Source organism: Grampus griseus, assembly GCF_964374135.1.
Source record: "Grampus griseus genome assembly, chromosome: 5".
Taxonomy (NCBI): Eukaryota; Metazoa; Chordata; class Mammalia; order Artiodactyla; family Delphinidae; genus Grampus; species Grampus griseus.
The window spans coordinates 122014079-122086167 of NC_138998.1; the positions used below are offsets into that span (position 1 = coordinate 122014079).

General features: G+C 33.6%; 1 pseudogene across 1 annotated transcript; it reads left to right on the forward strand.

Moving 5' to 3' along the window:
• The first annotated feature begins 44198 nt into the window (after positions 1-44198).
• LOC309823195 (multifunctional methyltransferase subunit TRM112-like protein) lies at positions 44199-44591 on the forward strand (annotated as a pseudogene). Its single transcript has one exon. The product of its transcript is annotated as a multifunctional methyltransferase subunit TRM112-like protein (transcript).
• The last annotated feature ends 27498 nt before the right edge of the window (positions 44592-72089 follow it).

Consider the following 72089-nt stretch of genomic DNA (forward strand, 5'->3'; position numbering starts at 1 on the left):
TGATAATGTAACACAGATCACTGATTTCTCTATGTATTGTCTTTCTGCCCTTAATTTTGGGTGGCTTTTATCACTGTATCTTCAAGTTCATTGGCCTTTTTATCTGAAGTGTCTAATCTCCTATTACTTGCATCAAATGACATTTTGATTTTAGATACTGTGCTTTTAATCAGTGCTTTCTCTGAGTTTTAATTTTTCTATTACTCTTTATGCTTACATTTCCACTTCTTGAACATAAGAAGTATCATGTTTAGAATAGTTGTTTTAAGTCCTTTTCTGCTATTTCTATTATCTTGCTCATTTCTTAATCCAGCCTAGTGATTTTTTTTACATGTATGTGGGTAATATTTTCTACTGTTTGAATGTCTGGTAATTTTTAATTGTTTATCAAATTTCATGTTGTTGGATGTTGGATTTTGTTGTGCTAGCTTAATGTTTTATATTTAATTATATGCAATTAAGTTACTGGGAATCAAGTGGGTCATTTTAAGTTGTGGATTGGTTTAATCAACAAACTTTATATCTCAGAACAATTTTAGGTTCATATAATTTGATTAGACATACTACCTTAATAATTTGTAAATTTTTTCTCATTATTTTCTGCACACATTTTTAGAGAGCAATAATCCCATTTAAAGGGACAATCAAAAGAAAAATTTCTTCCTACAAAAAAATCTAGACAACCCTAAGAAATTGAGCCCTAGCTCTTCCAGTCTCAAATACTACAAATTAAAATTCATTCAAAGGTAAATAAAAGCATATTAAGACAAATACTTTGGAACATGCAAAAGTTGTTGACATAGATTATAAACTTATCAACAATATGTAAACCATATTAGATAGAAATCAAATTCTTGAATCTGGAGAAAGCAATGTATATTCTAAATTTTCCTTTAGAATTACCAGAAAGTTTTATAAATTGTTCCTGTTGCTACTCTCCCAATATTTATTTAGTCCTTTTGAAAATGATCATTGTAATAAATAATAATAGACTACTAAGTAAAGATATGTTAAAAGTGTCTTCAATTTTCTTCCATTTCTCTTGACATTGATGCTTTATTATCAACTAATTAGAAAAAAAAATGTTCTCAAAATAAAATTAAATGACCACTTTAAGGAGAATAAAGTTTCAGGATAAATATCAACGATTCCTAAGGTTAGATCTTCAGATGATTTAACTTAGACCTTTGAATTTTATCTATATTTGACAATAAGAAAAAATATTTTACACTGAAACCATATATATCATACATGCCTATGATACAGATATAGATAAAATCTTAAAGAAAATATTTAAGATCAAACATCTATGGGAGGGGACGAGGGGAAGATGGCGGAAGAGTAAGACATGGAGATCACCTTCCTCCCCACAGATACACCAGAAATACATCTACACGTGGAACAACTCCTACAGAACACCTACTAAATGCTGGCAGAAGACCTCAGACCTCCCAAAAGGCAAGAAACTCCCCACGTACCTGGGTAGGGCAAAAGAAAAAAGAATTAACAGAGACAAAAGGATAGGGGCAGGACCTGCACCAGTGGGAGGGAGCTGTGAAGGAAGAAAGGTTTCCACACACTAGGAAGCCCCTTCACGGGCAGAGACTGCGGGTGGCGGAAGGGGAAAGCTTCAGAGCCACGGAGGAGAGCACAGCAACAGGGGTGCGGAGGGCAAAGCGGAGAGATTCTCGCACAGAGGATCGGTGCCAACTGACACTCACCAGCCCGAAAGGCTTGTCTGCTCACCTGCTGGGGCAGGCGGGGTTGGGAGCTAAGGCTCGGGCTTCCTTTGGAGCGAACGGAGAGGACTGGGGTTGGCGGCGTGAACACAGCCTGCAGGGGGTTAGTGCGCCAAGGCTAGCTGGGAGGGAGCATGGGGAAAAGTCTGGACCTGCCGAAGAGGCAAGACATTTTCTTCTCTCTTTGTTTCCTGGTGCACGAGTAGTGGGGGATGAAGAGCGCTGCTTAAAGGAGCTCCAGAGACGGGCGCGAGCCATGGCTATCAGCGCAGACCCCAGAGACGGGCATGAGATGCTAAGGCTGCTGCTGCCGCCACCAAGAAGCCTGTGTGCGACCACAGGTCACTATCCACACACCCCTTCTGTGGAGCCTGTGCAGCCCGCCACTGCCAGGGTCCCGGGATCCAGGGACAACTTCCCCGGGAGAATGCACGGTGCACCTCGGGCTGGCGCAACATCATGCCGGCCTCTGCTGCCGCAGGCTCGCCCTGCATCCGTACTCTTCCCTCCCCCCAGCCTGAGCCAGAGTCCCCAAAGCAGTTGCTCCTTTAACCTGTCCTGTCTGAGCGAAGAACAGACGCCCTCCAGCGACCTACATGCAGAGGCGGGGCCAAATCCAAAGCTGAGCTCCTGGGAGCTGTGAGAACAAAGAAGAGAAAGGGAAATCTCTCCCAGCAGCCTCAGAAGCAGCAGATTAAAGCTCCACAATCAACTTGATGTACCCTGCATCTGTGGAATACATGAATAGACAACGAATCATCCCATATTGAGGAGGTGGACTTTGAGAGCAAGATTTATGATTTTTTCCCCTTTTCTTCTTTTTGTGAGTGTGTATGTGTATGCTTCTGTGTGAGATTCTGTCTGTATAGCTTTGCTTCCACCATTTGTCCTAGGGTTCTATCCGTCCTTTTTTTTTTTTTTTTTTTTTAAAGAATTTGTTTTCTTAATAATTATTTTTTTAAATTTAATAACTATTTTGTTATCTTATCTTCTTTCTTTTTTTCTTTCTTTCCTTCCTTCCTTCCCTCCTTTCTTCCTTACTCCCTCCCTCCCTCTCTTCTTCTTTCTTTCTTTCTCTCTCTGTCTTTCTTTCTTTCTACTTTTTCTCCCTTTCCTTCCTTCCTTCCCTCCTTTCTTCCTTACTCCCTCCCTCCCTCTCTTCTTCTTTCTCTCTCTTTCTTTCTTTCTTTCTACTTTTTCTCCCTTTTATTCTGAGCCGTGTGGATGAAAGGCTCTTGGTGCTCCCACCAGGCGTCAGGGCTGTGCCTCTGAGGTGGGAGGGCCAAATTCTGGACACTGGTCCACAAGAGACCTCCCAGCTCCACATAATATCAAACAGCAAAAATCTCCCAGAGATATCCATCTCAACACCAGCACCCAGCTTCACTCACTGACCAGCAAACTACAATGTTGGACACCCTATGCCAAACAACTAGCAAGACAGGAACACAACGCCACCCATTAGCAGAGAGGCACCTAAAATTATAATAAGGCCACAGACACCCCAAAACACACCACCAGACGTTGACCTGCCCATCAGAAAGACAAGATCTAGCCTCATACACCAGAACACAGGCACCAGTCCCCTCTACCAGGAAGCCTACACAATCCACTGAACCAACCTCACCTACTGAGGGCAGACACCAAAAACAACGTGAACTACGAACCTGCAGCCTGCAAAAAGGAGACCCCAAACACAATAAGATAAGCAAAATGAGAAGACAGAAAAACACACAGAAGATGAAGGAGTAAGATAAAAACCCACCAGACCTAACAAATGAAGAAGAAATAGTGAGTCTACCTGAAAAATAATTCAGAATAATGGTAGTAAAGATGATCCAAAATCTTGGAAATAGAATAGACAAAATGCAAGAAACATTTAACAAGGACCTAGAAGAACTAAAGATGAAACAAACAATGATGAACAACACAATAAATGAAATTAAAAATACTCTAGAAGGGATAAATAGCAGAATAACTGAGGCAGAAGAACGGATAAGTGACCTGGAAGATAAAATAGTGGAAATAACTACTGCAGAGCAGAATAAAGAAAAAATAATAAAAAGAACTGAGGACAGTCTCAGAGACCTCTGGAACAACATGAAACACACCAACATTTGAATGATAGGGCTTCCAGAAGAAGAAGATAAAAAGAAAGGGACTGAAAAAATATTTGAAGAGATTATAGTTGAAAACTTCCCTAATTGGAGAAAGGAAATAGTTAATCAATTCCAGGAAGCACAGAGAGTCCCATACAGGATAAATCCAAGGAGAAATACACCAAGACACATATTAATCAAACTGTCAAAAATTAAAAACAAAGAAGACAAATTAAAAGCAGCAAGGGACAAACAACAAATAACACACAAGGGAATATCCATAAGGTTAAGAGCTGATCTTTCAGCAGAAACTCTGCAAGCCAGAAGGGACTGACTGGACATATTTAAAGTGATGAAGGAGAAAAACCTGCACCCAAGATTACTCTACCCAGCAAGGATCTCATTCAGATTTGATGCAGAAATTAAAACTTTTACAGACAAGCAAAAGCAGAGAGTTCAGCACCACCAAACCAGCTTTACAATAAATGCTAAAGGAAGTTCTCTAGGCAAGAAACACATGAGAAGGAAAAGACATACAATAACGAACCCAAAACAATTAAGAAAATGGGAATAGGAACATACATATTGATAATTACCTTAAATGTAAATGGACTAAATGATCCCACCAAAAGACATAGATTAGCTGAATGGATACAAAAATAAGACCCTTATATATGTGGTCTACCAGAGACCCACTTGAGACCTAGATACACATACAGACTGAAAGTAAAGGGATGGAAAAAGTTATTCCATGCAAATGGAAACCAAAAGAAAGCTGGAGTAGCAATTCTCTTATCAGACAAAATAGACTTTAAAATAAAGACTATTAGAAGAGACAAAGAAGGACACTACATAATGATAAAAGGATCAATCCAAGAAGAAGATATAACAATTGTAAATATTTATGCACCCAACATAGGAGCACTTCAATACATAAGGCAAATACTAAGAGCCATAAAAGGGGAAATCAACAGTAACACACTCATAGTAGGGGACTTTAACACCCCACTTTCACCAATGGACAGATCATCCACAATGAAAGTAAATAAGGAAACACAAGCTTTAAATGATACATTAAACAAGATGGACTTAATCGATATTTATAGGACATTCCATCCAAAAACAACAGAATACACATTTTTCCCAAGTGCTCATGAAACATTCTCCAGGATAGATCATATCTTGGGTCACAAATCAAGCCTTGGTAAATTTAAGAAAATTGAAATTGTATTAAGTATCTTTTCCGACCACAATGCTATGAGACTAGATATCAATTACAGGGAAAGATCTGTAAAAAATACAAACACATGGAGGCTAAACAAACACTACTTAATAACGAAGTTATCACTGAAGAAATCAAAGAGGAAAAAAAAATCCTAGAAACAAATGACAATGGAGACACGACAACCCAAAACCTATGGGATACAGCAAAAGCAGTTCTAAGAGGGAAGTTTATAGCAATACAATCCTTCCTTAAGAAACAGGAAACATCTGAAATAAACAACCTAACCTTACACCTAAAGCAATTAGAGAAAGAAGAACAAAAAAGCCCCAAAGTTAGCAGAAGGAAAGAAATCATAAAAATCAGATCAGAAATAAATGAAAAAGAAATGAAGGAAACAATAGCAAAGACCAATAAAACTAAAAGCTGGTTATTTGAGAAGATAAACAAAATTGATAAATCATTAGCCAGACTCATCAAGAAAAAAAGGGAGAAGACTCTAATCAATAGAATTAGAAATGAAAAAGGAGAGGTAACACCTGACACTGCAGAAATACAAAAGATCATGAGAGATTACTACAAACAACTCTATGCCAATAAAATGGACAAACTGGAAGAAATGGACACATTCTGAGAAATGCACGACCTGCCAAGACTGAACCAGGAAGAAATAGAAAATGTGAATAGACTAATCACAAGCACTGAAATTGAAAAAGTGATTAAAAATCTTCCAACAAACAAAAGCACAGGACCAGATGGCTTCACAGGCAAATTCTATCAAACTTTTAGAGAAGAGCTAACACCTATCATTCTCAAACTCTTCCAAAATATAGCAGAGGGAGTAACGCTCCCAAACTCATTTTGCGAGGCCACCATCACCCTGACACCAAAACCAGAAAAGATGCCACAAAGAAAGAAAAGTACAGGCCAATATCACTGATGAACATAGATGCAAAAATCCTCAACAAAATACTAGCGAACAGAATCCAACAGCACATTAAAATGATCATACACCACGTTCAAATGGTTTTTTTCCAGGATGGCAAGGATTTTTCAATATACACAAATAAATCAACGTGATACACCATATTAACAAATTGAAGGAGAAATACCATATGATCATCTCAATAGATGCAGAGAAAGCTTTTGACAAAATTCAACACCCATTTATGATAAAAAACCTGCAGAAAGTAGGCATAAAGGGAACTTTCCTCAACATAATAAAGGCCATATATGACAAACCCACAGCCAACATCGTCCTCAATGGTGAAAAACTGAAAGCATTTCCACTAAGATCAAGGGCAAGACAAGGTTGCCCACTCTCACCACTCTTATTCAACATAGTTTTGGAAGTTTTAGCCACAGCAATCAGAGAAGAAAAGGAAATAAAAGGAATCCAAATCAGAAAAGAAGAAGTAAATCTGTCACTGTTTGCAGATGACATGATAATATACATAGAGAATCCTAAAGATGCTACCAGATAACTACTAGAGCTAATGAATTTGGTAAAGTAGCAGGATACAAAATGAATGCACAGAAATCTCTCGCATTCTTATACACTAATGATGAAAAATCAGAAAGTGAAATCAAGAAAACACTCCCATTTACCTTTGCAACAAAAAGAATAAAATATCTAGGAATAAACCTACCTAAGGAGACAAAAGACCTGTATACAGAAAATTATAAGACACTGATGAAAGAAATTAAAGATGATAAAAAATAGATGGAGAGATATACCATCCTCTTGGATTGGAAGAATCAACATTGTGGAAATGACTCTACTACCCAAAGCAATCTACAGATTCAATGCAATCCCTATCAAACTACCACTGGCATTTTTCACAGAACTAGAACAGAAAATTTCACAATTTGTATGGAAACACAAAAGACCCCGAATAGACAAAGCAATCTTGAGAATGAAAAACGGAGCTGGAGGAATCAGGCTCCCTTTCTTCAGACTATTCTACAAAGATACAGTAATCAAGACAGTATGGTACTGCAACAAAAACAGAAAGATAGATCATTGGAACAGTATAGAAAGCCCAGAGATAAGCCCACACATATATGGTCACCTTATCTTTGATAAAGGAGGCAGGAATGTACAGGAGGGAAAGGACAACCTCTTCCATAAGTGGTGCCGGGAAAACTGGACAGGTACATGTAAAAGTATGAGATTAGATCACTCCCTAGCACCATACACAAAAATAAGCTCAAAATGGATTAAAGACCTAAATGTATGGCCAGAAACTATCAAACCCTTAGAGGAAAACATAGGTAGAACACTCTATGACATAAATCACAGCAAGATCCTTTTTGACCCACCTCCTAGGGAAATGGAAATAAAAACAAAAATAAACAAATGGGACCTAATGAAACTTCAAAGCTTTTGCACAGCAATGGAAACCATAAACAAGACCAGAAGACAACCTGGTGTGTTTAGTGTTGTCCCAGAGGCCTCTGAGATTGTTTTCAATTCTTTTCATTCCTTTTTCTTTATTCTGCTCCTCAGCAGATATTTCTACCATTTTGTCTTCCAGCTTACTTATTCATTCTCCTGTCTCAGTTATTCTGTTTTATTCTGTTATTGATTCCTTCTAGTGTATTCTTCTTTTCAGCTATCATGTTGTTCATCTGTTTGTTCTTTAGTTCTTCTAGATCTTTGTTAAACATTTCTTGTATTTTCTCAATCCATGTGTCCATTCTATTTCTGAGATTTGCATCATCTTTACTACCATTACTCTGAATTCTTTTTCAGGTAGATTGCCTATTTCATATTTATTTATTTTGTCTTATAGTTTTTTACCTTGCTCCTTCATCTGTGACATATTTTTTTGCTGTCTCATTTTGTTTTTTATTTTAATGAGTGGGTTTGTGTTCCTGTCTTACTGGTTGTTTGGCCTGAGGCTTTCAACACTGGAGTCTGTAGGCTGTTGGGTAGAGCTGGGTCTTGGTGCTGAAATAAGGACCTTTGTGAGACCTCACTCCGATGAATACTCCCAGGGTGGTCTGAGGTTGTCTGTTAGTCCAGTGGTTCAGACTCAGAGCTCCCACCGCAGGAGCTTCGGCCTGACCCCTAGCTCATGAACCAAGATCCCGCAAGCCTTTTGGGGTAGCAGAAAAAAAAAAAAGAAAAAAGGAAAGATAATAAGAAAGTAAAAAATAAAATTAGACTAGGAAACTAACAGATATGTTAAAAAGAATATAAAAATAAAAATATAGGGCTTCCTTGGTGGTGCAGTGGTTGAGAGTCCACCTGCCGATGCAGGGGACACAGGTTCATGCCCCAGTCTAGGAAGATCCCACATGCCACGGAGCGGCTAGGCCTATATATATATATATATATATATATATATATACACATATACACGTATATATATATATGTATATATATATATGTATACATATATATATACGTGTATATGTATGTGTATATATATATATATATATATATATATATATATATATATATATATATATATATATATATATATATATATATGAATCAGCAACTGGAAGGTACATCAGTCCCACAATAGTAAAAGAGAGGAGGAAGGAAAACAAAAAGAAAGAAATAAAAGGGGGGAAAGACCTTGGCTGTGGAGGGTGGGGCCTAAACAAAGGCGAGGTTTGGGTGGTGGGTTGGGCCTATGCTTAGGTCCCACAGGGCTGGAAAACGTCCCGAGGGCCGTGGGCGGTGGGGTTTAGGCTCAAGGAACAGAAGGGGCCCAGGTGTGCCCCCCACCCCTGGTCTCAGAGGGCGGGGCACCTCTCCTGGGAGCCCAACAGGCTCCCCAGGCTCGAGTGGGTGGGAAAAACGCCCTACTCTCCTCTCCTGCTCCTTCCGGTCCTGGAGGACCCCTCCCGCCTGTCTCTCTTGATCTCCCTGGCCTCCCTCCTATGCCTCCAAGGACCCACGCAGCCTGGATGGGTCTTTGGAGGGCAGGGGACGGGCCTTGGAGCTCAGCAGGCTCCCTGTGCCCAAGTGGGTGGGGCAGACACCCTCCACTCCTCTCCCACTCTTCCCAGAGGGTCCCTCCCACCTGCCTCCCCTGATCTCCTCCTCCTCAGGGGCACTGATCCTTTCTGGCCTCCACTTCTCCTCCCCACTCAGGCCCCCTACATCCTACCGGTTCACTAGGGGTTTCCTCCCATCTTCTTGAGAGTCAGGGTCTCCCACCAGCAGCCGGCAGGTGCCCTAGTTGTGGGGAGATGCTAAATCAGCGTCTTCCCACACCACCATTTTGACTCCACCTCCCAAACTCTGGCTTTGTTGATTTGCTCTACTGTACATTTATTTCCTGTTTCATTAATTTCAGCTCATATCTTTATATGCAATTACTTCTAATATCTCTGATGTTAAACTATTCTTTATAGTTTCTTAGGATGCATGTATGCATGATTGATTATGGCCTTTATTCTTTTTTCATACATGCTTTTAAGTGATAAATTTCTCTGAGCATGATTTTAGCTTTATCCCACATGTTTTTATACTGTAGTGAGATTTACATTTTCAGTATCAATCACTCCAAAGTATCCAATTTCCAGTCTGATGTCGCCGACTCATGGATTATTTTGAGCAAGGTTGATAAACAGATAAATACATAGGGTCTTTTGAAATAGTTATGTGCACTGTATTCTAAAAAGAAAAAAATCAATTGTGGCCCCAGAACATACATTAAATAATCTTTGTCATCAAACTGTATATAAGGGCAGTTGTATGAGTAATTCTCAGTTAATCTGTGTTAAAAATTGATAAATTCCTCATCTTTAGAGAATCAGCCCACATATCTCTTTACAAATTTCTGGATAAAGGAGTAAACATTTTCTATGCAGTTGTATACAAACTGTTTTTGAGTCCTAGTAGGAAGTAGAGATAAAACGGAATATATCATATAATTTGCTCTGATGTTTGCACTACTCTGAAAATGTCACTTTTCAGGATCTTTAAAAATGTTCCTGGTTGTATGGGAATCTTTGAAAAATTAAATGTGACTCACAATTTATGATGATTTATAAAAAAAATAAATAATTAGGTCTTTTAAGCAGATTTATTCTCCTATATTATTAGTAAACTCAGTTTTTTTTTTCCCCCCCCTCTGTGGCTCTCTTTTCCAATATGATTATATCAATACTATTGCTATATTTTATAGAATATAAATCAGAAATAAACTCCATTTTGAATCTTCAGTATTGATCTTCCTAGTAAATATAAAATCATCAAGGGTAAATATACATAATATGAAGTACTCAAAAGTTCAGTTTTCATAATGTATTTTTTAAAGCAAATTTTACAGCATGGCATCATGGATCAAATCATTGTGACTGATGGTTAGATATGAATCAGAATTATTTTCCATAATATACTTATCTGTTAATTTAATATTAAATCATTTATAAATAGAAGGACAATCATTAGTTAAATAAAAGGTCAGTAGAGCAATAGAAGCTTATTTTCCAAATCAAATAATTTCAGATGATTTAAAAGTTAATTTTACTGCCTTAATATATATCCATTTAGTTAAATCTCTTAATTAAATAGGAACAGATTTTTAAAAATCTTTTAATGTTCAGAGCTTTTTTACAATTTAAAATATCATGAAAAAAATTATAATAAAATTGTGAAGAAATAAATTTGATTCATAAAAGCAAATGTTGTTAAACAAAGTAAAACATTATTTTTAGTAAGTATTAAAAGAGGCCATTGGACATGATATGTGGTTGCAGAATATTAAAGAATTTTCATTAAAAATAGGTCAATTATCAATGACCCATACGTCCTTTACACACAAAGGATAACTGAACACTCTTTAGAAAGTCCCAGCTCTAAATCTGGTAGCTGAAAACAATGGGTTAAGAATCCCTCTGCTGAGATTCCTGAAGTAGACCAGTGGGACTTCCAAATTTAGTGATCACCTGGCACAGATTATGAGTGATGTGTTTATTTGTATTTTTTTAATGGAAAAATTATTGATCCTCATTGCTGAATCCTTCAGAAGAGTACTAAGGGTGAATCCATTTGAAAACAGGTGTTTTCTATTCCAATAAACCAACCAAATGTAATTATTTTGCTATGCTAATAGAGTATCAGTAGCTTCCTTTTAAAAAGTCAGGGGAAGGATTATTTTCCTTCATTTTATACAAACACACACACACTCCTAAAACATGTAATTCATTTACATTAGAATCCAGTAAGACTCATATGTCCCATCTTGTTTGCTTTGGATTTGTTTAAGAGAAATTTAAGTATAACATTAAATCAGCTATTTCTTCTTTTTATCATCTAATATTACTTTATTCCCTCATTATTAGTTACATCCTTTTATTCTTGCAATGAATTACATATTTAACTTATTTCTCTTTAGTTTTTAATGTATCTCTAATCTGTATGTAGTAGACAATATATTTGCACCAATCCACAGCAAAATTCCTGCCCCTTCCATTTTATATTTTCTCTGGAAAATGATTCTTTATTCATCTGTGGAAAGAATATGGAACTGGGCAGTATCCAAGTTTCAGAAATGATCTGTAACGTTCACAGTTGACGTGAATATACTGAGATTTGGGAGATTGTCTCTCTCCCTCTCTCAAAATGTATATTCCCTGCATCTGTCAATTATAAAAATGATTAAAATGCTAATGATGAGTATGAATGTAAACCATTATTTGTTATTGAACTATAGTAAGTTGAGAAAATTCTTTAGTATTTGTGTGTCCATTTTCCTGTCTCTACAGTGATAACAGGATCCACTTCATAGAATTATTAGGTAGAATTGTGAGAGAAGCCCTTTCATGGTTCTTTGAAAAGTGGAACCACCCAATTACCTTTTCACTCTTTTCCCTGCTTGTATTCTACTCCTACCCCCAAACTCTGTTGACGTCCATAATCCATACAGAAGCCAGAGTTACTGTTCAAAAAATTAAGCAGTATTTGTCTCTTTCCTGTACAGACCCTGTAATGGCTTCCCATCTTACTCAGAGTATAAGTGTAAATTCTTACAATGGCCAACAAGGCTTTAGACAACCTTGCCCCATTCATACTTGGATCCATCAGCTACTACTTCCCACTTTACATCATCCCCCAGCCACACTATCCTCTGGATGACACTCAAACATTTTCTTCCCTTGGCATCCTTTGATAACTGTTCTCTCCACCTGGAATTGGTTTCCCCACACATCTCATGTCAAGTCCCTTTCCAACTTCAGGTCTTTGTTCAAATGGCCCCCTTCAAAAGATAAGGCTGACCATGAGGCAGACACATGTTTGGCAGTTTTGTTTGATAATACACCTCATGATCCTAATGTGGCACCAGGAACAAAATAGGCACTCAATATATATTTATTGAACAAATGAATGAATGAATGTCAATGTAGAAAATTCTACAATTTTAATTTGTCTAATTAAAGTAGAAAATCAGGGTTCAGTAGTGCCACAGGAAACATCAGGTACATGCAGGTAAAGTTATTTTGGGGCCACATATTTATAACACAAAGACATGTATGACATTAACAAAAAAACTATCTCAATGGAAAGGGGGAGTCTTAGCTCAATGAGTTTTATTTCTTTCAGAACTAATGAAACTGTTTATATTTATGTTGCTCATATGACACAAATAGAAATATGACAAAATTTTAGATAATTTCTGAAAATCATTTGAGGTGAAACAATAGTGCATTCAAAAACATGTATATATGAGCCAGAATCACTCTAAGAACAAATATCCTGAGAAACTGACTTAAAATATTTTAGCTTTATAACAAGATGAAACATTAAAAACAGAATATAGTTTAGAACATAAGCTATGCCTTATCATGAATATCAGTTGGGAATTTTAAATTCCCACTCTCCAGCTAAGATGACCATTTCACAATGCATAAGGATCTCAGTGAGCTCTGCTCTAGACTATGAAGTCCTTGCATCTCTTGTTTTATAAATAAGTGACTTATTGCAGATCAAATGCGTTCATTACTGTTTGAGATTAGATGTCTGTAAAATAAATTATATATTGTTAAATGATGCATGTTTAATTAAAAATATAAGGAAAGTTAATTTCTAATCTTTCTCAATGCATGTTTAACCTCTTATTTTTGGCTTCATTGCTAATGTTTTCTGATGCCATCATACTTTGTTTATCATGGGAAGGTAAAGTTTCTGTAGCCTCAATAGGTACTGACAAAGGATTTAATTACTACTGCAATTTGGATTAATTTAATTCGATTCAAATGAGTATTGATTGGTATCAGCATTATAATTAGGACAGTTCTCAAAATGGACTCAGACTCAAATATTTCCTTTATTTAATCGCCCTATATTTATATATGTAAACTTCTCTCTTTTTTTTTTTTTACATCTTTATTGGAGTATAATTGCTTCACAATGGTGTGTTAGTTTCTGCTTTATAACAAAGTGAATCAGTTATACATATACATATGTTCCCATATCTCTTCCCTCTTGCATCTCCATCCCTCCCACCCTCCCTATCCTACCCCTCCAGGCGGTCACAAAGCACCGAGCTGATCTCCCTGTGCTATGCGGCTGCTTCCAACTATCTATCTATTTTATGTTTGGTAGTGTATATATGTCCATGCTACTCTCTCGCTTTGTCACAGCTTACCCTTCCCCCTCCCCATATCCTCAAGTCCATTCTCTAGTAGGTTTGTGTCTTTATTCCTGTCTTACCCCTAGGTTCTTCATGAATTTTTTTTTTCTTAAATTCCATATATATGTGTTAGCACACGGTATTTGTCTTTCTCTTTCTGACTTACTTCACTCTGTATGACAGACCCTAGGTCCATTCACCTCATTACAAATAGCTCAATTTCGTTTCTTTTTATGGCTGAGTAATATTCCATTGTATATACGTGCCACATCTTCTTTATCCATTCATCTGATGATGGACACTTAGGTTGTTTCCATCTCTGGGCTATTGTAAATAGAGCTGCAATGAACATTTTGGTACATGACTCTTTTTGAATTATGTTTTTCTCAGGCTATATGCCCAGTAGTGGGATTGCTGTGTCATATGGTAGTTCTATTTGTAGTTTTTTAAGGAACCTCCATAGTGGCTGTACCAATTCACATTCCCACCAGCAGTGCAAGAGGGTTCCCTTTTCTCCACACCCTCTACAGCATTTATTGTTTCTAGATTTTCTGATGGTGGCCATTCTGACTGGTGTGAGATGATATCTCATTGTAGTTTTGATTTGCATTTCTCTAATGATTAATGATGTTGAGCATTCTTTCATGTGTTTGTTGGCAGTCTGTATATCTTCTTTGGAGAAATGTCTATTTAGGTCTTCTGCCCTAAACTTCTCTTAAATTAGACAAAATATAAAATAGTAAGTACCTATTTCCATAAAGGTAAACATTTTTATAATCTTTATCCTATGGTAGATAGCTAATTGTTAAAGAAAACTCAAAAGAGTTATATAATTTTCTTAAAAGAAGTTGATCAATAACTAATATGCCTAAATGAGGTGAGGAGAAATGGATTGCCACCTTTGTGTAAACCAGGGAATCATTACATTAGCAGTTACATTAGTATTACATTTACATTAGATTACATTTTTTTTAACTTGATAATAATGATAGAAGCTATAGGTCTGGGAATTAAGTTCAAAATTTCATACAAAAATGTGAATTTCTGTCAATCACGTCCTGACTGTACAATATTATGACAGAAGGACAAGAATAAGCTAGGTTATAAAAGCTCCAAAATATATCTAAACCAGCAGGATTAAGAGGTAGATAACTCCCTGTCTACCTTCCCAGACTTTTTCTGCTCCTTAAATTAGCAGGAGATAAGGAAAAAAATCTGTTTGCTAGTAGGAAATATAAAAATATAAGAAATATGAATAAAAATACTTTATCTTGGCTCTGTCTAACCCACTTCTTTTTCCCTGACGTTTTATCTAAGGGAGATTTGTTTTTAAACTTGGCAATACCTTTCCAGATGCCACTGTATATCTGATTATGGCTATGGTGCCAGTAAATCTAACTTTCCCTCAGTTTTGTTATGAATTGTAATAGTTATTGTGCTGTGTTGCCAAATATTTTCATCTCTCTGCCTCCTTATTCGATGTTATTTTACCATTTATTACTTTATATTTGCTTGGTCCTTCTGACTAGTTTAGGCTAATTAATTGTAAAAAGCAGTGGTGTGGGTCACTGCCAGATAGAAGAATTTAATAGAAAAGCCAAGTGCCATCTCTTTCCCTCGGTCGCAGTGAAAGAAAAATTTCAATTTAGTGGCTCTTCCAATAGACTGGATGCCTGGAGTGAGGAGATGTGGAATAGAACCCCTAGTTTGTCTGAAATGGACAATGTTAACAAGAGTGAGAAGTTAATCCTTATTGTTTAAGGTCACTTTAGTTCTAGGATTGTATTTTTACCTCTGTAACCAAATATGATACTTGAAATAATTTAACTCTTTGAAAAGGACCATCTATCATTCTAAGCACAGTTAATACATTGGTGAACATGACTGATAAATGTCATGCCACAGTGGTTAAGACCATAAGCACAAACAATATACAACCTAATATAATTTCAATGACATATAAGTACTCTGAAGTAATTAGAACAGGGTAATGGTAAGGAAAAAGTAAAGGAGGTGTCTGAAATAGTGACATGTGAACTAGAAGACAAAGAAGAAACAATATAAAAATGTGGAGAAAGTGAATTTTAGATATAAGAAAACAATTTGCTCCAATTGTAATTATCACAGTAATCTGAGGAAACAGAACAAAGTTCCATATGGTTGAGGATGCCAGAGAGAGAAGTATAAAGTTAGAATGAAGAGAAAGATGGAACCAGTTGGTATAGGACCATGTACAGTATTGGAAGATGTTTGCAGTAAGAACTTACTGGAAAGTCCCAATGAGCAGGAAAGTGGTCAGATCTCATCTACATTTTGAGGAGATTATCTGCTGCATTGTAGAAAATTAACTTTGATCAGGCAAAAATGGAAGGAGGAAGATTGTTAAGTCCCTCCAGCAAGGGGCAATATCTAAGAGGCTGTTGACGGAGAATAGCTTTGTACGATGGGAAGTAGTAAAAAAAGGGAAGACTTGGAGCTATATTTGGAGGTAGCACAAAAAGTGCATGCCATTGTTTGGGTTAAGTGGTGTTAAGGGATCGAGATAGAAGAATTAATCTAGAGTTTTGGCCTGAGCAAATGTGCACATGGTGATATAATTTGGGAGAATAGGAAGTAAGGTGGAAATTTACTTTTGTCATATTTATTCTGAAAATGTTCTTTAAACTTTAATAATAGAGATATAAATTTTCAGAACAAGAAAAATGGTATAACTTTTCTTCTTCTAAGAACACACCAGAGATGTTACTTAGCACAGTTTATAAAAGGTGTGTCTCAAGAACACCCATCCTGCAGAACATGTCTTCAGTATACTAAGGACTGACACAAAGGCAGCATCTAGGTGCATTAATATGATAAATATAAATGCATTCAGATATATGCCATTAAGATTAATGTAAAAAATTTAATTGCAATATTAACATTAAATAATATTTTCAGTATTACTAATAATTATATTTAGGGCCAAATTTTTCTGAATACTTTTATATATATTTTACTAGCCTTTTCAACCCTACTATTGGGCATGAATAATTAGCTTCCTATGACAATTGAGAAAACACATCAGATATGTTTGAATGACTTGCTAATAATCAGTAAGCTGGTGGCAGACATGTTATAAAAAATCAGAAGTGATGACTGCTAAACTAGTAAGTTTAGTTGCATAGCACACTGTAGTTTAGTAAACTTTCTTCCATGGAATAACATCACACATTGGAGAACAGGAAGCAAGGTCAAAAGAAAAGAAAGATGAGTCCTATTTATTACAAAAGTGTCCCATTTAATTTCCTATTTGCAGACAAAACTGTAGGTACCATTTTTCCAGAAGATAAATAGATATCAACATCTTAGAGGAAAAAGAAAATGACCAGAAGCATCGTAACAGATGAATTTTCTTTTTAAGGATATTCAACATTACACTCCTTAACATTTCTATTCTAGTAAAATCTGACATGGTGTATCCAAAAGTAACTCTAAATTTTGTTTGATTTTCTTGAGCAGCAATACGTTATCAAGAGGAATGTGGATATAATAAGTTATCTCAACTTATTTACATTTAGGTAGAGGAAGAAGAAGGCTTTGTGTGATAGAAAACAAGAGGATGAAATTGTTTCCCATCTATTTCTAGTTCCACAAGACAAAGGATTTGGAGACTTTCTCAATTCCAAATTCTTTAAAACTCTAAGTCTTGCTTTGTTGGACCATAGTTCAATATATATGAAGGCCTTAATATAATCTTGTCCACGATAATAAGTATACTTGCAAATAATGGCAATACTGTTTATTATTTGTATATTATTTGAGAACAATGATCAGAAAAAAAAGATATCATGTCACCAAAAGTCTATCCGATATCTAACCTTTTTATTTTTGTAAGCAAGGCAATGTTTTTGTCAAGCGTATTTAAAATTCAGTTATCAGTTACTACCAGAGAGTTCTAATTAAAATGAATTAAAACAGACAAGCATTTTTACTTCCAACAAGGAAAAAAATATTTTGTCCAGGAAGTCAAGTGTGTTATCGCTGACTTCTAGAAGTTAATATTAAATATGTAATTGTAAATAAATGTACTGAAATAAAAGTTTGACCTGTGTAACCTGGGAATGAGGAGAGCCAAGAGATCACATGTTTAACTATGATGAATCTTGAAAAATCTTTGTTAATTATATGTTGGGTGGTCAAAGCTAATTTTGTTTTTTCTGTGAGGATATCAAATTGCTCCACTCATTCTTGATTGAAAATATCAATCATTGTCTAACTAAACTGCAGTGGCAGCACTACTACAAAATGTGTGTCTACTATGTTACTTAGGTCAATTTACCTTAAATTTCATTCAAGCCAATGACTCTAGTTTCACTGAAGTTTTCAGTCTGGTAATACTACCATATTTTATTCTTTAAATTGCCATTATAAGCTTTAAAGTCAGATTGTAAATTAGGAAAAACAGCCTTCAGATGACTTGAGATTTTCTTGAATCTACAGATCAATACAATGAAAATTAAGTGCTTTCTAAAAAACTAATTAACCATACAGAATCTTTTAATGCTTGAACATGGCATATTTCATTAGATTCTTTAATTTTCATAGAAAAAATTTTCTAATGTGTATTACATTTTCTTATTTGATACAGGAATTAATTAAATCCACTGTGATCAGAGAATATGCTGTATGATGGCAATTTATTTGGTCATACACTGGGTATGAAAAACAATTTTAATAAGTGAAGGAAGCGTTTTCTGCAGGTTTTGGATGTAGTGTTCAAAATATATAAATTCCTTGATAAATAAAGATGTAAGTTCATAATCATGCATTCAAACACTAGGTATCATTAATACATTTTTCTGCCTGATTTACCAGTCGCTGAAAATGTTTAGTTAAAATTTTCAATTCTGTGTACTGATTTTCAGATTTTTCCTTTTAATACTTCCAAAATCTTTGTTTTAGAGAGTCCAAACCTGTATTATTAGGATCATATAAATTTAGGAGTAGGCTTCTGTTGATTGAAAGTTAAGTCATTATCCCCCAAATGTATGTATTCTTAAGGTTTATTTTGTTATTAATAGAGTGACAGAACCTTCCATTCATTAGTATTTAGAAATTAGAACTTCACAATACATCTTTGCTCTTTTGGATGTATGTTCTTATAGTAGTCCTTGTAACCAGTGTATAGCTAGATGAGTCTATTTATGTCTCACTTGGAAACCTCTGACTTAAAACTCTATCTTTAGATAAGTTTAAACACTCAAAAAAGATGGAAATACATGAAAGAGTTGCTGTTTGCTTTTATTGTTTCCCCTCATGTTAACCCTGTACATTCAAAGAAATGGCTGAAAATCCATCTCACTGAGGAAAATCTCTTTCCTTACTTCCTCTACATACTGTTTCTTCCACAGCCCACCAAAGTTTTAACAAATATGACATATTTCAGTGTTTCCATTTATTTCTAGTTACCAAAGAAGGAACTGTCACCTCATGTTACCTACAACATCCTATTAGAAAACAAAATGTATTCACATTTAAATTGACTGAGGTTGAGAAACCCTTCCAATGAAGGGTTTGCTAGTTAATTACAAGTTAATTAGCAGTATAGGGGAAACATCTTAGATTCTTATGAAGTATTTTCCATGGTAATGTATAATAATTCAAAGGATATATTATTTCATATGATTAAGTACTATTAATATTATTCTTCACAAAGACACCAACTGAACTTTTCTTAGTTGGTATATACTGGAGCATTATGTCCAACTGTGTGAGTAGGTATACATGTACTTATTTTCCCACTCTACTTGGTTTGCCAAGTAATCAATGCTTGGATATGAAATATGGATTAAAAAGGAAAAGAAGTGCTTTTGTAACCACTAAACCAACCAACCTCACATAGTTTCTATAGAAATCACAAGTTGGCTTCTTTGTAAGCAGAGCAAACTATTGCTAATTTAACAAAATTTCTTGGGTGTTATGAATATCCTATACACACTTAATCTCTCCCACGTCTTCTTCACTTTCTTCAAGATGCTTGCAATTCCATATAAAAGGCTTGTTTATTTAGATTCAACATATTATAATTTTAATGTGAAGATACAACATAAGATAGAAAATAAGCCATTACCGAAGCAATTTTGTTTGGGGGATGAGGTGAAAAACAGTTGTGGGCTGGTAAGACTAGATAAGAGAAGAAAGAGGAAAAGTGTGAAAGCAATGAGAAAGGAGAATTATTAAGAGGCTGGAGGCTCGAAAGCAAACCTTTTTCGCTGTCCAAAGTGATAGCAACCTGGGTCTTATTGGCTAATTCATCTGTCACTAGCTAAATTTCCAACAATTCTAAAAGAACTTAAGTTGCTTGAGATGATAGATGTAAAACATTAACAAGAAATCCAAAGCATAGAGATAAGTGAAATCTTTCCTGTTAATGATTTTAGAATAAAATGGAAATACTTTTATTACAAGCACAAGAATATGGTGCAGAGCCAAATTTGTTTAGTGTTACTGCAATCTCTTGAGGTGTTGAACATATGCTGGAATGAATGAATTTGCTGAATTGAGGTAGCATTAATCATGAAAAGGGGAGGAAGAATAAAGAGAAATTGGCAGTGCAAAAGATCCCTAACCTAAGATTTTAGGTAACTCTTCTTGAGATCACCCTGTGTTGTATTTCTACATATTTTCTTAATTGGTGTACTGTTATTGTTAACTATTCTAAACCTTTTTTTTTTTTAGAATTTTAGAATTTGTAATTTGTAAGGATTTTCACATATGGAAACTTTATACTCCAAATTATTATTTTTCAAAAATGTAAATGGAACATATGTCTTTCTAAACAGATTTAGTAACTAAATCACTGTCACTTTAAAGGACGACTTTTGATATTCTTTAATGCCAATTACCAAGTCATTTGCTTTCTCAGCTGGCTTTCTTTTCCTTTTCTGTTAAATCACAATTAGTTGTGCCACACTGTGATCTTCTCATTAACACTTTAGACACATATAATTAGCACATTGTTTACTGCTTTTATCTAATTGCCTAGTCAAAAAGATTAACACTTTATATGTCCTATTGTAGTAATCAAAGATGAAGCATGTCTCTTTAAACTTTCTTTAGGATATCAGCTTATCTGGGGGCAAGCAATATACCAAACATAATTTGTAGCTGTAGGAAATTCACCATGATTTGATTCATAAAAAAATACACTTTGTAAAATTATGATATGTACATCTAGGTATATAATATACATAGATACACAGATATAGATATGTATATATATGTATATCTATGTATATGTTCTATATCTATTTCTCTATACAGATATAGATAACCTCCTTTACTGAATTTTCTTCAATAAATTAGCTTCATGTGGTTTCATATTACAAAGAAAATTGCTAAGAAAAGGCAAAATTTGTAGAAGTTTTGAGTGTAACTAGCTCTCAAATATTTATAATTAATATTAATAAATAGGCTCTATTTCTTATGCCAGTTTCACAGAAGGCCCTTTGTTTAGACATTAATATGTATGGATAATCCTCAGAAATAGCTCTTCTGTCAAATACACTTTCATAAACACTTGAAAGTTTTTGTTAGGAGTTCAGCATACTTTTATATAAAATAAAATTGTATAACTATCTCATTTTACACAAATTCAAAGTAATACATATAAATAACCTTTTAATTAGTACTATATGAAGTTTTTATATATCTAATATTGATACTGAAGACAGTATCCCTCCTGTATTATGGATACTTTCCCATTAAAAAGTTTTGTTATTTTTTTAATAGAAAAAGTCATTTAAAATTTGTTTGATATAGGTTTTGCAAAGAACAGATCTATATAAACATAAGAACATAAGGAAAGAAAAAGACAAATAATCTGCAAAATGATTAACAGGTGTTTCAATTTAGAGACAGCTTTAAAAGAATAGACTCCATATAGTTTCCAAATAGACAATTTTGGTTTCAGTGAAAAAGGGTGTTTTTATTTTCTTGGTTCTTTTGTTGCTTTCTTGGAATATCTGTTAAAATAGATTGACCTCAGGTCTCTTTCTGGCTACCCTCAATTTACAGGGTCAAGGGAACAGAAAAAGAAAGATTAAAAACAAGAAGAAAAATAAATAATTAGTAGGTCTGTATTTTTAAATAGTAAGAATTTTCAAAAAAAAATTGCTTCCATCTAACTAAAACAGTAGACTTGAGATAGTTAGATCTACTCTATTTAGAAATAGCTCTAAGAGATCATGGCTATGAAGTACTCATCTTTGTTTCCAGTAGCAAATACATCATCTGGTATATTCAAGTTCCATGAATTTTTACATGACATTACTTGGAAGGAAAAACCAAAAACTCTGTGTGTGTGTGTTTGTGTGTGTGTTAGAGGGGGAAAGATGGGGAAAGAGGGGGAGAGAGGGGGAGAGAGGGAGAGGAGGGTAGAGGGAGAGGACTATTCTCTTTCCAGAAGTAGTGATTTGAACCTCACTCACTGTGACATAATTATCTTCTATGTGCTCCTCACTTGCTGAAGATTTTAATATCCATAAACTCTCACACTGTATCTGGCATATTAAGATACTATTAATTTTATTATATTTTAAACAGTATCTTTCTTACATGACTTTGCATCTACTCTTTTTCAATTGATCCTGTCATTTTTAATGTCAACAATTATAACCTTAACAAGAAAATATATTTTACCTAGATTAATTGAATATAAATTAACAGTAAAAATAAATTGTACCTTATGTTTTGCAGTGGAAACAAGAGACTTTACCTTATCTACTGTCTCTTCTAAACCTTAAACTGGATCATAGTAACATGTGCATCTAAACAGCTTGCCAACTCACGTGTCTTCTGTGAAAAGATTGACAATATCAGTAGTGACAGGTGCTGAAGAATCCAGATAATATTCTAATAGCCATGTAAGATAGAAATCTAGTGAGCAGGTGGTAAGACACAACGGTTAAATGTGCATCTTAAACTCATTAAGAACATCAAGGATGGGGGGAAAAATCGAGAGAAAAGTTATAGATGCTAAACAAAAATAAAAGACTATCAGGTATAACTCTTCTCAAAGGCCAAAACTATTTATTATATTATAGAAATATTTTGCTATACTCAACGAGATCATGTTTTCAAATCATTTTTAAGATGTATCATACATAAAATAAATTATTATCTAATTAATTCTCCCATTAAAATATATAAAGTATAATTTAATATGCTCATTATGTTTAGAAGTGGTATCTGTAGCTTTTACAATTCACTTAATCAAAAAACACTGAGGTTAGCCAATTTTCCATCTTATTTTAAGATTTTTATTTTATTTTTATTTTATTTTATTTTTATTTTAAGATTTTTATTTTATTTTTCCATCTTATTTTATTCAAAGCAGCCAGTATTCAAATAATTTTGGTATCAATTACCTATACTATACGGATAAGTCATGTAATAGCAGTCATTACAGGTTAATTCAAGTTACTGAAATTTTTCATACAGTGGTTTTCCACACATTAATGGTAATTACCACTAAGTACAATGGTTAAAGTTGTTTAGGATAAATCTCAGTAAGTTTGTATGGAGCAAGTTAAGTCAAATTTCTGAAACATAATTCTCTTAAATGAGGATACTAATATTTTATATGATTATTGTGAGCATTACATGGAAATACATGCAATAAAGCTTAGTAGAATGAGTGGCAAAAAGTAACAGTAAAAATATTGGTAAAACAAATTAATGTTTTACCAAAATGTTACATAAATTACATATTTAAAGTTGTCTTCAGATCCTCTACTTGTAAATTTCCCTAACTCAGTACTTAATGCGCAAAAAATCTATTCTTCAATAATTGCATTTTACTTTAAATGTTCATTTGTCTTTATTTTTATATATGTAAATTTTAATTTTATTGAACACTTACAAATGAATTCTTGCCTAACAAATATTGTTATGACTACTTCAGATACTCTGAGTTAAAGTCTGTTATTTGATACTACACATGTCCTTCACATATTATTTTCCCAAATAAAAAGGTTTTTTTTGACCTGTGATTGAGACATTAATTTTCAAATTTTATTTTGAAACAATTTCACACTTACTGAATAAATGTTACAAGAATACCAAAAAGAGCTCTCATATACCCCTAACTCTGAGATCCCACTCAAGTTTTGTTAAACTGCTCCAACAGTGTCTGCACCAAAATGTGCTGCACTTGGTTATATTTTTCCATCTCCTTTAATCTTGAACAGTTCTTCTGTCTTTCTTAACCTCCATGACCACAGCATTTCTAACCACTGCAGACTAGCCATTGTAAAATATTCCTCAATTTGGATTTGTTTGATGTCTCCTCGTGACTAAGTCCAAGGTATGCATTTCTGGCAGGTAGCTCACAGGAGTCATCCTGTTCCTCCCAACACATCACATTGGGTGGCATGTAATGTTAACTAGTTCCATTTCTGATGGTGTTAACCTTAATAATTAAGCTTTATTAATATTTTCCAGATTTCTCCATTGTACAGTTACTTTCTTCCTCCCATTTTTTCCCACATGTTTAAGACTTAATTTTTTCAGAGCAGTTTTAAGTTTACAACAAAATTGAGAGGCAAGCACAAATATTTAAAATGTATACCCTGCCCCCACAAGGCATGGCCTCCTCCATCATCAACATCACTCATCAGGTTTTTTTTTTTCTTTTTTATCCAAGGATGAACCTATATTAACACAATGTATTCACCCAAAGTGTATAGTTTACCTTAGGGTTCTCTCTCGGTGTTACAAATTCTATGGGTTTGGAGAGACGTACAACGATATATATATACACACATACATCATTAGATTATCATACACAGTATTAAAAAATTCTGTGTTCTACCTATTAATCTCTACCCCTCTTACCTCTACTTCCCTCTCTGGCAACCTCCAATCTTTTGACCATCTCCATAGTGCCTTTTCAGAATAACTTATTGTTGGAAACATTCAGAGTTCAGCCTTTTCAGATTGATTTCTTTCACTCATGTCTTTTCATGTCTTGATAGCTCATTTATTAGAACTGAATTATTCCATTGTCAGAATGCACCACAGTTTATCTACTCACCTACTGAAGCGAGTATTGGTGTTTCCAAGTTGTGGCAATTATGAATAAAACTACTGTAAATAATCGTCGGCAGGTGTGGACATAAATTTTCAGATCCTCTGGGTAAATAATGAGAAGCCTGAATACAGGATCATATAAAATTTTGTTTAGGTTTATAAGAAACCACCAAACTGTCTTCCAGAGTGGCTGTACCATTTCAAATTCCCAAAAGCAATGAATGAGGGTTCCTGTTGCTCCACATCCTCCCCAACATTTGGTGTTGCCGGTGGTCTCGAATTCAGCCATTCTAATAGGTGTGTGGTGGTATCTCATCACTGTTTTAATTTGCATTTCCTTGATGACATGATGTGGAGCATCTTTGGCCCATTTCTTAATCGGCCTGTTTTCTTATTGTTGACATTTAAGATAATAGTCCTCTATCAGATGTGTCTTTTGCAAATATTTTCTCTCAGTCTATAGATGGACTTCTAATTCTCTTGATATTTTCTTTTTCAGAACAGAAGTTATTAACTTTAATGAGGTCCAGTTTCTCCATTCTTTATTTCATGGATCATGCCTTTGATGGTATATCTAAAAAGTCATCACCAAACACAAGGTCATGTAGATTTTCTCCTATGTTATATTCTAGGAACTGTATAGCTTTGCATTTTATGGTGACGTCTGTGATCTATTTTGAGTTCATTTTTGTGAAGGGCATGAGGTCTAGCCTAATAAATGTTGTGCTATTATATGTTAATGGCAGTCTATTTCAAAATTTGTTGATGTCATTTTAATGGAGATGATTCAATACAAAATTAAATATGATTTTTATTTTTTAACATCTTTATTGGAGTGTAATTGTTTTACAATGTTGTGTTAGTTTCTGCTGTATAACAAAGTGAATCAGCTATACGTATACATATATCCCCATATCCCCTCCCTCTTGTGTCACTTACGGTTAAGGTGACCATATGTGCATGGGTTTATCTCTGGGCTTTCTATCCTGTTCCATTGATCTATATTTCTGTTTTTGTGCCAGTACCATTCTGTCTTGATTATTGCAGCTTTGTAGTATAGCCTGAAGTCAGGGAGCCTGATTCTTCCAGCTCCATTTTTTTCCCTCAAGATTGCTTTGGCTATTCGGGGTCTTTTATATTTCCATAACTATTGTGAAAATTTTTGTTCTAGTTTTGTGAAAAATGCCATTGGTAGTTTGATAGGGATTGCATTGAAACTGTAGATTGCTTTGGGTAGTATAGTCATTTTCACAATGTTGATTCTTCCAATCCAAGAACATGGTATATCTCTCCATCTATTTGTATCATCTTTAATTTCTTTCATCAGTGTCTTATAATTTTCTGCATACAGGTCTTTTGTCTCCTTAGGTAGGTTTATTCCTAGATATTTTATTCTTTTTGTTTCAGTGGTAAAGGGGAGTGTTTCCTTAATTTCTCTTTCAGATTTTTCATCATTAGTATATAGGAATGAAAGAGATTTCTATGCATTAATTTTGTATCCTGCTACTTTACCAAATTCATTGATTAGCTCTAGTATTTTTCTGGTAGAATCTTTAGGATTCTCTATCTATAGTTTCATGTCATCTGCAGTTTTACTTCTTCTTTTCCGATTTGGATTCCTTTTATTTCTTTTTCTTGTCTTTTATGATTATTCTTATAGAAAGAAAAATTCAAAAGCTATAATTCACCAATTACAATAATATCTATGTAATGATTTTCACAGGAGGATATAGAGCAATCAGTTATACTTTCTTCTTACACACAAAGATATCCGTGATGCATGGTCAGATGTATAATTATTTCATGAAACAGGTAGTGTAAAACCTTTTTTTGTAAATGTATATACATGGGTAGTAAAGTAAAAGGTCTGAAGGATGCACTATCAATGTATTTAAAGTCATACTTCTATATAATTGGATTATACTGCCTTTCTTTTTTTAACTTCTCTTTTTAAAATAATAAATAGAATTTATTGTATAACAATATTTATTAAAGTAACACCAATTTCAGAAATGTTATTTTCACATTTGAAATCAACACTTTTTGAAACAAAAATATAATTATGTACATTGGCTATGTAGCTGAGGAGTCCAGGGGGAATATGGAGATATAAAGAGAACATTCCAAGCTCTGACTGTTCCTCTTCCTGCAGCAATTCCATAATCATAATTTTCTTCACATGTTGTTTGACTTTAAAGTGAACACTTGTCTCCTGCAGCTAAAGAATCAGGGAATATCTATGGATTTTATAAATAATGCTAGCAGGGTTTGGAAGGAGAATTTCTTTCAGTTATTTCCAGACTGTGACACTACACGTCTAGGAATGCCCCAGCTCTGGTGGGATGTTATAGGAAGTTGTCTCTTTCTATTGCACCTTTTTCACTCACCGGAAACAAGTAACTGAAATTATCGGACATTCAATAGAAATGGTAGAGTATGAAGTAACAAAAGAAAATAGTAGTAATACAGGTTTACTCCAAATTTTTTGCACATAAACAGGGTATAATCCTTTTTTTTTAAACAAGGCATACCTGAAGCTGGTTTAATTGCTGAAAGATAATGTTGATTACTGTATAAGTCTTTGTATTTCCATTATTCAGTTTAATGTAATTGTGCATTCTATTATTTTTCAGACTAAGAAACTAGGATATTGCATTATCACAAATAACTAACAATTCTTGAACAAAGTATTTAAAGTTTGCCAGTACACACATACATATATATGTATATGTGTATATATGTATACACACAGATAAAAGACTAGAGGAGTTGATCATTAAAACCATTTGAAGTTTCAGCCTTTTGTTCAAATAATGGGGTTAATAAAAACAAATTATTTCCATGGAGGAATAAAAGAGATATTGAGGCATGATAAATAAGACAGAACAAGGACTGCTCCATAATCTGTGCCCAATTACTTACATTTAGTACACCCTTTCACCATACTTGTGGAGGCTAATATAGGGTGAGAAATCTTTTGGCTACTGTCTAAATAGTATCCTTAGAGAAATCTTTTAAGAGTAAAGAGATCTCAAGCTAAGAAAACAGCCATAATCTTTAAGATATTTAAGAACATCCAAAACCCTCCTAGGAGAAAGTGTATAGTCTAAGATGAAACAAATGGAAGAGACTGGCTTGTAGTTGGTGGTATTTGCTCCAATTAATGTGTTTAAGTTGATTTAAACAAAGGTGATAAAACAAATCTATTCCCATGCCTAAAAATGCTCTGATTATCTTCATAGAATGTCAGACTGGGATTAAACTTGAAGGAATATAGTTTTATCTAATTCTAATTCTTTTATCTCTTGGGAGAATAAGGATCAGAGATTTAAATTATAGTCTCTCTATTTAGGGAAAGATAATTAAAATCTATAATTCCTAACTCGAAGTGAGTGCTCTCTTCAAAACATCTGTGTAAATGGTTTTGTCTTTCCAATTCTATCTGAGTTAACTGCCTGACAAATTGCATGTTCAACATATGGGAAGTGTATATAAGAAATCTATCTGAAGAGATTACCTTCTCCTTTACCTATCCCAGTTTTAAAGAAAAAAAAAAAACTTCCTTGAAGAACGACTTCCTTTTTTAACCTTTAAATCACCTGGGCTTAGTGAAATGGATTTAGTATTTTACTCCCAACATAAACTGCATAATCTTTTTCATCTCTATTTTATTCCTCATTGCCCAAATGTAATTGACTAAAATAAAATTAGTTCAGCAGATTCTTATTCAGATTGTTGAAGCTGCAAACATTGATTCCTGAACTAACAGCATTTGTTATAATAATGATACAGATAAAGATCAGCATCATTAGATTATGGAGCACAATTGACCAAATATTCGCAGAAAAAATAAATTGAAAGTGATTATTAAGACTGTCCTCACTGCAGTTTCTTGAAAACACAGAATATCTATTGCAAACTTGGATACAAACCATTACTTTGATATTAAACAATTTTAGTCTAAATGACTATAGCTTAACACAATTATTATCTCATTACACAGAATGTTTATTTTATGTAGTATACAGTTCAACTCATTTTCTATTTCAAAAATGAAACATAAATTAGAGCTTCAAGAGACAAAATGTACACTAAATTAAAAGGAATTAAATCTTTGAATAAGTGAAAGCTAATTGGATAAAAGCCTTTATGATGCTATCTTCTAAAGTAACAAAAATAATCAAAATAACTAAAATAGCTAGGCTCATCACAGAGTCAAAAGTCAGTTCAGAAAGCATTGACTATGAATGGAGCACTTTAAAATATCAGCATGTTTGCTGCAATCACCAATAAATCCTTTGATATATTAATATTTATTGTCTTTAAGAAAAAAATCTTTAATTTAGTTGAGACACTAAATTATGAATATACTGAACAGAAATATGAACATTGTATTATAGTTTTCTTACACTCAGGGACATTACTGCAATTTGTAGCATAATTAAAATGAATTTTTGTAAGCAGTCAGTCATTAAGTTATTTTAATTTTCCATCTCAAATGAAAGAGAAAAAGCTCTGTAGCAGATGTAATGTGTAATTATCAAAACAGTCTAAATCTTCAAAACTGCTTGAGGGATTTTTTGCATAAATGGTCTTTGAAAATTAACACAAAAATCCAACTTTTTTTCCCATACCTGTTTACACATTTTGTTCATTAAAAAACTGTATCTTATTTTAAGTATGACTGGTGCTATAGATTAAACTGTGGCCCCGCAAGAAAAGATATGTTGAAGTCCTAACCCTAGTGTCTCAGATGGTGACCTTATAGGGTCATGCAAGTGTCATTAGTTAAGTTCAGATGAGGTCATGCTGGAGTAGGGTGGGCCCCAACTCCAATAGGACCTGTGTCCTTATAAAAAAATAACAGGTGAAGAGACACACACAAGGAGCACACTATATGACAACAAAGGCAGAGATTGGAGTTAGGCAGCAGCAAGCCAAGAAATGCCAAAGATTTCCAGTAAACCTCCAGAAACCAGTGAGAGACAAGGACTGATTCCTCTTCAGGGTTCAGAGGTCTCATGGCCCTAATGACAGCTTGATTCTGTACTTCTAGCCTCCAAAACTGTGATGCAATAAATGTTTACATGTTTAATCTATCAACTTTTTTACTGGGGCCCTAGGAAACTAATAAAACTTATATTTAAAATTTTCAGCCCTCAAAGAGACTACGAAGTTTAAAAAAGAAAATTATTCCAAACGATCATCAGTGATAGATACATAAAAAGCACGAGAATAGAAATATTTATCTGGATGCTTTTACATGTGTGTTTGTCAGCAATAAATACATCTGTTTGCTATTTTCTTCGGGTATGCATTCATGCTAGGTATCTGCCCAATGAGTATCTCATGCATTTGGACCATTCAGTCCTACATAACTACTTATAAAATTGAAAGTGGGAGGGAGGGAGATGCAAGAGGCAAGAGATATGGGAACATATGTATATGTATAACTGATTCACTTTGTTATAAAGCAGAAACTAACACACCATTGTAAAGCAATTATACTCCAATAAAGATGTAAAAAAAAAAGAAAAAAAGAAAGTGAAGTAATTACATTGCTATAGAAATGGTTCACAATTCTTCTATAGAGATGCTTGTAATCAAGCTGGCATTGCTATTGTAGTGTATAAGGTGGCTCTTCTTGTCTTTCAGACCTAGCCTTGTACATATGCTGTTGCAATAACAACTTCAATAGTCCCTTGTTTATATCATTACTCCAGATCTCTCTCCTAAAGACAAGACTTATAAAATCAGTTGTCTAACTGTTTTTTTTACTTGGATGTCTAGTAGATGCCTCAAAGTCTAATGACCCTCTCAAGGTCAACATGACCAAAACAAGACCTCCACACTTCCCTGACACTTCTTCACCACATCACAGTAAATTATGGCATCTCTGTCATTCCTCCTGCTCAGGTCATGAGAGCATAAAGCCGTTTTCCTTTACTTCTATTTTCTAACTTCGCATATTCACATTATTCATCCTATTAAAAAATACTATTGGCTCAATCTGAAAATATTATGCAAAATTCATTTGCTTCTGCAACTAATACAATCCACCAATATTTCCCAATGGAATACCATGATATTCTTGTAATTGGTCTCTCTACTTCTTCCTTTGCCTTATTTTAATTCTCAACATATCCACCAGAGTGAGCCTTCAAAATGTAAGGCAGGGTTCTTCGAGGCTAGGGAAGATGTCAGAGAGTCATTTCTCTCTGCTTGCCCACATTAAGTAAAAATATAAACCCAGGGAGAGAAGAAGCAAAGAGAGAAGCAAAGAATTCCTCTGAAAGTTGGGGGAAAAAAGGCAAAAGAGTTAGAATGATCATCAGCAAAATGTCTACAAATAATAAATGCTGGAGAGGGTATGGAGAAAAGGGAATCCCCCTACACTGTTGGTTGGAATGTAAACTGATGCAGCCACTATGGAGAACAGTACGGAGATTCCTTAAAAATCTAAAAATTGAGTCACGATATGATCCAGGAATCCCACTCCTGGGCATATGTACACAGAAAACTAATTCAAAAAGATATATGCATCCCAGTGTTCACTGCAGCACTATATACAATAGCCAAGACATGGAAACAACCTAAATGTCCATCGACAGATGAATGGATAAAGATGTGGTGTATATATACATAATGGAATATTCCTCAGCCATAAAAAGAATGAAATAATGCCATTTGCAGCAACATGGAAGGACCTAGAGATTATCATTCTAAGTGAAGTAAGTCAGAGAAAGACAAATATCATATGATATCACTTATATGTGGAATGTTAAAAAGAGATACAAGTGAACTTATTTATAAAACAGACTCATAGACATAGAAAACAAACTTATGGTTACAACAGGGAAAGGGGATGGGGGAGGGATAAATTAAGAGTTTGGGATTAACAGATTCACACTACTACATATAAAATAGATAAACAACAAAGACCTACTGTATAGCACAGAGAACTATATTCAGTATCTTGTAATACTGAATATCTTATAATACCTTGTAACCTATAATGGAAAAGAATCTGAAAAGTATATATACACATATATACTTTTAGAAACCCCAGGAATGAAAGAAGGGCACCTTACAACCAGAGGCTCAGCATTTCCTGATTACCAACCTATCAACAAAAAGTGGCCCAGTTCATTCCACTCCCACAATGAAGGGAAGTCAAGTCTGCATCAGGAAAGTACAGCAGCATTGACAAAGAAGATCAATTATAATGACTCCTACAAAATAAGTGGCCAGAGTAAGGTCTCTCCTACTTAACTAAGTTTAAAACTTCCCTCCTCGATCTAGAAGCACCACATGGCTGGGTACACCCTCAGCAAAGTGCCCAGGAGGCACTTCTCCTCTCTGTGGGCTGGAGACTCCCTTCCTCTGTCACAGGTATTCAGGCCGAGGAAGCCACATCTGCCTTCCGGGGCAGCACCAGCAGGGACTAGTGAACAGTGGAAGCCCATCAGCAGGAGATAAAACAGAGAGATGGAAGTAATATCACAAGCCTATAAAAATAAAAGTGGCATTATAACCAGAGCTCACAAAGGTGGGCTAGGACCTGTGCACTTAACCTAAATAGGTGGACTTCCTGCCAAATAGAACAGAAAAATAAACAGGACCCAGAGTGTCCTAACATGAGAGTCAAAATATCAAGGACACAGTGAAATATTACCTGTTATACCAAAGACCAAGAAAATAACAACTTCAATGAGAAAAGATAATCAGATGGGACAGCACAGAGAAAAATTAAATACTGCAATTTTATGACAAGGACTCTTAAAGCAACCATGATAAAAGTAATTTAATAAGGAATTAAAAATTATCTTGAAACCAATGGGGGACAATGTCATCATAAATAGATGTTATAGAAGAGAACCAAATGGAAATTATAGGAGAAAATTTTGTCAAAATAGCTCATATTCATGACCATAAAATAATCCTTAACAAATTTAAAAGAATTAAAATCATAAAGAGAATATGGAGGATGTTCTCTAACCATAATGGAATCAAACTAGAAAACAGTAAACAGGAAATCTCTATAAACTTGGAAATTAAACACAGCACAATTCTAAATAACCCATATATAAAGGAAGAAGTCTCAAAGAGAATTAAAATAAAGAAAAAATAACTAGAATTAAATGAAAATAAAAATACAACAACTCAAAATATGTAGGATATGACTAAAGCACTATTGATAACATTGGCTACATTAAAATAATATCAGAAATCAACAATCTGGGATTCTACATCAAAAAAAAAAAACGTAAAACCAGCAGAAAGGACTAAAAAGCAGGAATCAATAATATGGAAAGCAGTAAAACAATAGATAACAAAGCAGCAAAATTTGGTTCTTCAAAAAAACAAACAAAAAAAACTGATAAAGTTCTAAAAAGAATGGCAAGAAAAAAAGGGAGATGATATAAATATTAGGAATGAAACAGGAAATATCACTACAAATATTTCAGCCATCAGTATAATAAGGGCACACTACTAACAATTTCACCCACCTTATTCAACAATGATAAAGAAACAAGTTTTTTCAAAAAACACACAGCCAAAATCTAACCATGACAAAATAGAAATAGTGCTATAAATCACTTAAGAAATTGAATTTGTAATTAAAACGTCCCCCCCCCCCCAAAAAAAAGAAAACTCTAGGCTCACACGATTTCACTGAAGAATTCTGACAAATATTTAAGTAATTAACACCAACTTTACACAATTACTCTTGCAGGGTAAAAAACAAGGGATGCTTTCCAGGTTATTTTATGAGGTCAGTGTTAACCCTGATTCCAAGATCAGCCTAAAGTAGTACTCAAAAGAAAACTGTACTCCATTATTTCTCATAAGCTAAGGCACAGAAATCCAACAAAATATTAAAAAGCTGCATCAAACAATGTACAAAAATAATTATATACCATAACTAATTAGGATTTACTGCAGATATGCCATGATGGCTCAATGTGTGAAAATAAATCAATGTAATCCACCATTATCAAGAGCCTGAAGAAGAAAAAACTGATTATATAAAATGACAGAGAACAAGATTTTGACAAAAGTCAATATCCATTTCTATAAAAACTCTTAGCAATCTAGGAATAGAGGGGAACCACATCAAATTGAGAAATAATATATATTTTTAAAGTATATAATTAAATCTAACATTATACTTAATGGTGAAAAATTAAATGCTTTCCTGCTAAGATCAGGAAAAAATGGCAAGGTTGTCTCATCTCCCCTTTCTTATTTAACCTAGTGCTGGAATTTCTAGTCACTCAACTAAACAAGAAACTGAAGTAAAAGGCATATGGATAGGAAAGGAGGAAATAATGCTGCACCTATTTGAAGATGCCATGACTGCATCGCATCTCAAGGAGTCTACAAAACAATCTCCTAGAGCTAAGTGAATTTAGCAATGTTGCAAGATATATGATCAACACAATTATGTCAGTCTCATTTCTATATACTCACAGTGATTGTGTGGAAATCATAGTTAAGAGCACAATACCACTTACAACTGCTCTAATGAAAATGAAATCCTTAGGTATACACTTAACAACACATGTATAAGGCTTATATTCTGTGAACTACAAAATGTTGATGAAAGAAATAAAATATATAAATAGAGACATATCACATTAATGAATTAGAATATTTCACATAGAAAAGATGTCAATCCTGCCAAAATTCAATGAACTTCTAACAAAATCCCAGCAAGTTTTTGTAGACATAAACAAGTTCACTCTACGATTTATAAGAAAAGGCAAAAAAAAGTATAGCTAAAATAATATTGAAAAAGAACAAAGATGGAAGAATCACTCTACCTCATGTGAAGTCTACTGTATAGGTACAATAATCAAGACAGTGCCATGTCAGTAGGGGGATAGACACCTATCAGAAATAGACCTACACCCAATTGATTTTTGACAAAGTTGCAAAGTGATTCCATGGGGGGAAGGAAAGTCTTTTCAAAACTGTGCCAGAGCAACTGAACATCCAAAAGTTTAAAAAAAAAAGAAAAAAAAAAGAAAGAAAATAACTGTGACTTAAACCTCATATCTTACATAAAAGTCAACTCAAAATATATAATGTCAAATAGCCTTGAAAGTAAAATTGTAGAAGTTTTAGAAAAAATATAGGAGAAAAATCTTTGAGATCTAGAGCTATGTAACGTGTTCCAGATTTAATACCAAAGTACTATACATAAGCAAAATATTGGTAAATTAGGCATCATTCAAATTAAAGAATATTCACTCTGCAAAGGATGCTGAGAAAAGGATGAGAAGAAAAGCTAAGACTGGGATAAATTATTCAAAAACCTCTATCCAACAAAGAACTGGTAACTAATATGGATAAAGAACTCTCGAAACTCAAGGAGACAATGAAATTGTTTATGGGCCAAAGTAATGAACAGATATTTCACTGAAGAGGATATACAGATGGCAAATGAGGATACTAAAATATACCTAACATCACTAGTTTTAGGGGAATATAAATTAAAACCAAAATGAAATGTCACTATACAGGTATCATAATGACTAAAATAAAATATAGTGAGAATACCAAATACTGGTGAGGTTGCAGAAAATTTAGTTCACTTGTATATTGCTAGGCATACAAATGGTACAGTCACTGTAGAAAATATTTTAGCAGTTTATTGTGAGCCTAAATATGCAGATACCATATGATTCAACAACTGCACACTTTGGCATTTATCCCAGAACAATGAGAACTTATGTTCACATAAAAACCTGTACATGATCATTCAGAGAAGCTTTATTCATAATAGCCAAAAACTTGAATCAACTCAGTTGTCCTTCAATGGATGAATGGTTAAACAAACTGTGGTGCTATAAATATTACTCAGCATGAAAGGGAATAAACTATTGATACCCACAACCAATTAGAGGAAATTATGTTGAGTGAAAGGTCAATCTCAAATAGGTAACCACATATTGCCTGATTTCACTTATATAACATTCTTGAAATGACAAATTTTTAGCAATAGAGAAGAGATTAGTAATTACCACAGTTGAGGGACTAGGGCAACACTAGAGATCCTTGTGAATGCTCTGTATTTGACTATAAAGAGTGACTATCCTAGATGTGAAATGTACTATAGTTTTTCAAGATTTTACCATAATGGTAAACTGGGTAAAGGATACATAGGCTCTCGCTGTATTATATCTTACAACCTCATGTGAATATACAGTTATCTAAAAAATTAATTAATTAAAACATACAAGGCAGGAAAAAAATATCATTCCTTGGCTTAAAGCTCCACAGTGGGTCCCTATTTCAGAGAGAAGAAACCAATTTTCTTAGAATGGCCACAACACACTTCATGCTTTGGCCCCATATTACTTTATTGACCACCTTTTCAAAAGTCAATTTTTATATAAATTCCATTCAATTACTTAGAGAGATTTCAGCGCTCCTAAAGGCTTACTTATAGCTAAATTTTTTTTCATTATTAATTTTAAAATATATTTATTTTAAATAAATAAAATAGTTCCCAGGAACTATACAAAACTTGCCTTATAGTATTTTTTTTTCTCAGAAATGTATTGTTTACAACAAATAAAATATGAGTGAATTAGATTTCTTACACAGCAGTATTTTCCTGTAAATGTGTCAAAAAATCTACAAATCAGTATTTTCAACTTGTAGCCATATTCAGAGTCTAGGAAAATATGATGTCAGAAAATTCTGGAAGTTATTCTCCATGATTATAAATTCATTTTGGTTGCTAAATGGTTAGAGGATCCTATAATTTATTAATCAAGCATGTCCACATTTTTGAATAAAGGAGGTGCTATTGTGTAAACCTGACATAAACTAGGTCTGTTGTAGTCAAACTGAAACATACAGTCATGTTCATTCTAAGGTGGTATGATTTGGTTTCTGTCTGACACCCAGCTAACAACATGCTACAGTCCCATTTAATTTCTAGGCGCAGGTGCATTAGTTTTCTTTTACTCTCTTGAATACATCAGATTTGTACAGAGATTTTCTAGATGCTTATGCATCCCATTGCATCTTACTGGCCACTCTGGAAGTTGAACTGTCCTGGCCTCCCTTGCAGTTAGTCTGGGCCATGTACCATCATTTGTGGTTGCATTTCCAGGCTGTTCATAAAGCCACAGTAGACCATTGGTATCCTTGGGGATTGGTTCCAGGATCCCTGTGGATACCAAAATCTACAGATGCTCAAATCTCTTATATAAAATGGTGTAGTATTTACACATAACCTATGCACATCCTCCCATGTACTTTAAATCATCTCCAGATTACTTCTAATACCTAATAAAATGTAAATGCTATGTTAAATAGTTTCTGGAGCATGGACAATTCAAGTTTTGCTTTTTGGAACTTTCTGGAAATTTTCCCCTGAATATTTTTGATCCCCGGTTGAATCCTCAGATGCAGAACCTATGGATACAGAAGGCCAACTGTACTTGTATGATGTCCTCCATAATTTCCCTCTTTTCTCCTTTGTTCTGCAGATAGAGAAATGCAGAATTCCCACGAATGACTCTCAGAGATACAATTTAAGTGAACATCACTCAGAAGAGCTAAGAAACTACTTTGCCCATCTCAGGACCTCTTCCTTTGCCACATCAGTTTTTTGAGAGTCTCCTCTCCTCAGCTGTCAGTTGTCTACCACTCTTACTCTATTGTGGGTTTTTGCTCAGAAGTCACATGGGCAAAAAGGCTTTCCTTTACTGACTCTCATAGAGCATCATTTATGTAGTATTATCACACTTTGAATTTTCCTTCACAGCGCCTATCAAATATATGTTTATTTGTATAGTGAGTTTTTAAAGTATGTATATTCTCACAAGAATGCACACCTCATAAAATATGATTAATTTTGCAATCATGCTCTTTTCCCAATAGTATCAAATTGATGGTGAGGTAGGCAATTAAGAGACATTGTCTCACTACCATTTTATATGATATAGCAGAGTCATCTGTACATGAGAAGTTCGAGTGTGAGAGATAAGAGAAATATAATGATGAAGAACCACTAAAACAAAAAACAAAACAACAACAACAAAAATTTGTTGACTAAAGTATAGATGTTCCTGCTAAGGAAAACCACTGATTTAAGTAACAATAAATAAGGTATTATATTTTTCTTAAGCAGTATTCAATGACAGAGGAAAAAGATGTTTATGCAGGTGGTTTGTTGATCAAAGATCGGCAATCTGTAGGCAGGAAAAATTAAGAAAAAACAAATTCAGAATTGTGGGAGACTAGTTCAAGCAACAGTCTGGATCTTTGAGTAATATTAGGGAAATTAATGAGGAAATATTATGAATATTTAAATAAAGCAAGTCACACTAATTTTTTTCATTTCCTAGTGTACTTAAAAGACTTCATTATAGTGTAAAAATAACTTAAGTGTGCAGTAACATTATGTCTAAAAGTCAATGTACATACATTAATTACAAATAATGCTGTTAGAAAATGGTGCCAACAAACTTGCTCAAGAATGGGTTGCCACAAACTTTCAATTTGTAAAAACCACAATAACTGCAAAGCACAATAAAGTGAAGCACAATAAAATGAGGTCCGCTTGGACTACAGAATGAAATGACTGGAGGTCTCAATATAAAGGTAGAGAGAGAATAAGGGAGGGATAAGGCTTAATATTGCTGTAGAAACTACAATAATTAGGTATAACATGTCATAGTCAGTGGTTTTATTAAAACACTTACATTCAAAGACCATATGTAGAACAAAAGATTTGTTTATAAAAAGAAGAGCAAATTGCTAGACAGAAATTTAAAAGAAAAAAGAGAACCTAAGGTGTTTTCACCAGAAATAGGAAAGCATTTGGTATGGTATTATCATTGGTACTATTTTTTTTCAAATGAGTATATATTGATAAGATTTCATGTTTTTCAGTATTCATCAAGCTATACACTTAAATTTCTTCTACTTTGATAATGAAAAAAGAATCAGAAGGCTGCTATTCATAGAAATCAAATTGTTGAGAGTGTGAAAACTCTCAGGGCTTCTACAGATTATGGAGTCTGCCCTTCCCCATTATGTAGATCTGGAAATGGAGGTTCAGTAAACTTGTGACCATCCAAGGTTGCAAAGCATTCTGTGCTAAGGCCAGTCTTCTTCAATTACATGTTATCTACTTTAGTACATAAGTAAACTAAATAACTTAGTGATTACATCTGGATTACCTTCAAAATGCATTCCATTTAAGAAATATAAGTAAACTAGTAAGTAAATTAGTAAGATTTTACTAATAAGTAAAATCTAAATATATATTTAAATTCATTCATACTCAATATTTATATATGTAAATAATGAAAACTCAGATGAATAAGCTTGATATAAAACATATTTAGCATTATTTCATATAAAAATTAAATCTTATATGAGTAATACAAGTAGACGATTATAACTAACAAAATACATTTAGGTATTAAAAAGGTATGCTGTTCCTGATGAATAATGGCAATAGTAGTAATACGGATCTAATAAGAGAAAAAATGAACTGAATCCACTGGATCTTTCTCCTACCTGCAGAAATTAAAATGGAGTTCAAACTTATGATCAGTATTCCTTTAGCTTCCTATATGATATTTTGAAAACCATGAGTAATTATGATTCATATTCTTTCTGTCATGCTTTATTTCTTTTTCATAATAGTATATATTCAGTCACTTAAATGATTACCATTAGGAAATATATGAACCATTAATATTAAACAAAGTAATGTGAATTTGAGAAATGACAATTAACACTTTTACATTGATCTGTATTCTTTTGCTTAGCAGAAGGCATTAAAATGCCAGAATTGTGCTTATTTACATAAATCTACAAGTCTAGTTGTAGTGCTTTAAGTATCAATGGATTCATGATAAGTATCTTAGAAAATCCCATCTGTTATAAAATATGTGACCTTATTAATTCAGAAAATGTCAATTAAAAATATTGTTATAAATAGAAATGTACTAGGAAACAGACATTTGATTTTCTCTGCAAAGAAAATCATTAACAGTAGAGGCTTAATGGAATTTGTGAAGAAACCTTTCAACTTTGGTAATTATTAATTAACACTGATTACATTAACACCTAGATGGGAAATATTGTGTAGTTTTACACATATAATCAATGAACTTCATCAGTCAAATTTACATTCAGTTGAAGACAAAACTGCTCTGTAAGAATCATTACAAATTAATTAGTACTTAACACTTAATTGAAATGAACACATTGAAGCTCAAATTTCATTTTCAGAAAATAAGCTTAACTATCATGGATCATTTGGTTTGCTGTTCACCCTCCATTTTACTTCCAAAACACTTTTTAAAACTTACTCTACAAGCAAAAACAGATCAGACTGTCACTCAATTTTTTCCTATTTAACACTCACTACCACCAATTACCCAATTGGCTGTGGTACTAAAAGTTTGGTTTATGAAAAATATGAACTCAAGGAACAACAATCCTTAAGTCTAATTCTCCTGTTTTCACAGTTTACACTTTCCTCACTCAAGGCTTTTGGTCATCTCTCAGTTTCCTTGAGTAGGGTCTCCCCTGCTCATTCAGCATGCATAAGAACGTTCCTCCCAAATTCTCCTAATCACAGATTGTGCTTATGTTGGGGAGATCCTGCTGTAGGATGTTTATCTGATAAGGCTTTTATGATAGACTTGTAGAAGCAGAAGAAAGATTTACAAGAGAGTAGAAAATGTTTCACCCGTTAGAAACATCCATTTTCTATTCTACAGTAGGGTAGCTACATTTATTTGCAATAATAGGGCTCAAGAGAGGATAAATTCACTATAATGATAGGTATAATAATGGACACTGGAGTTTTGGTATTGTGGGCAGAGAGTTCAACATAATCACCCTCATGTACAGTCTTGTCTCTACCAAGCCATACCTTCTCAGCTGTATTTAGACCATGTATAAAATTTAGAGCCTCTGCAGTTACCAGAACTTCCCATGGTATAATTCCAGCTGATAAAACAATGTTTCTATGTACAAATGGTGCTTGAATAAGCCATACCCAGTACAACTACAGCTTCAATGATGGCAATAAAATTTGAGAGGCATCACCACAAAACCTGAGAATATTGGGAAAGCACAGGAAGTCAAGAGATTCAGCCTGCAGTCCAGACATAGAAACTTAATATGAAACTTGCCCCTACTACCTAGGTTTTCAGGGCCTTAGATTTTCCATCTGTACCACGAAGATATGTTTTTGATTATCTCCAAGACCTTTTCAAATAAAAATCACGCATTCTATGCTTTACGGCAGTGACTTTTAGACCCATTATTTATCATGCCACACAGTGGTATTTACCAGTGTAAGTGATATAACTATCCAGTTGAAAGTTTCCAAACTGAAAACCAACTCTATTGATTGGAAGATATGGCAAAGAGTAAACTAGAATATTTTTCATTAGATAATATATATTTTAGGCTTGATGATTTATTTCTTGTTTTAATACTTCCAGCATTAGTTTAAGCACCTACACATGTTCAGCATTTTAATATTTACAATCAGGATTTCAAGTGATGTTTCTTTTAGAGTGATGCATCTTAAATTTATTTCTCATTGAGTTACAAATCAAATCACGTTTTGCAAACAGTGAGGTGAACACTGGAACAGTTTTTAGCTTGGTAATTGTAGCTCATACCTTTCACTGACATCGAGAATGAGACTAACAGGCTGCCTTACAAATAGGACTGCTTACTGATTTTGCAAAGGTTGGAACAGAAGAGGCTGTACTCTTTTTCCGTAACTGTAACAAGCCCTACCTTCCTATATTGATTACTTACTCTTCAGTGTTACAGTAAATTGCTATTGTGGAAGCATAATGATGCTGAACATTTGTAGCCCAGATGATAGGGTAATGTTTAAACACAGTGTGCCCTGTTCTTTGTAGATTTACTAATAACCTCTTTAATCATTTCTGTTCAAAATACTATGAATTCTGAAGCAGAAACCAGCCTAATGATACAACTAATATATGGAGCATAACATTTAATCATTTAGAAGTAAATCACAGCAATTATTTTTCCATCCTTTAGACAGTGGGCCAATTTTTTTTTCCTAATACTATTCCTAATAAACCTAAAATAAATTCATAGAAACTTTCATTCTATTCCTGCTCTTTTGTTCTTAAACCAAAGTTGGCCAAGGTAATTGTTTTGATTTTATAACATGAATTATATGTTTGAAGAATGTTTTCCTATCAAAAGAATATAAATATTTGAAAAATAAGCACATTTAAAGATCTATCAACCCACGTATAATGCAATGAGGTGTCACCTGAAATAAGGTGAATATAGGGGATATAGGAAGATTGTCATGAAAGATATTATATCTTGTTGTAACAAAATGTAATTTTTACAAAATGTTCCTCCTTCAGAAAGACACCAGTATCTCATTTATTATATGAATTGAGTTAGTTCAAATAAAAGTGATTATTGAGGATGAAAGCCATCCTATTATATTTTTCTTGTAGATATGAAATACAACTGAGAAAGACGAGTAAAATAAAGAATATTTAATAAAACAGAGCCTGTAAAAATTGGAAGCAAATCTGAAAAATGAAAACATGTATAAAGTATGTAAAAAAGAGGAATTCTGGGGCTTCCTTGGTGGCGCAGTGGTTGAGAGTCCGCCTGCCGATGCAGGGGACACACGGGTTCGTGCCCCGGTCCGGGAAGATCCCACATGCCGCAGAGCGGCTGGGCCCGTCAGCCATGGCCGCTGAGCCTGTGCGTCCGGAGCCTGTGCTCCGCAACGGGAGAGGCCACAACAGTGAGAGGCCCGCGTACCACAAAAACAAACAAACAAACAAAACAAACAAACAAACAAAAAACAGCAACAAAAAACATTTTCGAATCAGATTTGTTGTCCTCAGTCTTACATTCATTCTTTCAAAATATTAATATTTTGAAAATTCTCTAACAGAAATATTAAGGGAAGGATCTATAGGGACAAACAAAAAGAATTAATAGGAATATATTTAAGTTTGCCTGGAGAATTCAGACTAGACTTCCAAGTTGAGGTGTTACTTAAGCTGATCTTTACTGTGTTTCTTCATTATCAGTGGTTTGATTTTCTATATTAGGCTAAGTGTTTGAGCTCTTCAAAGTCATACAGAGTAATTTTAAAATAATGGCTTTTGTGCAAAGACTTCATAAGTCAACAGAAAGAGTTGCATGTATATAATCTGCTTTAATGTGTTTCTTAATGTACCCTTGATGTGTTTAAAATTAATTTATGTGTGAAATTTGAATAATAAAATTAAATACTGAACATATGATATGCATAGAAACATAGAAGTATTCTTAACAATACATGTGAATTAGTTTTTAAAATTTTATACATTGTGATATTTATCTAAATTTTTTCTTCTTAAATATTGGTTTACATGATACTCAGTAGTATTTCTAACATGGAAAATTATTCAACTTAGCTTTATAAGTATTTCCTTTAACAGTATTTCCATTTTACACTGACAATGAGAGCACACTGACATTACCATCTTCTACTGATTTTTTAATTAATAAATTTTGTTGTTTTAGAGCAGTTTGAGGTTCACAGCATAATTGAACATAAAGCTCAGAGTTCTCATAAACCCCTGTCCCCATGCATACACAACCTACCCTACTATTGATTTTATCATTTTATAAAATATTCAGTGGCTTAAATATTAATTTTTTAAAACTAGATTTTCCTCAATGACTTGAGAAATATGTATGTAATTAGAATTCTAACACTAAACAATGCCTATATCTTATATATAAAAAAAAAAATCAAAGTTGGGTGATTATTTATAGCCAAGGTGAATATACTTAAAATTAATTTCAAAAGCTTTACCTAGATAAAAAACCAAAATACATAAACCATTATTTTTTTCATTAAAGAATATTTGCATATGTATTCAAAATTTAATGGTTTTGCCATTCTTTTACTGTATATATCTTTTCATACTTACTTGCATACTTCTTGAGAAATTCAAATGTGTATAATCTGTAGCATTTTTATATTGCTAAGAACCAAATATAAAATTCATTTCCCAGAGGCTTTTATGAGTTAAATGGTAAATAAATTTTTAATGTATGTATGTAGTTAGAAATTGTATGTAATTAGAATTCTAACACTAAACAATGCCTATTAAAATTTAGTTAAACTAAAAACTATCCACAAAGCATTCACTTTCTATCAAATCTACACTCTTTGCTCGACCCCTATATACAATACCCCATATTAATTTTCGAATTAGGGATTTGTAATAATCTGCAAATTTTTAAAGTATAATTTACCCCATTCTTAACAGTTAATCTTTATTTTGAACAGTTTTAACTGATATTCTTTCCATCAATTTTTTAAGACTCAGATTTCATCCCTTATAAAATACTGAATTTAAGCTTACTATGCTTTATTGCGTATCACCTTCACATACCTGTTGTCATAATGTTCACTACCTCAGTTCCCATTCACATCTCAACCCACTGCAATCTCATTCCACTTACCACTGAAGTAGCTCTCCCTAAGGTCACTAATAAATGCCTGCTGAGCTCGCATGTGCGGGGGTGGGGCTCCGTGGCTTCCCCCTGTGCCTCCAGGACCCCGGGGTCCGCATCAACCCTGTGGAGTTCAACCCCGACTTCGTGGCTCCTACGGTACCCAAAGTGGAGTGGGCGGAGCTTCTGGAGGCTGCCAACACCTTGCATCTGGTCGAGGTGCACAAAGGCTGGAAGTGAATGTGCTGGAGGGCACCTGCAGTGCCCAGAGTCAGGACATCTGTTCCCCATCAGCTGTGGGATCCCCAACATGCTGCTGAGTGATGAGGAAACTGAGACTTAAAAGCGTGTCCAGCCCCGGTTTTTCATTGCGAGCGTGTGTATCTTTGTTTACGTATATCCTGTTTGCTACTTCTATCCTGTGTATCCCCAACCCTTGGGCCAGTGACACACCAAACACACAGTGTTCTTGAGCTCGGTATTATATATTTTTTCTCATTAAAGTTTCAAAACCAAAAAAAAAAATTACGGGTGGCGCAGCCGCTGCCGACTCCTCTCCATCCTTCCCATGGGACGAGGGGCTGTGCCCGTGGTCAGACCCTTCTAGGAGGGTTAAGCCAAGTAACTGTAGTTGTCCTTTTCACCATCCACTCACTCCAAATATTCTTTCTCGATCAGAATGTCAATGCATGTCTTAATTACTGGGACCCGAGGCTTGAATCTTGAGGACAGCTGGGTCAGTACTTCTCCAAGTGACTGCTGGTGCTTTAGAACCTTCCTCATTTTCATAATTCTCACAATAGCTGCCTGGCATCAGTAGTTTGCGATCTTCCTCTATGTTTTTGTGTGTGGTTTCTTGTTGCTGCTTCTATTCTGTTTCCAATCTTTATTTGAATTTTAAGCAGATGCTCCACATTGAGCATACTTTTCATCTTCAAATTTTCTTTCTTTGGTTTTCATGTCAATGAAAACAACTCTTGTTGATAGGGATTTTTAGGGCTACAGTGTAATGTGTATGAATCCAGTGTGACAAAATACATAGTTAATTGACCACATAATGTCTTATGTCAACATAGAATTAGGGTGGACCACACCTACTGCTTAATTTTAAGAAGAAACCCTATATAAATGTTTGTTACATAGACCTCGGCCAATGGTTACTCTGTATTTGTTAATGACTTTCCAATTTATTATCTTGATGCACAGAAAGAGCTAAACAATTAAGAGCGTCAGCAAGGCTTTTGTATCTACATTTTAATGGTGTTGGCAGAGAGTTAACAAAATTGTTCCTCTTCTGCATGAGAATTTTATTTTCAGTTAAATTTCCTAGCTTTGTTTCCCTAGAAACGGGGAAGGACGCTATTTGTCAACTAAGTTACTAAGCAACACTGCTTACAGTAAAACGACTGCTTAATTGAAGGCTGACTTAAACCAAGGGACAATACTTGATAGGAAGCCCTACTGTGAGGTTCCTCTGAGTGTAGAGACTCATAATTGGGCATGTACCTTGTACAGTCCATGAAAGGTCTTTCTATGGAGTTGGTACAAAAGATTATGGCTCCTGTGGAATGTGAGACTTTTAATCAAGGGTAGTTTCCACACCTGTAGATTCTGTATTTTATCTCCTTTCCACCTCAGCTGTTACCTGGGTGGAAGAGAGCTCACCAGAGCTATATAGGTTTACAAGAACTGCTGCAAGACTCCTACTGAGAGGAACACCTACTGAGGAGGCCCTCCTGGCAAGCTGAGGTTCCTGCCCTAATCCTTTTGATTAGACTGGTACAACTGAAATATTGATTCAACTTCCAGATGCTCTGACATTTCCAGATTCTCAGCTTCTATATAATTTTCATTCAATATTTTTCTCTGTGTGTATATTTGTAGGCCAAATTTTCAAATTATGAAAAATCTTAACTATAGCAGGGTTAAAATATTTAGACTCACATAGTATTAACAATAACTATTATGATATAGGGGATTTGAGATCTCTCTAATATGAAAACATAATTTTTCATGCAGATTCTGAGTTGCAGCCTAGACAAAGTAGGAGAGAAGAGAGATAGAAAAATATTATATCTCTCATCATATTACATGGATTAACAGTCTATACCATGAGTTGTATGTTTGATAGAAATGGAATCAAATTTTAATTTTCAAAACATAAATGTTGAAAATATACTTAATTACTTGAAGGTTTTATATAAAATACACATAATTTGCCATATGGGTATTTTCAAACGTGCTTTATTAATTAAGTATATGATTCATTCAGTAGTCATTTTTTTCTCTTATTTTAAATTATAATTTGGAAATATAACATGTGCACAAAATCAAACATATTTAGACCATGTTTGATAACAATGTCAGAACTAATCAAAATCTTAGGCAATAAAATATTCACACTTGATATTATATATTGAGCCTAAATTTGTCTACTTTTCAACATGGAGACAATCCAATGCTGCTCTAATTATAAATTAAACTTATTTTCAAAAATTAAAAGTATTTAAAATGCAAATGCCCTTTACAGCAATTTCAACTTCAATATTTAAGATATATCTTATTAAACCTTCTCCCACAACGTTTTTTCATTTTGTTTCTCTTATTTGCCTTCAGTCATTGTTTTTTTTTTATTTGTGTTAATACGTGTTTAAACTTGTGGACTACATATCTAAGAAGTACCCATAAACATGGCTATGTTCAATTTTGAGTATATAATTCACAGTGAATTAAGATAAATATTTGACAAGTGTCTGGGTTGCTTGAACAGTTATTTCTATTCTCTTAGTGAATGTTTATGTAATTATCCTTTTGATATTATCATAACTGTCTATGTTACCTGAACACAAGTTCTGAGATATTTATTTGCTTCATTAATTACTTTATGCAGAGAGAACATATTGGACTTCTGGAATGCAACCAAAGAAATAGCAAGTATAGTAGATTTCAGGTACAATATTTTAGAATAGCAGATTGTTTCTTACTGCCAGAACAAGGTAATTCATTCCATCGTAAAATGACGATCAAAGGAACGTTATCAGTCACACTAGCTGATAAACTTTTAGTCAGAGATTAAGAATTGGACTTAAATTCCTTAATTAAAATAATAAGCATAGATTTCATGATTTTTTCTTAAAAGCAAACTTTTCAATCTAATGTATGAAAACAAATGAGTGATACAATTGGCAGAAAATATTCCTGGACAAAGAAGTATGAAAATGAATGTCTTCCAATCTGTTTGAATGTGAGTTAAATGAATGTATTCAAGAGCAAATTAGGTCCCTAGTGATAATTACAGTGGGCTCTAATATGTTCAATACAGTATAACCTTGTTTGTATTTTGGCTTTACCATACTTTTAGTATCAGGTTAAACAATCTTCAAAGAAATGTACTTTCTCCTTGAGCTATGTATAGTAGTAATAGTAATAATAGTAATATGTCAAGATACATGAACAGAAAATTACTGAGAGTTTAACCAGACATTCAAAATAAAACTATTCTTGTTAATAGCTAAAAAAACCAAAAACTGAGACTTAGAAGATTATCAAAAGATGAATGCTCCAGTAATGTCTCATTTTCAAAGTTTTTATTTTAAGTATGAATTATGAGGCTAAGTATTCAAGTTACCAGAATTATGTCTTAAAGAACAACTTAGAAATGTAAGTGGAAATCACCAGGATCTATAACATATGTGTTATTATCCAATGTAGTGGTTAATTTTATGTGTCAACTTGACTGGGTATGCCTGTGAGGGTGTTTCAGGAAGAAATTAGCATTTGAATTATTAGACTAAGTAAAGAAGATCCACCCTCATCAATGTGGGCAGGCATCATCATATTGGTTGAGGGCCCAAACAGAACAAAAAAGTGGAGAAAGGGGAAATTCTCTATCCCTCTCAAGCTGGGACATCATTTCCTCCACCCTCATCTCTCCCCCCACATTCTCAGTTCTCAGGCCTTCAACCTTGGACTGGGAGGTCCAGCATCAACTTCCTCGTTTCTCAGGCCAACAGACTCAAGATGAATTACATTACCAGGTTTTCTGGGTCTCCAGATTACAGATACCAGATTGTGGGACATCTCAGTCTCCATAAACCAGTTCCCTTAAAAAGTCTCTTCTCATTTATCTATATAACTATCCTATTCGTTCTGTTTCTCTAGAATTACTTAACACATCCAACTACATCACTTATCCAATGTTTTTCTAATCTAGTTTCTAAATTGAAAAGAAAAGAGACCACAGAGTACTTCTGTGTTTGTCTTTCAGCACATCTGAAGATTCCTCTTTCTATCCTGGAGAGCAAGATGACAAAGCTTAAACTGGTTGATAATATTGTAGACTAGTATGATGTTTAGTTAAACAAAGCATGCCAATTAATATTAAACTGAAAGGAGACTTTCATTATGTCGTACAGGTTTTTATACTTGGTGATATAATTTTCTAAAATATTTTCTAAAATATTTATCATTTTTGTAATTATCCTTTTTTATTGTTTTCAGAACAAAAGAGAAAATAGATGATTAGTTAAATCAATAACTCTCAAAGTGTGGTCTTGTTAGTCTTTAATGGCCCTAAGACTCTTCAGTGGGTCCAAAAGTTCAAAACTATATACATAATAATAGTAGGACATTATCTTTTTGCTCTCATTCACTCAGTAGTGTCAGTGAACGTTTTCAGAGGCTGTAATAGTATGTGATGAAATGCAAATACTTTTGATAATCCAGATTTCTTATATTAAGCATTATATAAGGGAGATCTGAAAAATGTAAAGAGATACTACTATTATCAATTCTTTTATTTTTAAAAATACAGCCATCTTTAGGAAAAGAAAAATGTTATCTATGTTTACAGGAAATAAGCTTATTGTTATATTTAAATCAACTAGAAATCAATATTTTAATTATTAGTTTTACTTTCTAATATAGTAACTATTGCTAGAGATAATCTACATAAATGTTTCAGGATCCTCAATAATATTTAATTATTCTGGTTCCTGAGAAACCAACAGTTTATGAAAAGAAAATGTTTGAGAACAAGTGACTTAAATCATTAGATTTATAATTCAATAATATCAAAGTAAGACTAATGGCAAAATATCATTAATGCCTAAAGAGCAATAACAAAGTCTCATATATGTAGAAGATCAGGGGAAGTGGTATCTTTGCCCATGCCAGGTACAACCATAAGACTACATGTTTAAACACATAATTCCTGTCAGGATCCAAGGCATCCATGACTGGAATTAAAGTAAATAACAGTTTCCCTTAACTCCAAATGTATCTGAAATATTGTATATCATTAGAGTATCATTTCTGAATTATTTTGGGCCTCACACTTTTTAGGTAAGGTAATGCTCTAGAGAATTTTTGTTTGCCATCTATGATTGCATTAACAAAATACCACAAAATCAGCATCTTACAAAAACACACATTTATTATGTCACAGTTTCTATGGGTCAGGAATCTGGGAACAGCTTAGCTGCATCCTCTGCTTTAGTCTCTCACAAGCTGCAATGAGTTTGTCATCCAGGGCTGGACTCTAAACTGAAAGTTTGGTGTGGGAAAGGACCCACTTTTCTAAGTTTATATAGTTGCTGACAGAATTCAGTTCCTAGAGACTGCTGGACTGTTGGCCTCAGTTTCTATTCGACTCTTGGCTGTGAACTACTCTCAGTTCCTTGTCACATGGGCCTCTCTAACTCAGCTGCTTGCTTCATCAAACTGCGGTAGTCAGAAAGCAATAGGGAGTCTTAGAAAGACACAAGTCACAATCTTCAGACTAATGGTCTCCCAACTGAGCTATTTTGGCCACCCTACAAGTCACAATCTTATGTAACCCAATCACAGATATGATATCTCATCCCTCTTGCCATATTTTATTGCTTATAAGCAAAGCAGGACAGCCAACTCAACTCACTGCAACAGGAGGAGATTACACAAGGGTGTGGATACCGAGAGAGATCGTTAAAGTCACTTTAAGTATACCTAGTAATACCTGACTAAATTCCCAAGCACAGAAAAAAACAATGTCCAGTTATTATAAAAAACATGTTTTCACTCATGCATGCATTTTCTGATCATCGATTTTGTGATAAGCTCAATTTATGATGTGACTTAGGATGAAAAGAAAACCATGCAATTACCTTCTGTTCTAAATAAATATGAATTTCCTAGATGAAGAATAATAAGCAAATACTATCCTTTAGAAATTCTAATAACTTGCTGTTGGTACACTGGGAAATGGTATATCAAGTTTACTAAGGTCATTGCTAATGTGACACTAGAATTAAATCTTGGTGGATTAGGGAGCATTAGTGAGGTAAAAAGGTATCTTTGAGAAATAAAGACTGTCATGTAATGGGACTAGCAGAAGCAGATTCACAGGATGAAATAACTTGAAACCTTCTGGAAATTGCATCAAGGGGACGGGTTTTAAAAGTTAGGAAGTCCCTGGTGGCGCAGTGGTTGAGAGTCCGCCTGCTGATACAGGGAATGTGGGTTCGCGTCCCGGTCCGGGAAGATCCCACATGCCGCGGAGCGGCTGGGCCCATGAACCATGGCCGCTGGCCGCTGAGCCTGCGCATCCGGAGCCTGTGCTCTGCAACAGGAGAGGCCACAGCTGTGAGAGGGCCTCGTACTGCAAAAAAAAAAAAAAAAAAAAAAAAAAAAGTTAGGAAGGGGTAAGATAATGAAGGATGTGTCTGCTAATAAAGGGCATTCAATCTTTTCACCTGAAAGTTACTGAAAAATATAATTTCTAATTATGATAAGTTGTACTTTCACAATGTAATCCATCAATCAATTAATGATAATATTTAGTGACATCATGCTGGAATTAATGGAGTGAAATGATTTGGGGAAATTAGATTACTATCACCAGGAAATTAAGATGCCTTCTATAATTATCCAGGTAAGAAATTTTGAAGATTTGAAGAAAGATACACTCTTGGAAAATAGAAGTAGGATCACATAAGATAGGTATTGACAAAGTGGGCTCTGTTAATAGATAACTTTCTGAAAAGGTGATAGAAGAGTGTCGACATTTCTCCTCCCTCAGCCCCCAAGTTAATGTATCTCCAATTCACGTGTGGATTTTATTAAAATCTGACTTTGTAGGTCTGGAGTAAGACTTGATAGTCTCCATTTCTAATAAGGTCCCAGGTGATCGTTAGGCTGCTGCTCCTCAAAACATATTTTAAGTAACACAAGACCAAACTAAGTTTTTGTTTGTTTGTTTGTTTGTTTTTTGCGGTACGCGGGCCTCTCACTGTTGTGGCCTCTCCCGTTGCAGAGCACAGGCTCCGGACGCGCAGGCTCAGAGGCCATGACTCATGGGCCCAGCCGCTCCGCGGCATGTGGGATCTTCCCATACCGGGGCACGAACCCGTGTCCCCTGCATCGGCAGGCGGACTCTCAACCTAAAAGTTTTATGATTAGAAATGGCATGAGCGATCAAGACAAAGCATGTAGCATACACAACCACATACCCACACGCTCACATGAATCTAAAGAGAAGAATAAAAGTAGCTAAGGAGATACATGGACTAAACCACCATAACAAAAAGTGAGGCTGATAGTGACAAATAAAAGTACAGGTATTTGTATCTGGAGAGGCAGATTCTCAGAGTGGTCTTATCAGTTGCAGGATGATTTTAAGGTAACTTTGGTGATGTGCAATCTATTTTACTACTTCCTTTGGTTCAAGAAAATTAACTTCTCATTAATCTCTACAACTGAAAAGGACCAGGTTAATGTTGGGAGGTATACTGGAAGGAAAGAAACAATGTATGTGGCAAATGGCAGTTACACTTTTGATTAACACTGTTCTAGCTTATTTCCTCATTTTCTGTAAAGAGGGATGCACATAAAACTCCAAAAAGAATGGTAAAGATGGAATGAATATAAGGAAAGATTTCAAATTTATCTCTTGAGGAGAATGGAAAACAAAAGTTTGACTGAAAATAATTAAAAGTGTTACTAGAAAGAATTGACAAGTACTGTATATTTGAGCTGTGGATTCAACTTGTAGTAGCAACGGTGTACATAACTGTTTCACTTTTTATCCGCCCCCCCCTTTTAGAGCAAATGCTTTTTATTTTTTCTACCCCATATTCCTTCATCTCTGGAGGAGCAGTATCTTCAGTGTGGTAATTGTGCTTTCTTCCTGCTCTAAATATATTTCCTATATAACCTGCTAATTTCTGATTTAACTCTCTGTTTATTGGGGATAGTTGATTAGGTGTGGGATAGTTAACTGGGTGTGGGAGTCTTTTCCTGGAAACTTCTAAACTGAAGCTGAGATTGCCTCTGTTGGAATTTCTAATATGTAAAATTTGGAGCAGTGAGTCCCATCAGTTGACAAATTCTGTTGGAAATGAGAACGGAGCCAGTATACAAAGAAAAACAAGCATATGAGATTATATAAATATGAATTAGAGATTCTTGTTCTAAATGATTCTGCCATTCTCTGGCTTTTCTAATCTCCAAGAGTTTTGATCCGCAAATGTTCCACAAACACTGCAGGCACATAATCACCACTACCTCCTGAAGTCTATGCCAGGGCTGGTAAGAATTTTCTTTGGCAGTAAAAAAGGTATGATAAATTCAACCTCAAAATAACATTATTCACAGTAAAATACAAAATAATATATTTTCCATTGATTTCCTTTTCTGAATTTTGTCATAGGCACTACTCTATAGGGTTCAATCAAGTTCATTTTTATGTCAACCTAATTTGATTGATTTAGTTCAGCTTCATGGCTTTGCACTGAGGTATTACCCTCAAAGAACGCTAATCAAGTAATTCCATGACATCTGTATAACCTTGCAGTAAAAGTACACCAATGTAAATGTGGGTAAATTACAGTCTATTTGATGTTTGATTTACCCCACAGCTGTATCCAGCAATGAAATATAGCAGCTAGGAACTAAAGGTTGGGTGGTTTTCAAACAAATTAGGAGTTATATGGTAAAGAGGGTAGATCCCTGGGGGAACACTAAGAATGAATTGGGTTATTTAAAAACTCTTGGTTTTGTCAGGACCTGGTTTACATTTGAATTTTCTTCTGACTAAAATAAGTTAGAAGTTGGACAGACACACATATTTATATTTCTTTGCTAATCTATTTGGAATCACTGAGGAGTGTTTCATCAAAGCTACTGCAGAAAAGTTTAATACTTAAAAATATTGACTGATATAAAAGAAAAATAGGATATGCTTAACATCAGGGGAGAGCTAGTTTCTACCTGTGCCACTGCCAGTTAACAGTACCACTTAGGGCCTGTTCAAATACCCCTGAGTGTATATTTGCTCTGAATGTTTACTGAAGGGAATTTAGGTTCATATTTTTGAAAGTGAATAATATTGCTATAGTATTATAAAAAGAGAGGCAAGCTTCCTTTATCTGTAGATCAAGTTTAGAAAATTCAACAGTGGTATAATTTTCTGACATGTTTCTACAGTGACATGAAAAAGGCACCATTATGATATCCAACCAGTACTTTTAGACATCTTGTTTTACTTTTGAACCTTAAGTAGCAATTTACACCTTGAGGAAATTGACAACTGCCTGATTAATGTTCATACTAATCATAAACACTTTTTTACAATAGAGATATTAAACATTAGTCAATTGAAAATCTGGTATTTCCAATTCTTATGCATCAAAGTACTGATTTGGAATATCTCTTAAAATGTAATATGGAATTAAACTATTCAATCATATATAGAAGAATGAGGTCATATAGCTTTACTAGGCAAAGAAAAAGGAAATTTAATAGTAATTAATCTAAAAAGTTTTTTTATCAAAGGTATCAATTTAGAATCAGTATTTATACTGTTTCCATAAAGTTCATCATTATATACACGGAGTAACTAAGAATTTATTTATAATTTTGATGAAGCATATTCAATTCATAAAACAAAGGCAAGTTTAAACATAAATTACATGATTTAAAAATTGAGGAAAGTTCAACTTTTAATATCTTTGCAGTTCTACCAGGTATCTGAAAACTTAATATTGTGTATATAGAATATATGGGTAGTGATATAGCCTATGGTTCATTCAACAAGAAAATGATTAGATATGAAAAAGGAGATAGTATATTTAATATTAGTATAAGAAAACCTGGTACATCATTTAGAGATAAAGAAATAAAGGATATTTTGAATTTTAATTGCACTATAACTTACAACAGTCTGATATTAGACATGTCACTTAGGCTGCCATCCCTTCTCTTTTCCTTGGGTCACATCACGCTCTTTCTTTAATGGAAAGCCACCTAAAATTACTTCCTTTTTCCTTTTCTTATTAACTGAACAAGAGATGAAACATTTCCTTAAAAAAAAAGGGGTTCACAAATGCTTTAATTAACTTAATAAAACTAATTACCCTCCCTCAGATATCACTGGAGTTATTGTTATACACAATTAGTGATTGTATTTCATGATTATTCAAATTAGTTTAATGATCCAAAGGTAAGTTTTTGCCAGTAGGTTAACCTTGCCCTTATTTGGAACAGTTCTGAATTGTGAGATGCATTTCCATTCAAATTTCAGATTTCACAATCTCTATTGGCCAATTTGGTTGTGTAAATAGGTGTTTTATTAATAATGCTCCTCATGCAAGATTATGTGCAACTACTTTGTAACTAAAATATAATCTGCATGAATTAAAAACACTGACACTGTATAGAACAGTGAACTCTACTCAGTATTATGTAACAAACTAAATGGGAAAAGAATTTGAGAAAGAATAGCTACATGCATAACTGAATCACTTTGCTGTACACCTGAAAGTAACACAACATTGTTAATCAACTATACTCCAATATAAAATAAAAATAAAATAAAATAAAAGTAAAATAAAAATACTCTGACAAAATTATTATTTTTACCTAACAGCTAAAGAACAGAACCCTGGCAATATTAATTTGTGTAAACATTTCAGAATCAACCTGCTCATGTGAAACTTTGGTTAATTCAATCAAAAATCCACACTGACAATTTGTGTTATTTAACTGTTTAGATAAATAAAATGAAAGAATGGTTACTCATAAGGAACAATTTTATATCCAGCTAAGTTATGTAAGATTATCTCAAAACTCCCACCATAAACAAACTGTGGTTTATCCATGAGAGGATATCCCTCAGAAATTAAAAATGATTAAAATATTGATACATACAACAATATGATGAATCTCAAAATATTTATGCTGAGTGATAGAATCTATGCAAAAAGAGTACAGATTGTATGAAAATTCAAACTGAAAGATAGTGGCAGAAATCATAGCAGTGATTACCTGAATTACAAGGGGACTTGAGAATTTTTGTAGGTGATTGACCAAAACCGCTATGTTGACATTTCGATTCTAGTGATGGTTCTACAGGTGTATGGATATCTAAAAATATGTCAAATTTTAAATATGTGCAGTATATTGTATTCAACTATACGTCAATAAAACTAAAAATAATTTATGAAAAATAGAATGTTATTTAAGAGCAAGCAAAATTTCAGGAAAGCAGGAAAATAGCAACAATTCCTTGGGTAGGAAATAAAATTTGTAGGGATTTGTGGGGATTTGTGTGAATGTTCTATTATACAAGTAGACTGTGAGATCTCAAGCTATTTCCTTCTACACCCACCCTGGAAAGTGTAGCGATTATTTTGTAGTAACCATCAAAATCTATTTCAAATTAATTTTGACCAACTTGCTTTAAAATCTGTATTTTTAATAGTATAGCTTCATATATTAATTTTTGCATGGTTGCTGTAACATCCAGTGCATATAAACCCAATCAAAGTGTTTTCTTTAAAAGTCATATGCATTTTAATTAAAAAAAAAACAGACCATTTATTAATTATTCAAAATTATTTAAAATTTTTTTCCCAAGTATTTAACACTCAGTTTTTTCCTGTCCAGTAATTTGGTTTGAAAATTGGGCAGAGTGTATATTAGTATGTAGCAGCTCTGGATTCTTTTATTCCTCTGATGGGTTTTTTTATTTGTTTAAATTTACTTTAGGAGGTAATTAACTTGACTGCAATCAGACTGTAAAATCTTCCTACAGCATCGTGAGCAACCATTGGTTCTGATTTCTATGCTCAGCTTGTCTCTGTTTATCTGTCTGTCTTTAACTTTTGTCACTCTGTCTAGCTCCCTAAAGATTTCCTATGCTTTTATAGTGTTTACCCTTAGCCTGTGATTATATGTGGTGCCTTGAACCATTAAGACTACAGGCCACTGCCCTTCCAACTGAGAATGAGCAAGAAGCATATTCAAGGCTGTGTCACATTCATAATTACCCTCAGGCCTTCTATTCTTCACTGGGCTTTGGGCTTTCTCATGAACATGCAGAGTCTATGAGTGGTCAGAGATTATTTCAGCCTCTCTATGGCTCTCACAATTCCAAAATCTACTCTTTGAATATTCAGCTGATCTGTAACATCTGAACCTGGTGGGGGAGGGGATGGGGAAAGGTGACAAATATGCCATATTTATCAGAAGCAGTAGCAGTTTTTCATGAGTAAATAATTCTCTACTGTTAACCAGTGTACTAAAATAATTGTTTTAAATAATGCACTCCAGTTTTATCTGTTTTCTATATAGAGGAAGTACCTAATTCCATGCCTCTATAACCAGAAACAGAGCTCTATGAAGCTTTATTTTCATGTATTATAAATATTCCTTTAATTCACTATCAATGTTTAAATTATTGTGCAAAATTGTCAAAATTATACTTGTTCTTTTCAAAAAAATCGATCTACCCAACTATGTCTAACATATTTTTTAATAATTTTTAAGTTAATCCACATCTGGCCCCTGAAGGAAGAAGTACAATGCCCTTTGGAAGGATTAATATACAAAGCATCACAAATATTTAGGCTTTCTAGTGGTTGCATGGCTAGAGGGTGATGAGACACTGGATTTCATCTAAGGTCCTCGTTGAACATCCTTCAAAGGGTTTCCTTGCTACGATTAAGCCATGATAATATAGAACAGACAGTGACAAAGGTTTAAATGTCTCCAAATGATTATTTGAAGAGTCTTAGCTTGGCAGACCAAGTTCTATAAACCAAAACACTTCCACAGATAGAAAAACTTCAAGGGTTTTTATACAAAATGACAGTGTTTATATTTTTAACAGAATTAATGACTCTGTTGTGAATGAATATATCCTAAGAAGATAAAATGGGAAAATATGACATATCTAAGGAAAGTGAATCTATTTTGGTAGGAACAGTGACTTTGTGCTTGAGAAATAAGTATTTAGTCCAAAGCCAGAAGAAAACTGTATGTTAATTGTACATGTGATTTTACTTTTACACTTAAGATAGATTTCAAAAACAGTTACTAAAAATATATTATTCAATGATGTTTTCATTAGTAGTTTCACTTGTACCTAATAATTTTCTTATTTTATTTGGATTTACTTCTTAGGAAAATAGCTACAGATATCTACTCTCATCCCAGACTAAGTAATTTCAGTATACATGGTATCTCAAAATGGGCTTAACAAAATGCAAGTTAGTACTAACAGCACCCATAGTCCTTTGCAGAGACATTTCTTAATATTTTATTATAATATTCTTAAAAAGTATTCATGTCTAATGTTAATAACTTAGAAGAGAAAGACAGATATCTAGACCTTGTCTCAAATCATTCTCCAAATCCAACTAACCACTGGCAGATGTTCTATTCACATTTTTTTGTGTTGTTTTTTTTGTTTTGTTTTTTGTTTTGCAGTACGCGGGCCTCTCACTGTTGTGGCCTCTCCCGTTGTGGAGCACAGGCTCTGGACATGCAGGTTCAGCCACCATGGCTCACAGGCCTAGCCTCTCTGCAGCATGTGGGATCTTCCTGGACTGGGGCACGAACCTGTGTCCCCTGCATCGGCAGGCGGACTCTCAACCACTGTGCCACCAGGGAAGCCCTCTATTCACATTTTTAAAGATGTGTTACCGTTACTTTTTTTTAAGTGTTTAACTTTTTATAACATTGTATCTATTATAATTTAGATAACTATAAATCAATCTGTCTTCTGACTCTTCCACTCACCTTTTCTCTCACTCTTTCCATCTATCTGTCCAGTCATCTCATGATCTCTTTCTAACAGTGGAATTTTTTTTCATACCAAGTCCATGTAAAAATAAATAATATCCCAGCCTTTAGCACAGTCACTATAATAGAACTATTTCCATAATAGAGGGATACTAACTAAAATTGGTCCATTAGGCCCTTGAGAGAAAAGGGTAACAAGTAAAAGTGCTGATTTCCTTATTGTTTGACAATGGAAAAAGAAAAGATTGAATGTGTTAAACTATCATCTTCACTTTACTAGCAGCCTTTGTGGTATTGATTTTGACAAAAGCCCTTTCAAACAGAACAATTTTGTTTAGTTGCCCAATTATCCTTTGGAATTCAGGTGTTTTCCCATTACAGAAGTTCAGAGAAGTTCTTTTAGTTGGCGTGTGAAATTATTTCCAAGTGAACATCAAATCCTAGACTTAGGAGGAAGTTCAGATGCCTTGACTTGGCCTCATATTCTCCAAATCTAAAACACTGCTGGCAGATACTCTGTTCATGTTATTAATTCTTTAAAATTGATAGTCCATGGACTTTCTAATATCCTCTTGTACTGAATAATCATGACAATCACAAGTTCCTATCAATATTAATTTCCTGTTTAAAATGCAATTCCTTTGGTCTTTTTATATGGCATATGGACTCTAGGATTTTAATAGTTTCTTTAAAAATGAGAAATCACAATATATTTTTCTTTTAAACTGATTTATATTCTACCTTTTTTTTTTTTTTTTTTTGGCGGTACACGGGTCTCTCACTGTTGTGGCCTTTCCCGTTGCAGAGCACAGGCTCCGGACGCACATGCTCAGTGGCCATGGCTCACGGGCCCAGCCGCTCTGTGGCATGTGGGATCCTCCCGGACAGGGCCCAAACCCGTGTCCCCTGCATCGGCAGGCGGACTCTCAACCACTGCGCCACCAGGGAAGCCCTCTACCATTTTTTATACACATACATGTGTTACAGAAATATTGATTTTTTATAGAAATATCACATAAAATCAAGATACAATTTCTTTCCATTTGTTTATCATTTCACACAGTTTATTTGGTCCCTAATTTTAAAATACATGGCAAGTCAGTATTGAGAAAATTCTGTCACTATCATTTAAAAAATATTTTTAGGAGAAATTATTATCAAGAACAGTGAATAAATGGAAACTGATAAAGAGTTGGAAAAAATGTAAAAATAATCAAAAACACTTATCAGGAAAAAAAAAGCCTATTCTTTCAAAGTTTTGGTCAGTGTTACATGAAAAAATTATTAACAATTTTATTCTACCTTTTCCCTGTCATAATTTATTACTAGGCAGGAAATTCTGTCAAAAACAAATTATGAAATTGTTGAGATATCACAGCACAAACAATGGATAACTCAAGCCTTTTGTCCGTTATAATTTCTAAAGTAGGAAAAATAAATCTATCATCTAAACGGTGTATTACAAACAAATCATGCAAATTCAGAGTGAATTTTTTATTTCTGTAATTCTGGCATGCTTTGCTTCATATTCTATATTGCCATACATAAACAGATTTGTTTTTAATTTTTTTTGTTTTAATTGTTTTATTTTGTAATTTGACTGAAATCAATAGCGTCAGGGAATAGGAGAGGGAAAAACAAGCAACACTAAGAAGGTGATAAGGAGGTAATTTAACCTATTATTTCTTGCTGAAATACCAATAAAGAAGGAATTATCAAAAATTACACCTTTACCTCCTACAATTCCACACTCAAGTGAAATTTTTCCCCAAGTGGTGAGGTTTTAACTTGAATTTAAGTATGTTATTTTTTTTTAATTAAAAATGGTGACATCCAATTTGTTGAGTTAGAGAGTGAACAATTAATTAACAAAGAGTCCAAGCATTGTTTGACATTTTAATTTAAATTTCAATAAAATTATACTTCCAAACTCTTAGATATTATACTTACAATATCTGCTGATATATTCTATTCCATTGCTTTGCACATTAAGTAAAATAGAAAGAATAAAAATAAAGACAAATCTGTTTTCACCTGCAACATTCAAATACTAACAGAAGTTTATTCACAGTGAAGAGTAAAATGTCTCTTAAAAAAAAAAAGATGTGGACTACACATTTCACAATGAATTTATTTTAAATGTAAACTTTGTAGAACACATTTGGCTACCTTTATTTGCCTTTCATTGTTTTTGGAAAGGGAATAAGTATACGCTAACAACTCAGTGGACTCTTATTAGAGAGATTTGTAAAAATTATATTCAATTAAATCTAACATTATTTGTCTCCTATGAAAAACTTAATTATCACATTCGCTAAAGTGAAACATTGTTTCTTTCCTTTTGTTTACAACAGGTTCTAAGATTTCCATGACCAAAGCATAACTAATTTCAGAAATTCACAACCAATCAAGGAGTCAATTCATGTCAGGACTCGCTGAGTATTAAAGAAGAAAGATTAATTCTATCTTTGAAGAGATTTTCAAAGTATTCTAACATTTAAGCACTATCCTAAGAGAGACAAGGAAAACACAACTTGGCCTCCCACCAAAGAAGAATATTTCTTCTTAATGATTAATGGATATTCTAATTTTTATTAATATTTCATATGTTGTACATCATGGGAAATATTAGCAGTGTTACAAATGGGAGAAAGTGATAGGCGAAAATGAAAGCTGGCTCTCTCCATTGGTGCTATGTGTCTAAGATAATGACAATGAAATATACAGATAAGAGCAGAGATAGAAACTAGAATGGCCCTTAATGTATTTTTCTATAATTTTATGTTTTTTATTCTAATCTTATTTTTTTTTTTAATTTTGGAAAATAATTCCAGCAATATTTAGTTAACTACCTGAAAACTTTACTGATGTAAATGGTGAAATGCTAAGGTTGGTTTTTTTGTTTGTTTTTAATGGTATTTAAAAAGCATACATGAGATTTCAAGAAAGTATGGGGAATTCTCAGTTGCCAAAAATGAGGTGTTTATATGAATCCAAAGTGGGTGCTGAAGCCAGGGGCTATCACAGGACAACTACCAGTCATAGTGTCACAATGGGAAAAGTTTTCATGGTTGTGCTGAAAACAAGAGATGGGGTATAAGCCCAACTTATTAAAGCAGTAGGTCCATGCAATCAAAGCTCTCAGTGAAAATCTACCAGGAAAAACAAAAGCAAAAAAGGAAAGAAAAGTGACATATTCAAAGTGATAGAATGGTGATACTTGCCACAAGGTTATGGATGAATGAGAAAATTTTCTCTGAGAATCCTTAAACGGGGTGGAGACTCATATGAGTTTAGGGTTAAAGTTCACACTATAAGCACATGCAAAGGACACCAATACGATACATTTATTTAAAGTGTTCCAGATGATCCACAACCTTATTCAAAATATAAACAAAAATTCTCTGGAATAGTAAGTCCTCAGACAGATTTGTTAGAATTTTTTCCAGATGAAGTTCAAATAAGCATGTTTGCAAGCAAATGAAAAATTCATACCATGGAACAGGCTGACATTCAAGAATAATTCAACAAATATTATTTGAGCACAAATTATATTCTAGATACTTTTCCAAATTCTAGGCATCTTATAGTAAACAACAAAGGAAAAATAACCCTTGCATTATGGGACCTATGTTCTGGTTAAGGAGAGACAGAGGAAATTCAATATATAACTGCATGATATGGATATGGTTAAAGGTAGTATCTTCTATGGGAAGCTATGAGTGAGCTACATGGAGAGTGTAGAGCTTGGAGATATCATAATGATTAAGAAGCAATAGAAACCAACCAACCAAAATAAACAACAGTTCTCCAATATCTTTTGCTACCAGTGACATCAAACAGAAGAATTAACCAGCAAATTAAACAGATGAAGCCAAAAAAGAAAGAATAAAATTGAGATGTGAAATTACCTAGATTATGTCATATATTGCAAATATGACAGAGAAAATAAGGGGTAAAGAATACTAAATCAAAAAAGTTTTTCAGGGCTTCCCTGGTGGTGCAGTGGTTGAGAGCCTGCCTGCCGATGCAGGGGACATAGGTTCATGCCCCAGTCTGGGAGGATCCCACATGCCATGGAGTGGCTGGGCCGGTAAGCCATGGCTGCTGGGCCTGCACGTCTGGAGCCTGTGCTCCGCAATGGGAGAGGCCGCGGCAGTGACAAGGCCCATGTACCGCAAAAAGAAAAAAAAAAAAAGATGTTTTTAAATTATGCTTTATAATAATCCAGTCAAGTAGAAAATGAGAGAACAACCCATTAGAGAGCCAGCATTTTACCTATACAGTATTGTAGAATTTCCTAGCACTGAAGAAACCCATGATTCAGAAAGCACAGTATCCCCCCCATCAGTACTAATAAAAATACTTTTATTAGTAACTAAAGTAACTAAGATAAAACTAGAGAATAACATATGGAGAATAATAGTATGGATTATCTACAAGAAAGATACTAAAACTGAGAGCAGATTTCTCAACAATAGAGAAGGAAAAGTTGTTAAGAAAATATCTTCAAGATGCAGAGAGAAAAAGTTCATCTAATTGGACTGTGAACTTATTATAAGACATATGCATAATTGCAAAGATCTCTGTAGACTCCATTTTATTTGACAGAAAATAGTTGAATTGAAGGAAGACTGAAGCATGTCATGTCTGGGGTTACCAGGAAAGTTTCTTCCCTCATTGGGTGAAAGCTTCATGACACACCATTCCCAAAACATTATTCTGCAGAGATACCAAAAGCAGGATACCCTCTGAAAGTCACGTCCAGACATTAACTAATGAGCATATGCACAAGAAAATAAATGTCACATTTACAGAATGACAGATTCAGCTCCAGGTGCTCTGGTCGTCATATATGATCTTTCTAGTAAAGTGCAGTTGCACATTTGTATCTACAATTGATCAAAATTAGGTCTCTCTATTATTTGCAGGTCTTGTTAAATCATATCAACTACACTACAGTAACCAATTTAATTTAAAAATTTGGAAATGGGGGCAAAACAAACATTTTCAGAAAAAATGATTTAGTACAATAAGAAGCTCATTTTTAAAATCAGTGAATAAATTTTGAAAAGAAAGGCAACACCTGCAAAAATGAATGTCTGAAATTCAACGTGAAAAGATTAACAAAGAAATTGGTTAACCTCTGGATAAATCAAAATGTCAATGGATTGCATTCTAAAATATTTAATACTTAGCATCACATATGGAATAGTACTTGCTAATACATAAAGTAAATATTAACAGACATAAAGAGAAAAACTTACAGTAACACATTAATTATAGGAGTCTTCAATACTCCACTTAAATCAGTGGATGGATCATCAACATAAAAAATCAATAAGGTTTTAAATGACACATTAGACAAGACAGACTTAATATATAGAAAGAACATTTCATCCAAAAGTGACAATACACACTCGTTTTCAAGTGCACAGCATGAAACATTCTCAGAATAGTTCACATGCTAGGCCACAAAACAAGGCTCAGAAAGTTTAAGAAAATATAAATCATTTCAAATGTATTTTCCAACCACAATGTTATGAGACTAGAAATCAACTACAAGAAAAAAAAACTGTAAATAGCACAAATATGTGGAGGTTAAACGTATGTTACTAAACAACCAATGGATCAGTGAAGAAGCAAAAAAGGAAATCAAAAAATACCTGGAGACAAATGAAAACAGAAACACACTATCCAAAATCTATGGGATGCATCAAAAGCAGTTCTAAGAGGGAAGTTTATAGTGATACACGCTTACCTCAAGAAATAAGAAATTTCAAATAATTAACCTAACCCTACACCTAAAGTAATTAGAAAATGAACAAACAAAACCCAAAGTTCGTAGAAGGAAATAAAGATTAGAGCAGAAGTCAATGAAATAGAGAATAAAAAGTAGAAAAATATCAACAAAACTTGCGGGCTTTTTTTTTTTTAAACAATAAATAAACTTATCCAAAGAAAACAAAAACACCAATTCAAAAAGATGTATACACCCTATGTTCATTGCAGCACTCATCATAATATCTGATATTTGGAAGCAACCTATGTATCCATAGATAGATGAATGGATAATGAAGCAGTGGTATGAATACACACACACACACACACACACACACACACACACAGTAGAATACTATTCAGCCATAAAAAAGAATGAAATCTTATCATTTGTGGTGACATGGATGGATCTCAGGATATTATATTAAGTGAAATAAGTCAGAAAGACAAACACTGTATGATTTCAGTTATATGTGGAATCTAAAAACAAAAACAAATATAACAAAACAAAAAAGTCATAGATACAGAGAACAAAGAGATGTCTGCCAGAGGGGAGAGGGTAGGGGGTTGGGGGCATAAGAGAAATAGGTGAGGGAGATTAAGAGGTACAAGCTTCACCAGTTACAAAATAATTAAGTCTCAGGTACAAAATAAAAATAGTTGAAGGAGTAGTTCAATACTTGTAAAATATTGTTTATAATTTGATGATTCCTCCTAAGTGTTAGTCTTTCAATTGAATTTTATAAAATTCCAATCAATTTCTATTTGTGAATATAATCATGATTTTATTTTAATGTTCCAATTTCTTAGTTTCATTGGCAAATATTTATATATCTTACTAATGGGAATTTAAAGTTCATTTGAAAAATAGGTTTCCTTATAGAAACTCAACATTATATCATGAAAGTATATATTAATCTATTCAGTGAATAAAATTGTAGACTATTATAAAATGTTATTCAATTTTAAAATTTATTTGTAAGAATCTTAATTTATTCAAGTCAACTAGGTATTTTGCACAGGAAAGAAGTGAAAGCTAGATAACTCATATGTGAGTAGGTATGGCTGTGGATATACATGAGACATTCAAACACGAATGTCTAAATTTTTTGCTTATAGATTACAGGGACTTATATAATATTGACATTACAATACTCAGAATATTCATGATTATCACATTATGAATATCATATTTTGTATCACCTCATTTTCTTCTCTTCTCAAACTTGCAGCAACAGTGTAGTACAGCCTTGACAATTTTTGTATATTTCCAATATTCTTCCTCAGAAAACAATATTAGCAATTAAAAATATTATCCTATATGTGATGTTATGTATGAATATTTTACAGAGTTATTACTCATTTCTTACTACTATTTTACATCACTTGAGAAAATTTAGTTTCACTAAGCTAAATGTAATCAGAGTATATTATTTTATATCAGTCATATTTTCATTTTCTTAGTCACATTATCTTCCTGGCGCTCTCTCCAGAACTTGCATTTTCCCATGATCAAGAAATAGTATGTCAAATTTCTCCAGCCAAGTTCAAATCTATATACATTCTGAGTTACATCCATCTGTATCATCATTTTTTTCTCTCGAGGGAAGTTACATTATAATCCATTTAAAATTAAGACTTTAAAAGGTACATGGTAAACCATTTATGTTAAGTATGTTTGTAGGTTTTATCATTTTTATTTTCCTATGCTTTAGAAATCTGAAGTAATTTTGGACATTATTAATATTTTTCAAATGTGAATTATACTTTAAACTGATATTCTTATTTCCTCTCATTTCACATTCAAAAGATAATTGCACAATTTTACCTTGCTATGACATTTATACTCTATCTGATGTGTTATGTTGATTTTTAAAGGACCCTTGATGAAAACTTTTTAAAGTAATGTTTAACATCAATAAGTATTTTAACAGGATATCAAAATAATTATTCACTATACCAACTGCAGAAACATTAAAAAATGCAGAAAAGCAAAAATAGGCATAAATGTTAACCTATTTTTTGCAATCCAACATAAAATGTAAAATAATGGAAAAATTTATGGAACATAGTGTTGGGAGAATAAAAAAAATATTAAATACTTTTGTCTAGGGTAGTGAAAGAAATAGTACCACTATACAATGTTTCAAAATTCTTAATGAAGTAACCAAGCAAATGTTGAATAGATAGATGGGAAGCACTTCTAGAAAAGGAGAAGAATACACAAAAGCATGAAGAATACTCTGTCCATGTGGAATGAACTGTAGATATTCTGTTTGCCTCCCCAGATCTTTTATCCTCTTAAAATTCTGAGTCCTTGGAGTGGTAACTCTACTTGTAAATTCTAAGGAGAGTTCTAACAAAGGATCACCTAGGAGGAGCTCAGATGTGTGTCTTAATGAAGGAAAAGGCAACAACTCTGTCTGCTTCTAGGTTCTAGTTCCAAAATCCACTCTTCTCCCTTGTCCTTTCAAGCCCAGTGGTCATAGTGCTCTGTTCCCTCCCACGGTTGCAAAGCTGCAGCATGTTTCAGTATCTCATAGTTTCCTCTTCAGCCTGCTCACATTGTTGTCAATAATCCCTGTAGGAAAATCTCCACTACTTCATGTGAATGAACTATTTGCTTCTGTCAGGCTACTGATGATAAAAAGGACTATCATTTTACATTTCTGGGATGTAAACTGTTAATAGAATTCAAAAAAGACAAAATGAAAAATTACATGGGCTCATAGCATTGAGAATTTTGTTTGTCATGACAAAGGAAAGGGAATTATGGAACCTCTAAAATACTTTAAAACCTGGTCTGATATGGCCCTATTAGCATTTCCCAGGAACACTGAACAACAGATTCACCATTTTCAAAACTGGTTGCAAGGGGATCAATATGAACATAATACCCAAATTTCATGAGGACATGAACTAACATTATGTTCATGACCGTGGAAAAGGAAATGACTGTAAAATATATTTCTTAATAAAATTAATCATGTTACATTCAGTTTAACAATGAGTTTCAGAAAAGACCACTGCCACATTATCCGTAGCAGAAGTACTATCAATATTACCATAGATCAATGAATCTTATTCACAAAATATATTTTAGGAGGTAAATTGATCAATATATAAAACAATAGTATAATATGCTGCTGAATAATAGAAAACATGGAATTTGTGATAGTCAAATAGATAATGACTTTTGCTAGTAAGTATTCTTGTGAAATCCATATGTAGATAAAACACCAGACAAGTAAATTAAATTGCAATCTCAAACCCATCATTTAATAGTCTTAACATCTCAAATATAAAAAACATGTTATTATTATTAAAGTCAAACATTAGCCTCCATAAAAAAAATATCAAAATTCTAAATGTTTTCTTTCAAAAATATTTCTAGGTAGAAAAATTTCAAAACCTGAAGCAGAATAGATTATCTTTCCCCCATATGAGTCTTATAAACATTTATAATTTTAAAATAAAAAATATATAATTTTTAATTAAAAAAATAAATACTTGAGGTCCATTTTGCTTATAATCTCTAATAGCTCTTAATACTAGACTTCGTAATACTAGAATTTCAAGTTTTACCTTCCCCAGATGACTATAAATATTTAACATGAAGAGGGAGAAAGGGGGAAATGAGCCAAGGTTGGTGGGTGACCTCCAGAAGCTGGAAAAGGCAACAAAATGGATTCCTAGAGCTCCCAGAAAGGAAAGCAATCCTGCCAACACCTTGATTTTAACCCAATGAGATACATTTCAGACTTTCAACATAGAGAAGATAATATATTTGTATGCTTTTTGTCTTAAAGTTTTTATTATTTTTATTTTATTTTTTTAAATAAACTTATTTATTTATTTTTGGCTGTGTTGGGTCTTCGTTTCTGTGCGAGGACTTTCTCTAGCTGTGGCAAGAGGGGGCCACTCTTCATCACGGTGCGCGGGCCTCTCACTGTTGCGGCCTCTCGTTGCGGAGCACAGGCTCCAGACGCACACGCTCAGTAGATGTAGCTCACGGGCCTAGTTGCTCTGTGGCATGTGGGATCTTCCCAGACCAGAGCTCGAACCCGTGTCCCCTGTATTGGCAGGCAGATTCTCAACCACTGTGCCACCAGGGAAGCCCCCCAATTTTTTTTATTTTTTAAGAGTACTTTTCAGCTCACAGCAAAGTTAAGAGGAAGGAACAGATTTCCCATATACTCCTTGCCACTATACATGCATAGCCTCCCCAGTTGTCAACATTCCCACCCAAGTGGTACCTTTGTTACAGTTAATGAATGTACACTGACACATCAACTATTAGTCCATAGCTTACATTATAGTTCACTCTTGGTGCTATGCATTCTATGGGTTTGGACAGATGTATAATAACATGTAGCCATCATTATAGTATCATACAGATTATCTTCACTACCCTAAAAACCCATTGTACTCTGCCTATATATCCCTTCCTACATTTGTCTTGTTTTAATCCATTGTGGTAATTTGTTACAGTAGCAATAGAAAACTAATATGAAATGGCAAAGATGATGATTATGACAATAATGATGAAGTGATATTAATGTATGTGATACATTCTAATGGAAATCAGAGTAAACTATGCTTTTCTTTAATGACTTCAGACATTTTTCATGTCATGACTTTTTGCCTGACCCTTCATTAAAAAAACTGCAAAAACATCAATTTTCAATATCATTATATCTATGTTGTATCTACCAAAATATCCTCAAATATGTTTAGTGTGTGGATGATACCTTGCTATAGATTTTTAGTGATGTAGTTTTTGTTCTTATTCATTTTGAAGATTATCCAGAAAGAGGGAAGTAAATGACTATCCATCTTCACAGATATTAAGGTTATTAATTCTTTATAACTTAATTTTCTAAAGTGCAACACAGAAAATTTATACCAATTTACATTTCCGCCAGCAGTGTATGACTGCCAGCTGTTTCATACTTAAGTCAATTAATATATGCATTAACATGATTCTTTTTTAAACTTTGACAATTTGGCAAAAAAAAAAAACAAAAAAACTTCAACTACCATTCTTTAATTCTGATTGATGTTGGCCATTTATAACTGCTTATTATTTGGAGACACTGTTTTTAACTGTTGTCTAAACAATTCAACCCAAGTGAAAAGATTGTAAACTCTATATTTAAGGCAATTTCTGTCTGAAACATGCAAACTGTAATAAAGATATGAAGCATATAAATGACAAAACATTTAATGACTCATTACCTGTCTATATTACTTTATTAGTGAGAGAAAATACAAAATGAGAAAAATAAAGCAAAATGAGATAGGTGTTTATACAAGTTGCATGTGAAAAATATAGTTTTGGAGAAACTATAAAATTATCCCATTTTATATTGACAAGATCAGGCCCTTTGTGGGGGTGACAGAATGATATTCAGAAGTTTATATGAAACATTTAATGTTGATATATTGAAAGCAATGGGGAAAATATTCAACTTAACTATTGTCATTATGAATGTAACTCAGTAAATATTAAGATGTTTATAAGCAGTTATATCAATAATCAGTTCAATAATTTATAAATTTTAAATTTCCAAAATGAACCAATACTTTTTTTAAGTTTGCCATAAAATGCATTGAAAATAAAAATTATGGAGTTTATAGGTGAAACTCAATATTAAGAGTTTATGTCTACATCTACACGAATAGAGAGCAAATATCCTTACATTTCAAGTTGTGTTCTCTAAAATAGCAATATTTGTTTATAATAAATTCAATTTTTAGCCAAATCTAAGAAAGAAAAATAGTTGATTTTAACAGTTAAAAACATTTATGGCAGTAATATATAATTAACATATTGACAAACTATAGTAACTTCTTATATATTTTTTAGTAAACTTTTTAGCAGTCCATGGTGTTCTATTGGTCATATATTTTTTTCTACACTAATTTGCTTAATACAAACATAGAAATATGTGCTTCACTTAACGTTCTTTTCATGAATTGCTATGAAAAATCAGTTATAAAACATTTTACACATGGTTACACAGAATCCACAGCAATCTATAAAAATAAAGGAATTGAGATACAGTCATTAATACTGTAATAATAAACTCTAATTCTCTTAACCTGAAGATTTGTTTTACATTGTGTCTGACAAACAACATATAATGATTATAGTTACCGTTTTCATCCACAGAGAGGTTATTTAATTACGCTGTAATCTACATTTTCACATGAATAAATTAAGAAAGACGTTATAGCCAAATGCACAGCATTTCCCATAAGCTGCAGAGACAAGTAAATAAATCAAACAATTATTTCCTAATCACACTAGCAACCATGAATAGCTCAAGAAAAGCCAAGAAGTAGTAATCACCACCTTAGGCTAGATTTTTGCTTTATCGTGGTGGCAGTATGAAATGGAAGTCTCTGAAAAGACTCAGTGAAATAGCATATAAAGCATGGTCAGTAATAGTCTAAAATTAGTAGAACAATGCAATAAGAAAAAAATTAAATGATAGAGTTGAAATATTCAAGAAGAGCTATTGCTGATTACATGTGTATAATAGTAGTGCAGTGAGTTATTTCTGATATTTTAAATGGAATTATCTGTGTTCACAATACACATAACCAGTACGTATGCTCAATATAACAATGCAATTTGATTAAAATTAACTCTACCCTCCAGGCACTGTGCTTTCTTCAAAATCACTTTGGTAAGAATATTGAACAGAATCTAGTTGGGCAAGTTAACAGATATCCAGTACACTCTCCCCATCAAATAATATTCCTTAAATGAAAAACTGAAAATAAAAATCTGGAAAAAATTGTAAACATGCTGGAAGAGTTTTATAAGATTTAGTAATATTGCATGTATGAGGAAACTTTACTATTGACAATGTGGGTGGAATTGTATTATTTAAATGTAATGTAAATGCTCACTCATCAAAAAAGTGAAAGATGATCTTGAGGAAATTTGAGTTAATTTTTACCACAAATTTTTGAGGATCCCATGCAAGACAGATTATGAGAGTCTGAGAGAATTAAGCTAACTTACATATATAAGTTTAAGTTTACTAGGAAGACTGTGAGGTGAAAGTAAGTACCTTGTTGCAGTATTCAAACCAAGCAGGGAAAAAAAAAAAATGAAAAAGCATACATTACAGGTTAGGAAAAGGAGTGGTAAGTAAATATGTGATCTAAACAAAATCTTATTTTGTGAAATATACTGTAAAAACTCCCTCCTCAATTCCCAAACTATTGAAATCTAAAATGTAAAATAAATGTGTTGTGTATATAAATATAAATAAAATTTTCCTTAAAAGAGACATACAGAAATTTTGATACTTTCAAGTAGTAGCTGTACTTGAGTTCTGAGTGATTCCACATCTAATTTAAATGAATACGGACCAACTCTGAATGCATAGACTGCCTCAGAAACAGTTAAGCAAATAGAAAAAGAAGTATATTCAATTTTTTTATATTCCATTAAATGTGAAAATCAGAGACAATTCACTGTGAAGTTAAGTGTAACAACAACAACAACAAAACTAGTTCTGAAAATTTGAGTCATACATTCAGTAGGACTCAGGAAGATTTTGTACATGTGAAACCTGAGCAAGCATTTATTAAAAAATAATCCAATGAGGAATGATTACAGAGAAATAAAAAATAAAAACACATTTTCTGCTTTCAAATTATAATGAAGATAATGAACAGAAAGGTATCACTGCAGAACCTTAAACTATTAATGATGTCCTTTCTGGGGCATGCATTCACTTCCCAAAATAGAAAGGGTCAGACGGTAATTTAAAGCCATGGTAATCCAAGTGTGGTTCAGAACTAGCAGAATTGGTTTCCTCCAAGAACTACTTAGAAATGCAGTATCTTGGACTCTGCTCCACAGAATCAAAAACTCCTCTTAAAAAAAGAAAAAAAAAAAGACTCACAAGTAGTTTATATGCAAATTAAAACACCCGAGCACGATTATAACACCAAAGGTTCTAAAGTTGTCTACAAG